The sequence below is a fragment of the Lacerta agilis genome, chromosome Z (genome assembly GCF_009819535.1).
Source record: "Lacerta agilis isolate rLacAgi1 chromosome Z, rLacAgi1.pri, whole genome shotgun sequence".
NCBI lineage: Eukaryota > Metazoa > Chordata > Lepidosauria > Squamata > Lacertidae > Lacerta > Lacerta agilis.
Genome location: NC_046331.1, coordinates 1,306,165 through 1,377,544, shown reverse-complemented (window position 1 = coordinate 1,377,544; position 71,380 = coordinate 1,306,165). Strand labels below are relative to the sequence as shown.

Here is a 71,380-nt window from a genome sequence, read left to right as displayed (position 1 = left end):
AATTATGTCACTCGTAATGAGGCACAGGTGCTAATTCTTCCTAGCATCTAATGAACCTCCTCCAAGTTTGCCTGTGACTCCCTAAAATGTTGGCAAGGGCACTTGGGTTGGGAGAGGAAGTGAGGCCCACGTGGAGTGCTAGGAGACTTCTGTTTTTGCCCCCTCTCAAGGAGGGGTCAGCCCCTCTTGTGCTGGGGTTCCGCTTGCAGGCTTCCCAGGAGAGGCATCTGTGGGAACAGGATGCTGGACCTGATGGGCCCATGGCCTGATCCGACAGGCTCCTCTTACGTCTTCATACTGCTTTGGGGGCTTCTGCCGGGAATCAGTGGTGGCTCTTTGCTCTGGCAGAACAACAAGTCCTGCCTGGAAGTGGAGAGAGGGAGCCAGTGAGAGAGGGTGTGTCTGCTTCCTTGAACCTATGGAGAGGCCCCAAAACATGAGAAACGAAAGGAGCAAAATAGGACTAGCCACAAAATGTTGCTCCAGGGGCATTCTCCTGTTCCAGGTCCAAGGGGTGCTGCTATTCCATTCCCTCTCTCCCACCCTGCACCCCAGGTCCTTATTGATCCTGATTCCTTCTTCTTGTGGGAGGGGCATCATTTTGGCTGAATCAGAATGGCGCTCGGAGAACAAGTTTGCTGTCCATATGTATGGTTCGTGGCACAGCTTGGGAATCTATATCCCTTTACATACTTTTGGACTTAAAGCCAGCACAGGGTATGTTTAGCCTGGAGAAGAGAAGGTTAAGGGGTGATATGGTAGCCATGTTCAAATATATCAAAGGATGTCATCTAGAGGAGGGTGAAAGGTTGTTTTCTGCTGCTCCAGAGAAGCGGACACGGGGCAATGGATTCAAACTACAAGAAAGAAGATTCCACCTAAACACTAGGAAGAACTTCCTGACTGTGAGAGCTGTTGGACAGTGGAATTTGCTGCCAAGGAGTGTGGTGGAGTCTCCTTCTTTGGAGGTCTTTAAGCGGAGGCTCACAGTCTCCAGACAGCACGGCCAATGGTCAAGCGAGATGAGAGTTGTAGTTGAGCAACATAGGGAAGGCTGTAAAGAGCAATGTGGGTCTCAGCAGCCACAAGCAGGTGCTGTGATTCTCCAGCAGCTTGACTTCACCCCTGGGGGCACACTCCTTTGGCTCGAGACAGACAACAGACGTGAGGGTGGGAAAGGCCAAGCTGATGGCAAGTGCATCTCGCTCCAGGAACTGCTGTCTTCAGATGTGGTCCTTTCTTTCAAATCTTCATGAGAGCCAGAAACTGTAAACAGCTCCTCCTCCCACTAGGAACGCTAAATAGACACTGAGAAAGAATTTCAAAACCAGGGGACCTGCTTTATACTAAGCCAGAGGGCTGGTGCATCTAGGCCAGGGCTATTAACTCTTAACGGGCAGAGAAAGTTAATTCCAATCGCCTGCTGGTTTGCACACACATCAGCTGCTTTGCCCCAAAGCAGTGGGCTCAGCTGGGCTCTGGCAAAATCCAGTGGGAAGGAAGTGGAGAGAGAGAAGTGGAAGGGAGTGGAGCTGGTGTACGGCAGAGGATTCACAGGCACTGGAGCCGCTGATGGGAGAATATGTCACGGGTTCTTTTCTGTGATTCCTGCATTGCAAGGGGTTGGACTAGATGAACCTTCGGGGTCCCTCCCAACGCTACAATTCTACAATTCTGACTATGCTATCCTACGTGGGAATCCAAGGCATCTCCTGGGTTTCAGGAGTGCCTTGATTTGAATAAACTCTCTTTGGTGGGGGCTCAGTTACAGCTTCATTAGAACAAAGCCCAGCACAGCACGCCTGAAAATCCAAGTGGCACAAGCACAGCTCTGAGCTTTTGACAGCGCTCTCTGGCAGCTGAGGCCTCCCTGCCTCCTTAGTCTCCAGGCCGGCTGCACGTCACATGGAGAGGAGTTGTCAGCAGGGAAGAATGAGACTCTGAGTTGCAAATCATTTTGACAGATCCAGGCAGGGAGTTGGGGGCAGGGGGGGGGAGGAAGGAAGGGGTATGTTTGGGGAGAAAGGGGTGGCTGGAAGGAGAGAAGCAGGCAGAGTGGCGGGGGGGGGAGAGCCCTCCCGAGCCCCAGATTCATCAACATTCATCATGCTTTGCTAATTTCACTTGCTGAGATGTGCAATCCACTTTGTATGCAGGAGAGTAAGTCTTTGCTGTCTGGGACACAGCGCTGCCACCAGTCTGCCGTTCAAGGATGCGGTAGGAAAGCAAGGCCCCGTGTTGCATAGCGAGGTGCTGGCCCTGCTCTCCAGCTTGGCACAATGTGGGGCTTGTGGGTTGTGTTACCACTACCTGGACCTGGTTATAGCACCACATGCCCAGAGTGTGGCATGTCACCCCATTACACATTATAAAGGATGGGAGGAGCAAGGATATATATTTGGGGGGGGGGGCATTCCAGAAAATGTTTTCAGTAGCAAATGAAAGGGGCCATTCTAAAAACATCCTTGGAAACAAATGGATGAAACGTTCCAGAAAGAAATGTAAGGTGCTATGTATTCAGTCAGTGTTCTCGAAGCTGCCAACATGAGTCTGACCAGACTGCGGGAGGCAGTGGAAGACAGGAGGGCCTGGCGTGCTCTGGTCCATGGGGTCACGAAGAGTCGGACACGAATAAACGACTCAACAACAACAATGTATTCAGTGGTCTGTGTTTGCCTGAGCTTGAGTCTGGACTAAGGACTCTGAGGTGCTGTGTTCTGATTCAATACATGATGTCCAATCACAGAACATTTCAGAATTTGGGTGTCTGCCATTGGCCCTTGAACTCTGAGTCATGATTCGCAGCTTGGAACTTCAGACAGCCAATCACGTTGGGAGTGGGAGTGGCCCAGGCTTTCAGGTATGTATATAAGCAGTTGCTTTGCCCCCGTTTCCTAGTCATATAGTTCAATAAAGGTTCTTGCTGTCATCACTGTGTCTTGCCTCGTGGGAACCAACCTACACTTCAGGCATTAATTATGGTTTTATTTCCAAATAAAAGATTGGATCTTATTAGAACGAACAGATATTTTAGATTTGGAGAGCTACAGTAATAGATACGGGTGGCATGCCACCTTGGATATAACAAGGTTGAAGTCTGCAGAGGGTCTAACAACCACATTCTCAGAAATTTTCTTTATAAAGTATGGACCAAATATCAAACACTGTTAGAACCACAAATTCCATGGTGGCTGTCCCCATTGGGAGCCTTGGCTATCAAAAAACTAAATATGGAGAGGAATTGGGCAACCTATAGGCAATCACTAATGGAAGATCAAGGCCAGTTATAGTTCGAGGAGATAAGGCATAATGTAACTGATTGGCTTCAGTATACAGTATTGGTAAAAAAAAAAAAAGACATTACTATCTAAAATTGATGCTTTTGAATTCTGGTGCTGGAGGAGACTCTTGAGAGTCTCATGGACTGCAAAAAGATCAAACTTATCCATCCTTAAAGAAATCAGCCCTGAGTGCTCACTGGAAGGGCAGATCCTGAAGCTGAGGCTCCAGTACTTTGGCCACCTCATGAGAAGAGAAGACTCCCTGGAAAAGACCCTGATGTTGGGAAAGATGGAGGGCACAAGGAGAAGGGGACGACAGAGGATGAGATGGTTGGACAGTATTCTCGAAGCGACTAGCATGAGTTTGGCCAAACTGCAGGAGGCAGTGGAAGACAGGAGTGCCTGGCATGCTCTGGTCCATGGGGTCATGAAGAGTCGGGAACAACTGAACAAATCTAAAATTTATGACTTACTATTAGAATGGGACCTCAAAGAGGAGGAAGTAAAGGAGGCAATGGGCCCAAGATAGCAGCAATACAATTCAATTTGAACAGTGGGAGAGACTTTTTTTTTTTAATAAAGATTTTATTGTTTTCCATTAAAACAAAGAGAAACATAGCATAAACATAAACACCATAAAAACACAATACATAAACACAGTAAAAACAATAACAATATAAACAAACATAAAGAAAAACATATACTAACCTTAACCAACACTTATCTTTGTAATTTTCTTGTTACAGTCTTCTCTATTCAGGGGACTTCCCCTGTTCCCTCCACTGTCTTCAAAATCGTATATATGTTATAGGTAGCTTTATATCTTATTCCATTAACATTTACCATATTTCTTGATGCACTTAGCTTTACTTAATCAAATATAAATCATAACTTAAACATAAAAATCTTAAAATACTTTTTAACAATTAAATCATTTATACAAAAAATTTCTTCTAAACAGTTTTAACTAACATAACCCTGCTAAAGCCAATCTTCTGCTTAATTCTGCTCAAATATTCAATTTTACAGATTTAACTAAATAGTCTTTAAATTTTTTCCAATCCTGCGACACCTTCTCCTCCCTCTGGTCTCGGATTCTAGCGGTCAGTTCTGCGAGTTCCATATAGTCCATTAACTTCATCTGCCATTCTTCCACTGTTGGAATCTCTTCACCTTTCCAGGTTCTTGCCAATAAAATTCTAGCCGCTGTTGTGGCATACATAAAAAATACTCTGTCCTGACTGGGTATCTCTTCGTTGGTCATGCTCAAGAGAAATGCCTCTGGTTTCTTACCAAAGGTAATTTTCATTACCTTTTTAAGCTCATTATAAATCTTGTCCCAGAAAGCATTTACCCCTGAACACGACCACCACATATGAAAAAAGGTACCTTTCGCAACTTTACATTTCCAACACACATCTGACATTTTAGAATTCATCTTAGCTATCTTAACTGGTGTCAGGTACCATCTGTATACCATTTTCATTATGTTTTCTCTTAAACTGTTACAAGCAGTAAAATTGATACCTTTCTGCCACAATCTCTCCCAGTCATCCATCATGATGTTATGTCCCACATCCTTCGCCCAATCTATCATTGTCGATTTAACTAGTTCATCTTTCGTATGCCACTCTAGCAACAAATTATACATCTTGGAAAGGTTTTTAGATTCGATCAGTTCTGTTTCCAGTTTTGATTTTTCCACTTGAAAACCAATTTTTTTGTCTAATTTAAATGTTTCATGTACCTGGTGATATTGCAGCCAGTCGGGGACTTGACTTTTGACTTGATCATAGCTTTTCAGCTTAAATGAGTCCCCTTCCTGCTGCAATATGTCCATATATCGTAACCAACTTGCAGACATATTCGGTCTCTTATAGGCCTTGGCCTCCACTGGTGAAATCCATCTAGGAGTCTTTCTCTCCAATAAGTCTTTATATCTTATCCAAACCTGATACAAGGATTTTCTAACTATGTGGTTCTTAAAAGTTCGTGGGAGAGACTTTTTAATTCAGACATAAGGTCGTCTGAATTAAACAGGCACCGCCTGTTACACCGTTGAAGAGAATATGTTTAAAATGCTTTATAGGTGGCATCTGGCACCATCTAAACTTGCCAAGATCTATAAGTTAAAAGTCCAATCTATGCTGCAAATGTGAGAAGGTTGAAGGGACAATGTTTCATGTTTGGTGGGGCTGCGATAAAATTTAGAAATTTTGGGGTAGTATTCATGAAGAACTTAGAAAGATGTTTAAAATCTCCATGGGGGGGGGGAACAGAGGCGTATTTATTAGGGATATTAGGGAAAGATATCCCATGGGAAAAGAAAATATTTTTTTTTATATGCCACAGCCTCTGCCAGATTAGTTATTACCAGGATTTGGAAAGGATATATATCTACAAAAGAAGATTGGATATGCAAACTAAATGAATTCATAGAATTTGCAAAGTTAACAACAGCCATAAGACATCAGAAAAATCAAAAACTAAAATCAGAATGGCAATGTTTTGAAGATTATATGAAATAACACGGTTCTAAAGCAAATAGTTACAGGTGGGTAGCCGTGTTGGTCTGCCATAGTCGAAACAAAATAGAAAATTCTTTCCAGTAGCACCTTAGAGACCAACTGTTGGTCTCTAAGGTGCTACTGGAAAGAATTTTCTATTTTGTTTCGACTAAAGCAACTATGTTGACATGCATGGACTAGGTATGTACTGTAAAGTATAAATGAAATTAATAGATAGTAAGGAATATCTATCCATTCTTAAGGAAATAAGACCTGAGTGCTCACTGGTAGGACAGAGCCTGAAGTTGAGACTCCAAGACTTTGGCCACCTCATGAGAAGAGAAGACTCCCTGGAAAAGACCCTGATGTTGGGAAAGATGGAGGGCACAAGGAGAAGGGGACGACAGGGGTGTAGGGAGGCGCCGCGACGTCACGGTGCGCACGCACAGCATCCCAGGAGGACTGTGCATGCGCAGTCCACCAAAGATGGCGGGCGATTAAAGAAGCATACTACCAACATGAGTCTGACCAAACTGTGGGAGGCAGGGGAAGACAGGAGGGCCTGGCATGCTCTGGTCCATGAGAAGAGAAGACTCCCTGGAAAAGACCCTGGTGTTGGGAAAGATGGAGGGCACAAGGAGAAGGGGGCGACAGAGGACGGGATGGTTGGACAGTGTTCTCGAAGTGACTGGCATGAGTTTGGCCAAACTGCGGGAGGCAGTGGAAGACAGGAGGTCCTGGCGTGCTCTGGTCCATGGGGTCACGAAGAGTTGGACACGACTAAACGACTGAACAACAACAACAAAGGAATATATGAGAAGTAATATATAAAAGATGCAATGATAGATGAATTTCTAGGACTTAAGGGTGTTGAGTTGCAGTGGAGGGAAGTCACAGGGGTGTTGTGGGTGGTGGTAGTTAGGGTATGTATGAATTGTGTCTTCTTTCTTTGTCTGTTTTCTGTGTTTGTATGGATATTTTAAATAAAAAAAAATTCTAAAAATAATAACTATGATTTAATATATTAATTTTTATGTTTAGTTATGTTTTTTATGTTTGCTGCAAGCTGCCAAGAGTGGGTGGGGAAACCCAGCCAGCTGGGCAGGATATAAATAATAAAGTTGTTGTTGTTGTTGTTGTTGTTGTTGTTTGCATTCTAGAAACCTCAAAACAAGTGGAAAGTACCCTAGAAAACATCTTTAGAAACAAATGAAAGTAACATGGTAGTAACAAATGAAGTCTCTAGAAACATTCCGAGACACACAGTAAAGGAGATGTCCTACAAGCGAATGAAATTGTAGAAATACTCCCAGGATTTTAAAAAAAAATATGTTAGAAATAAATTAAAGAAGCATACTGCAAAGAAATGAAGAGGACCCCCCAGGGCCTAGAAGCAAACAGATGAAAGGGTTTCCCCCCTCCCCAGCTAAATGGGAGGAGGCAGGAGAGGTGCTGTTTTTGTTGGGTGATGAAGACAAATATCTTAACACTGAATTGCCATACCTGTCTCCCACCACACACACACCTTCCCCACTCAATTGACAGGGCCATTAGTGTAAATTATTAGTCAATTAGAGTAAGGATGTGGACAAACAGAAAGGGGAAAGCTCCAGAGGTCTTTGGAGCTCAGGGGGGGGGGCTTTTAAGATAAAAACACACCACACTTTTTAACACACACACACACACACACACACAGAGAGAGAGAGAGAGAGAGAGAGAGGGAGGGAGATTGTAGTTTGTTAAGGGTGCTGTGAATTACAGCTCTGTCTGTGGCGATGCCTTGCAGCCCCCAGGTTTCTTTAGGGGGAAGGCATGTCATGTATGGTGAGTCAATGTTGGTGCAGAGAGGTCTGGGGCACAATCCTGAGATGAAGATTGTGCAGAGATGGTTTGCACAATGTAGCACTTGAGTTGTTTAGGCAGTGGAGTGGGGGGAGGTGGGTAAACCTGTGGCCCTCCAGCTGTTTGGGGTTACATCCTCCATTATCCCTGACCGTGGCTATGTCAAGTGGGGTTACCACAGCTAGCTCCATGCTCGCCCTCTGAATCGTGGGGCGGCCCTGGGAGTTGGTGCCTATGCCACTGAGTCAGCCCATTTGGGGAAGGGCAGAGCAAGCAGGAAGCCTCAGCTGTAGCCCCCAATAGCACAAGCAGACTCCCACTTGGAACCTGGAGAGCCCCTGCCTGCCAGTGTGGCCAATAGTGAACTAGACAGAGCAGGGGTCTGACTCGGTAGCAAAACAGTTTCCCTATGTCAACATCTCGCCAGGCTGTTCAGTCGCCTGGCAGGTGTTGGGGGGGGGGGGTGTGGAACCAGAATAATTCATCATTGCTCTCAGCATGTAGGATCCTGTCCTGGGGTGACTGGAAATAGGTTGGTTGCTAATATCCAACAGGCAGGCTGCCAGCCCCAGGCCCAAAAGCCAATTGGGAAAAAAGGGCACGAAGTCTAGGGGCTGATCCTGCCTAGCCTCGCTGGGGTCCAGATGCCGCTCTGTTTACTGCCTGCGCCTGACTCCGTTATGATCAAAGCAGTATGTGGTCCAATGCTGCAACTCCCAGGAAAGGTGTCTCTCCTCAAGGTGTCTTTACTCCTGGATTATTGATCTCTGTCCGGAAGGAGGGGGGGAGACACCTGCCAGTGTGTGTGTGTGTGTGTGTGTGTGTGTGTGTGTGTGGTTTTTTCACATTAGGCAGAGAGACCAAAGGTCTGTGGGCTCCCCACCTCCTCTTGAAGACAGACAAAAGCCCCTCTTACCCCGCCACCCTTCACCCCTACATCTCCCAGGTGCTGCTGGAGGTGGGGTGTTAACTGGATGGCCTTGGCCTGCGCCACGCAGGGAAGGAATGAGAAGTGGCGCCGCAACAGCATAGCACTTCACTTTGATTTATCACAGTGACATTTCCCACACCAATCCCGTATCCTCCCCCAAGCGCTATTGTTGCCAGACAGAAGAGACCGTGGAGCAAAAATGAGGGGAGAGGGTTGCAGAAGGCAAGGTGGGGAGTGAGGCCTGTAAGAGGAAAGGAAACACCCACCCTCACCTCACCAGTTGGCAGAATGAGGCCGTTGCCAAAGCGTGCTAATGCCTCCTTCAATTTCTTGAGGTGGCGTCCCGGGGGGAAGAAGTGGCTGTCTTTTCTGGCCTCAACCTAAGAACCAAATCCTGGCCCAACTGTAATGACTGCTAGCCAGTTTCTGGGAACTTCATGGCCAAGTGGCGGGATTCGAACCTGGTCTCCCAGGTCATAGTCCGACACTCTAAACCACCACATCACAGTGGCTCTTAGAAATCAAGTGCCCTCAAGGGGGATATTTTAAAACTCTTCAGTCCATGGAAAGGGTTTTTAACACACCTCTTCTGCTTCACAGTGGATTAAGCCCCAAGCTTCTCTGTGGAATTCTAACCGCCCCCTGGTGAATTTAGAATGGTTTAATAATTGTTTTCAACCTAATTAAAGCTGAGTTAATAAAGCCATGTGTAAAGCAGGCCCCGCTGTGGAGTGTTCATGAGGTGGCAGAGATAGCCAAGTGGCATTGGTGGAGACAGCTACCTCTCAATCCCAGTTGTGTCTTTTAACTATAGGAAACACTGTCACAAAGAATAGTAGAGTTGGAAGTATGTGGGGGGGGGATAGCTACAGATCACCCATTGTTAATAAAAGACTTGGCTGGATCCCTGTATCTAAAGCACACTATTCAGTAAGAGACCCCATTCACAAACGATGCAGAATTTAGGCTGTTGGGCCCCTTTAATATCCACTTACAGCACTTCCTTGTTTTTCTACATATCACAATGAACAGACCACACACACCATTATTAAGTTTAAGTGCTTTACTTACAAACTCCAAAGGCCAGATTCATGTGTTATTCCATGCAGCAGCAAGAACAGAGGTAGAAAATTCTTAGGTTACAAAATACAGAAATATACTTCTGAGCACGTGGTCTGGGCTCGAAGAGAACGAGCCCAGGGGTGTTGCGTGGTCTCCTTCACTGGAGGTGACGGGATGTGACCTAGGAATACAGCTCTGTGGCCTTAACTCCTTTATTCCTTAATGAGCCCTGAGCTTGCCAGTTATATTTGACTGAAATTTCCCACAGGAAAATCTTCCTGATGGGTGGGGTACAAATTATTATTATTATTATTATTATTATTATTATTATTATTATTATTATTATTATGCTTGGTCAATAGGTTAAATGTTAAGGAACCCATTATCAGCAGGCCAGTTTCACAGGAGATGAAGATAATGTTTACATACATACTGAATTGTGCTGTGAAAAGTGTGGGTTTGAACGTTCAAAGTGAAACAGCAAAAGCTGAAAAACTCAAACTTCTGTCTTGAACGTGAAATTTTCACCTCCTAGGCCGAGTGCTTTAGATGTGCCAGCATTCTCTCAATCTGCTTCTGGCATTTGTCAAATGTGACAATGTGTCCAAACTTGTCAAATACTAACTGCCATTGGATGTCTTCTATTAAATGCAGCCCGATATTAATACCATAGTGTGTTGTCTGTCAAATACAGACAGTTATCAACTGTCAAGCCACACTGAATCCTGCATTCGAGTGTCAAAAAACAGATTAGCAAATGTTATAGTGAGCATTTAAGGAAATACATTTTAAGAATATATGAAACAAGATTTTGGGAAGAATAAATGGGTTGGGGGCTCTTAAGAAGCAGCTCTGAGGATTCTCTTATGCTGCAGATGCCGAAAATACTGCAGACAAGAAACCAAACATCCATTCCAGGCAACGTAGTTTCCACAGACTTTCACAGAACTGGGTGTCCTCTGCATTTCAAACATGAAATTAATTTGAACTTCTGGGCCCAGGAAGCGCAGGAAGAGGAAGAGGAAGAGGAAGAGGAAGAAGAAGAGGAGGAGGAGGAGGAGGAGGAGGAGGAGTTTGGATTTGATATCTCACTTTATCACGCCCCTTCAGGAGTCTCAAAGCGGCTCACAATCTCCTTTTCCCTTTCTCCCCCACAACAAAACCTCTGTGAGGCGAGTGGGGCTGAGAGACTTCAGAGAAGTGTGACTAGCCCAAGGTCACCCAGCAGCTGCATGTGGAGGAGCGGAGACGCGAACCCGGTTCACCAGATTACGAGTCTACCCCTCTTAACCACTACACCACACTGGCAATTTGTATACAATTTTTATTTTTTTTTGGCAAAATGAGAAAACAAATTAGGTGAAACAGGTTTTGCTCATAATAAAGGTTAAGTAAAGGGACCCCTGACCATTAGGTCCAGTCATGGACGACTCTGGGGTTGCAGCACTCATCTCGCTTTACTGGCCAAGGGAGCCGGCGTACAGTTTCCGGGTCATGTGGCTGGCATGACAAAGCCGCTTCTGGCGAACCAGAACAGCGCACAGAAACACCGTTTACCTTCCCACCGGAGCAGTACCTATTTATTTGATGTGCTTTCGAACTGCTAAGTGGGCAGGAGCAGGGACTGAGCAATGGGAGTTCACCCCATTGTGGGGATTCGATCCACTGACCTTCTGATTGGCAAGCCCTAGACTCTGTGGTTTAACCCACAGCACCACCCGCATCCCTCCTCATCATAGGTGGGGGCAAAAGCAGAAAATGTCCCACCTCCATCTGCTGAAAAATATTTGCAGCTCTGGCTTCTGCAATTTTAACATGCACTGCTCACCCACATAATAATATTCATAGGGACCTGGGACTATTTTTTTTTCCAAAATGAAAGCCAAAGCCCTCCCTGCCCCCCAAGATACCAGCTTGGGAACCACTGTCCTAGATCAGCCTTCACCAACCTGGTGCCCTCCAAATGTTTTGGATGACAACTCCCATCAGCCCCAGTCAGCCATACAATAAAATGAAAATGATGTACAATAATCCAGCTTTTGCCAAATGCTTAGGAGGTGGTTAACTGCAACCCTAAACCTTGACAACACACAGGATCTGTCTTCAAGTGTCCAGGGCCAAGAGAGCTCTGGGCCTTTAAAAAGCTGGGTGGGAGGCAGAAGGCAAGCAACTGTGCTAGTTCTCCTGCCGCAGCATCAGCATCATGTCATGAGAAGTTGAGTTGGCAGAAATTCTCACCACCATTTCCAAAGGCACCAGAAACGCCTGGATCCCACCCAGGCAAGCAACCCAAGCTTCCTTTCTTGCATTCCACTCCCCTTCCTCTGACATGGCAAAATGGGCCTCCCTCTCCTCTTGCTTAATAGGTACCAATTAGTTACCTGATCTAATTATAGTAATTGCCAATATATATCATATGCTGTACTTTGCACAAATGCCTGCTAATTTCTCGGTATGCTCTACAGCTGCGTTTGCACAATCTCTGCAATATAGAACATGGGACTTCCTCCCAGACAGCAGGTAAGGAGGCTCCTCCCCAACCCCTCTCATAGGCCTGAACCCAACAGGCAAAAATCCAACAGGTACATCTTTTCCTAGCATGGAAAATGGGGGGGGGGGGAGGAATGCATTTGGGGGTTTCCCCCTCCCAAGCTGTAAAACAGACAGGAACAGAGCCCAGGAAGAGAACAAGAGGCACCTGAAGGGCTGTCCTATGGGAGACGGAGCAAGCTTGTTTTCTGCTGCTCTGGAAGGGGGGAGGGGGAGGGAACAGGACACGAACCAATGGATCCAAATGACAAGAAAGGTGATTCCGACTACACCTTAGGAAGACCTACCTGATGGTTGGAGCTGTTCCGGCAGTGGATTTGAGTTCCTCGGAAAGTGTTGGACACTCCTTGGTTGGAGGTTTTTAAACAAAGGCTGGATGGCCACCTGCCAGGGGTTCTCCAGCTACAATTCCTGCATTGCAGGGGGTTGGACTAGATGGCCCTTGGGGGTCCCATCCAACTCTAAAATTCTGGGATTCTATGCCTCTTACTTCTATGCATTACTAGATTTCATCTAGCGCACTCTGCATCTTCATGGAGGTGGAGGTGGCTGGGCAGAGGGAGGTTGCAATGGAACAAATCTGTTTGGGGGTGGGTGGGAGGTCCCCAAATGCATAACAATGGTTTTAAGTCCAATTATGAAAGGATCAGTGCAGTCTTAATCTAGCTGCAAAGGAGCAGAGTCTTCAAATGATTTTAATTAAGAATCTGCTGAAGCAATAAGCCATCCAAAGTGGAGTCTCAGCTGGGGAGGGGGTGAGTGGGCAAGCTGGGTGGCAGTCAATAGCTTTTGGCTAACTAATATTCCCACTTCAACACAAGCATTGGCTATGCTTGTTGGGTCTGATGGGAGTTGTAGCTCAGCAACATCTGGAGGCTACAGGTTTCTACACTTGGCCTGGGCCTTAAAAGAGTCCACATCTGGCTCACAAATAATAGAATTGAAGAGTTGGAAGGGACTGCCAAAGGTCATCTAGTCCAACCCCCTTATGGAAGCATTGGAATACCAAACTTGGTAAGATACTATCAGGCAGCAAAACTCTTTTAAGAGTTCTCAATTGGACTAGTCAGACAGATGAAGCACTACTGAAAGCAGGAGACGAACTTTACAGGATACCCTAGACCGGGTAGCTGGAGGTTGCTTGCTCTTGATGGGGTTATACACCTTCTGAAGGAGCAAGTTGCACAGCAAGCCAGGAAGGGCTGGGCAATGGGCTTTGTGGGGTGATGAATGCTTCCTTCTGTGAGGGAGTCTTCCTGAATCCCCTTAAAAAAGTGAAAACAAAATAAAATAAATAATTCTTTCCAGTAGCACCTTAGAGACCAACTAAGTTTGTTCTTGCTTTGAGCTTTCGTGTGCATGCACACTTCTTCAGATAAGTGTGCATGCACACTTCTTCAGGTATCTTGCTCATACCAAGAACAAACTTAGTTGGTCTCTAAGGTGCTACTGGAAAGAATTATTTATTTTGTTTTGTTTTGACTATGGCAGACCAACACGGCTACCCACCTGTAACTTAAAAAAGTGATTACTAAACCACTTCTTTTTTAAAAAAGCATTCCATTATTGGGCAAAGTGATTGAACAGGTGGTTGCTGACAACTCTTCCAATCAGGATTCAGGTCCCATCACAGGACTGAAACTGCCTTGGTCATGCTGGTTGATGCTAGCTGGCTAGGGACAGAGGTGAAAGCTGTTTCCTAGTTCTGCTGGATCTCTTAGCGGCTTTGGATACTATTGACCATGGTATTGGGGGGTGGGGTTGGGAGCTGGAGGCACTGATGGGTTTCCCCAGGCACTCTGGCCGGCTCCCAACAGAATATTAAAAACACTATAAAACATCAAACATAAAAAACTTCCCTAAACAGGGCTGCCTTCAGATGTCTTCTAAAAGTCAGATAGCTGTTTATTTCCATGACATCTGATGGGAGAGCGTTCCACAGGGCGGTTCCCACTACTGAGAAGGCCCTCTGCCTGGTTCCCTGTAACCTCACTTCTCGCAGTAAGGGAACCACCAGAAGGCCCTCTGAGCTGGACCTCAGTGTCCGGAGTGAATGATGGGGGTTGAGATGCTCCTTCCTCCTGGGCCATGTCCAGAAAGTGGTATTAGGGATGAGTGTTCAGACCCCTGGGCTCTCACTTGTGGGGTACCTCAGGGTTACACCCTCTCCCTCATGTTTTTTGACATCTATATGAAGCTGCTGGGCAAGATCATCAGGGGGTTTGGGCTGGGTGTATGCGGATGATACCCAGCTCTACCTCTCCTTTAAATCAGAGACCAGTGAAGGTGATGAATGTCCTGTGTGAATGTATGGAGGTGGGTGGAAGTTGTTTAACGGATTGAGGTTGAATCCTGACAAGACAGAAGTACTGTTTTGGGGGGACGGGGGAGGGCAGGTATGGGAGACTCCCTGGTCCTGAATGGGTAACTGTGCCCCTGAAGGACCAGGAGCACAGCCTGGGAGTCATTTTGGTCTCACAGCTGTCCATGGAGGTGCAGGTCAGTTCTGTGTCCAGGGCAGCTGTCTACCAGCTCCCTCTGGTCCACAGACTGAGACCCTCCCTGCCCACATACTGTCTCGCCAGAGGGGTGCATGCTCTGGTTATCTCCTGCTTGGACTGCTGTCATGCGCTCTACGTGGGGCTATCTTTGAAGGGGACTCAGAAATGACAACTAATCCAGAATGCGGCAGCTAGACTGGTGACTGAGCAGCCGCTGGGACCATGTAACACTGGTCCTAAAGGATCAACGCTGGCTCCCAGTACATTTCCGAGCACAATTCAAAGTGTTGGTTCTAACCTTTAAAGCCCTAAACGGCCTTGGCCTAGTATACCTGAAGGAGTGTCTCCACTCCCATCGTTCAGCCTGGGCACTGAGATCCAGCACCGAGGGCCTTCTGGCAGTTCCCTCATTGTGAGAAGTGAAGTTACAGGGAACCAAGCAGAAGGCCTTCTTAGCAGTGGGAAATGCCCTCCCATCAGATGTCAAGGAGATAACAAACTACACAACTTTTGGAAGACATCTGAAGGCAGCCCTGTATTCAGAGATTTCTAATGTTTAAGAAGTTTTTGTATATAATGGAAGCTGCCCAGAGTGGCTGGGGCATCCCAGTTAAATGGGATGCGTACAATTCTTCTTCTTTTCTTCTTCTTTTCTTCTAACTCTATCATTCTGTGGTTCTAAGTCTCAGGTTTGTGCAGGTGGCGGGTGGTTGTCCCTCTCACTGAAAACGAGCAGCCAGAGCCCCTGTGTGAGTCCTGGAACCCCTTAGGTGTGCGGTAGAAAAAGGTGAACCTCAATCCTCATCCAAGGAAGCTGAGGAGTCAATTAACTTCCTGCGCTTGGGGTCTGTGAATATCCCACATCCCCTTGAAGGCACCATGCAAATACATGTTGAGTCTGTGTTGAGTGCAGAATGCAGCATTCCAAAAATGAAAGCTTTCATTTAGGGAAAAGTGGCAGCGGAAGTGGAAGTGAGGCCCTATTCACTCCATCTGCCCTTCTTCCATATAAATATTAAGTGTGAAGTCAAAACTTTGAACAGGCAGGCCCCACATCTCCTCCAGTTTACTGTAAACAAAATAGGAGTAAACCAAATAGGTTTTTTGTTTTTTTTTAATTTTAGTGCACTTTCCCAAAGCCCACCCCCACCCCCCCAAACGTGCGAAGTGCAAGGGCAGCCAGTTCTCCTCCCCCATTCCGGGCAAACTGAAGAATTTCCAGCCGGGGGAGGCTAAGACTGGGCTTTCCCTCCTCCAGTTCAGTTCATTCATTGTGCAATCAATCAGTCCGAGGTGCAAGACAGTCCTGTTTATGGCCTGCAGAGAGAGAGAGAGAGAGAGAGAGAGAGAGTCAGAAAGTGACTTAGCAATTCCATCACACAGCACAAAACCTCCAGATAAAAACCTGGCAAACCACCTAGCAGACTTCTACAAAAATAACAAACCCATATCAACACAAGAAATACAAGACAAACTAGGGGACACCCAAATGCCCTGGCTAACACACCAACAATTACAAGCCCTCTTAAACAACCCAGTAGTAAAATCACCAGCAGCTAGGCCCCTTCCAAAACCTCCTCCTAACAACAAAGGGGCACAGCAAAGGGATGGTATCTGCAATATAGAAAATACTACTCCAAAATCCCAGAAACCCCCCCCCCCAGGCGTAATAAAAAAAAACAATGGGAGGATGACATAGGTTATGAGATTAACTCCACCCAATGGACCAGAATGTGGTCTAAACCCACCTTTAAGTCCGTATCAGTCTCTCATCGGCGGGGGCTTCTATAATCGACCAGCATGTCAGTGGCAGGGCGGAGGTGGAGCCTGTTTTGGGGGCATGTCACCAGGGCCATTCGCTGGTCAGAGCTGGCACGTTTCTGGTCCTGGGCAGCCACGTTGCATTCCGCAAAGTCAATGAGTAGCTCCACCTGCTTATGCAGGGGGAGGGACTTGTACCTCTTTTGTGCAAGGAAACAAATCGCCTCCACAAAAGCATGCAGGTCCATCCCTGGAAGGAAAAGGAAAAAAGGAAGCATCAGAAACCTCCCGGGGCTTTCGTTCTGTGCTGCCTTGATCTATATCTCTTATTGATGGTTTTATTGCAGCACCTCAGTCAAGCAGCAGCCACTATGGAGAAATTACCTTAATACTCTAGATCAGGCATGCCCAAGCGTTCGATTGCAGGGCGTTCCTTATTGATGCTCCCCCCCAAAAAAACCTCAACAACTTTGGTCAATACAATGGGTACATCACTGCCAGTTTTTTTATCGTGGGAGCAGATCAAAGTCTCTTGGGAGCTGCACGCCCCTGCCCTAGATTGTAGCCTGTTGCATGTGAGCTTTGCCTGCAATGTAAAATATTCCCCAAAAGTCTGTTTTGATGCCACACGGACGACTGCATGCAGGACTCAACATATGTACATGCATTTGACTTGGAAGGAGATATGTTATGCTTGGGAATTGTTTTAAAATTTTCAATAAAGTTTGAGGCTTCCGGTGCTTCCGCCATGGCGTTTGGCAGGCTTCCCATGGTACCAGACTCCAGTCGTGCATAATTTGGTGGTAATTATCCTTGGCGACCCCCCAGGGCAGGGGAGGGGGACTCTCACCCACGGGTCGTCCATTATCTGCCACTCACAACAATGGAATGCGGGGGGGGGGACGCTGGGTGCTTAACATTGCATGAATTGGAAACTCTCCACTGCCATCGCCATGAGCGGGAGCATTCCTGTTCCTTCGAAAAAATACTTGAATTTGGACTTGGAGACAGGTGTGTTCTGGAAAGGAGGAGACCCAAAAGGACCTGCTAAATAAATCAGTCACTGAGTGCCAAGGTTTTGGTCTGGAAAGGACTTTCGTCATTTTGCTATGGTTTACGTGAGGCGAGTGGCTGTTTTCTTTTCTGTACTTGTTACTTCCTGATTTGGCAAGCCTCACTAAGAAAGTTTTAATTAACTAACAGAATGCAAGAGGAATGGTACAAAAGTTTGAGAATTTTATGCTTTATGGCGCAGTCCCCTGTGCAGGGCTCTAATTAGAACTGGCGAAAACATGGTTAGATATGCTCTCGGCTTGGGACGATAAAATGGCTAAATTCTGGCACGGTAGAGAAAGAAAGGGCCTCGCTAGGGGGGCTGAAGACAACCGATGGATTGGGGAGTATTTCACACAAGAAACTGTTTCTGCTTACATGGACTTTTGTCGTATATGGGTTCATATTAAAGTGAAGGTGAATCTCTGATCCTTGCAAGCGTCCCCTAGGGCCCAGGGGGAGCAAAGCTTGGATTTTAGAGGAACCAAACAATTATTGACTGTGAAATATATCCTATGCTGTTGCCTTGTACGGAAGATCTCTATTCGGACTCAGAAAACACCAGCTCGTTAAAAAGATTTGAAAGAGTGCTATGCTTTAAATTTTATTAAACAAAGGAAAGCTGGAAGACAGCCTAGAGTTTTAGAAGATAAGATCGTGGAATGAAAAGGGGACCTCTGGGGGGGGGGATGCACCCAAAACAAAACAACAACAGGAAGAATAAAATCCCTGTTGCATGCTAACATATACATGGATTTGTTAAATACGATGGAAAGTCCCGTACCAGTGACTGTGCTGGTAAGATAAAGGGTTACGATCGGATGTATGATATTGGGAATGAACAAGAGAGAAAAAGTGCAAACAAGAAATAAAAGATTTTCTCCTGACCAGCCAGAACACGGGAAATCTCTTTAAATTATTTAATTCGGAATGTGTAATTGGCTTTATCATTTGCATTATGATGTGGCGAGATTAGATTGGTTATTAATTGGAATGCTATTAATGAAAAATTAAATTTTTTTTAAAAAAAATCCAATGAAGTTCGTAAAGAAAAGAGAGAAAGAGGAGAAACCCCCAGGGACCCGTGCATCACTATTTGCCCCCCCCCCAGATGGATTCTCCTTTTGCCTGGACCAGACACATTTCTGATTATCCCCTTCCCCAATCAATTGAATTTTCTTGTTGCTGTTGATGGCTCCTGATCCGATTTCATTCTGATGTAAACTCTGACACCTCACCATCTATTTCTTTATTAATAGAAGATGTCATAAACCGCCGAATTTCCAAAAATGAATAAACATGTTTGGATGAAGGAGTGGGTGACCTTGAGAAATAAGAGAGTTTTGGAATTAGAAATCACGATTTAAGGTCTGGATGCCATGGGTATCTGTTATGACACCACATGATAAGCGCACAAGACACTTATAGAATTTTTGCGTGAAAAAGAAAATGAACTTATGATATATGGGGTTTGAGGACCGAATAAAATAATGGTTTATAGAAAGTGGAATTGTTGGGTGTTATGTTGGGAGTGGATGTTTCAAATGTTGGAGTGGATGTTTCAAATAATTTTCTGTAGATGAAGAATGGGAAGTTCTCATTTCCCCCCTCCCTTTATTCTTCTTTCGTTTTGCTTTGTGCTTTTATTTAGATTAACCTATTTATCTTTGATAAAAAGATAATGGCTACTTGATACTAACCTTTGTATTTTCTTTCAAACTTAAAAAAAAAAATCTATGGGGGGGGACAAGAAATAAAGATCGGAGAGCCCAGAGGAAAGTGTGGAAGCAAAACTGGGCGGGATCCAAGATGCAAGTAAAGTTGTAAACCATCAGAGAAAGGGAGCAAGAATGTAGGCAGTGGTTAGATGGAGGTTGGATGGGGGTGGTTGGATGGGGGGGGGACTGTTTTAAAAGGGGCTTACGGTGGGCATCGCCCCCTTGATACTGAGGGATGACTTCCAATCATCGTGGGAAAAGGAGATTATAAATGAAGTGCAGGCTTGCGGATTGTCGCATCTTTACCTGGAATCTATGACATTCAGTCAAGCTAGAGCTGTGATCTCTCAAAGATTGAGGGACATTGCAAGACAAGAGGACACTGCTCTTGTGAAACCTGGGATGTTTTTGGGGGACCAGATATTTCAGATTTCTCCAGCCCCTTATCTGGCGGAAATACACTACATGGAGTACCGTAGGCTTTTCACAGCTGCCAGATTAAATGTGCTGGAATTGGCGGTTTTGTTGGGAAGGTACAGGGGAGTCCCATATGCCCAGAGATTTTGTCCCTGTGCCTTGGGAGTGGTTGAGTCAGATGAACATATTCTTCTGATCTGCCCATTTTATGTAGACCTTAGACAAAAATTTATAGCTCCACTGCTATCCCAACCTAGTCCTGTAGACTGAGAAAAACAGGTTTTGTTTTTGCTGAATAACTTTACTGGACCAACAGCATCCTTGGTGGCCAAATTCTTTTTTTTGGCCCTTAAGCGCTGTAAGGTTAAAATTGACATGGGTCTAAATGTATTATCTGCTTTTATTGCTGGCTTAAGTGTCATGTTCCTTTAGATGCTTAGTCGTTTTAATTTTTGTATGGATAAATCCTTGTTTTCTGACTGACGGTCGAATAAAATTTTGATGATGATAAAAGGGGCTTGCGGTGGGTGGGGCTTGTTTCTGATGGCCACTGATTGAACGCTCAAGCAGGGAGGGGTTGCAGCCTAGGTGGCACTCTCAAGGCGCAGACTGGATGGTGTAGAAGAGGCACGTCCAACAGGTAGATCACTGGACGTCTGTGGTAGATCACGGGTAGATCACTGGCTCCCTCCCCTCAAAGAAGCTCAACATTTTTGCCCTGCACCCCCCAAAAACGAGGCTTTCCTCCTCCATAAAAATAGCTCAACAACTTTGACCTGAACCCCTAGAAAACAGCCCTTCCTCCCTTCCTCTTCCCTAAAGAAGCTCAACAACTTTGACCTGGAAAAAATGGGGTAGATCACTGCCAGTTTTTAACTCTGAGTAGATTACAGTCTCTTGGGAGCTGGCCACCCCTGAGGAAATGTGCCACAGCATTATTTATTATTATTATTATTATTATTATTATTATTATTAGTTTCATCTCTACCCTTTCACCCACCCCAAATTGCTTTGGAAGTGGCTTGTAGCCAGGACAATTCGTGGACCAGATGTATTTTGTGTGGCTCAAGAGGTAAACATTCAGATTTCAGAGGAGGAGGAAGAGGAGGGGTGGGAAGAAAGAGAGGAACTCTTGCTACCTTGAATGCGGAACAAAATAAATATTTTTCTCGTCACCCGTCCCAGTCAGAAAAAGGGGGGGGGGAGAGATACGATGCCAATAAACAGACTGCACACACAAAAATCTGTGCTAGCGACGCTCCACAAACAACAGATTCTGCTTATCCACAGCAAATTTAGGATGGAAAAAGGGGAAAGGAAAATAAAACCTCTCACCAAGCGCTAATGCCGAATTAACAATAGGCCAGATGGCAATGCTTGCTTGAAGCAATAAACGCAGGGGAAAAATAAAGCTCCCTCTTGCTCTAGTTAAAGAAATTCAGAAGTTGGGCATTTCCTCTAAACCAGGGGTAGGCAACCTAAGGCCCAGGGGCCGGATCCGGTCCAATCACCTTCTCAATCTGGCCCACGGACTGTCTGGGAATCAGTGTGTTTTTACATGAGTAGAACGTGTCCTTTTATTTAAAATGCATCTCTGGGTTATTTGTGGGGCACAGGAATTCGTTCGTATTTTTTTTCAAAATATAGTCCTGCCCCCCACATGGTATGAGCGACAGTGGGCACAGTTTTGGCCGCCTCTTGAGACATCATTGCTAAACATGGCACGAGAGTGCCAGAGGCAGGGTTGGCAACCCTCATTGGCATTTGGGTGCTGGTCACCACCTTGAACCAAGATGGTGGACCAAAACATGGGTGACTTCGCCTGATTTTGGGAATGAGTGGTCCAAACTCACATATTTTTTTGGTTTCTACAAATTCCCAGGCAGTGCCAGGCACTCCCTACTATATAATAAATGCCCACCAACTGGCCATAGGAAGTGCCTGGTTTCCTGTGTTCCCTTCAGTTCTGCAAGTGCTGTTCTCCCTTGCTTGCATTCGTTAACCATAAATCTAGCCCTGTAACTTGCAAACCTTTCCAGGTCTGGACTTCAGAGAGCCTCACTGCAGCATTCTTAATAGCCGTTGCGTCTTAAGTATTAATTATTCATCCCTTCCCCCACGAGCAATTGGGGATGCGTGTGCAATCAATTTTCCTCTTCCCTCCCTGGCCCTTTCCCCTCGTATGCTATGCTTATTTTTAGACTGAAAGCCTGCAAGTGGGCAGACGTTGCCTTGTTTTTGATTGCATGCAAACTGTTTTTGGGAAGCTGTTTGGCTGAAGGGGAGCAGGGCACAAATGCTCCACTTAAAATACATATATCCACATGCACTACTACCCTGCCCTACCCCACCCCCAAAAGGTCCGCACCCAGAATGATGCAAAGAGGGCTTACCTGCATCTCGCTGCTCACTTGAGAAGCCATGCCGCTTCCTAGTGATATCAATATATAGGATGTCGGCGGAGGCCATGCTGAAGTCGCTGCTGTTTATATTGCTATTCCTGGTGGCAGGAAAAGAGAACCGTGAGGGGCAGGGCAGACTTCCAATGGTACCATGAACTAAAGCAGCTCTCGAGGCAAAAGCGCTATGGGTTTCGCCTCCTTCGGCAACCTTTTTCCTTTTCTTTCTTTACCTTTATGTTCTTGTCATGGGCGTAGCCACAGGGGGCAGTGCCCCCCCTCCCCAGATCAAGTAAAACAATAGAAATACTTAACTGACCAATCACATCTGTTCTGCACCCCCCCAATCCTCCCCCCTAACAAAAATCCTGAATAATGCCAATTATTCTTGAGAATGTATTTTATTTTAGAAGCTAATTGTGGGAGGTATTGGTTTGTTCTGTTCTTGTTTTTATTGTGTATTTTTTATATTGTATTTGCATGTTGCGAACCACCCTGAGATCTATGAATGATGGATGGTATATGAATTTTAATAAATAATAATAATAATAATAATGATGATGATGATGATGATGCTTTTGGTACTGGTCTCCCTCACCTTTATTTCTTATTTCCCACTTGATTTTTTTTTAAAAAAGACAGAAGCCCCAGGTTCAAATCTCACCTCAGGCCCACCTGAGTCTATGGTATACTGATACTCTCTCTGCCTCAGCCCCACCCACCCTACAGTGGCTGGCATTTGAGGCAGACTGCCCTTGAAAGTGGAGGCTCCGCCTAGTCATCGTGGCTAAAGAGAAAGGTAGTTTTAGCTAAGGGAGATCTGCTCGAGCCAATTCCTGATGTCTCCAACAGGGAAAGATGATATACACGGACAGCAGTACTGGTCCCCAACCCCAGCAATAAAGATCTGATCTGACTTAAATGAACAACTCCTTATTGGTGGTACAGGTTTTCAAATTAGATTCAAAAGCAAGTTGGGGGGGGGCAGCGAGTAGTGTCAATCTGGATAGGGAGATTCAACGCTTTATTGATCTGCGACACACTGGGAAGGGCCTGTGGGATCAAGCCATGGCCCACCTGGTCCAGCGTCCTGTTCTCACAGTGACAAAGCAGGTGCTCATCATGGGAAACCCAGAAGCAGGGGCCGAGAACAAGAGCCCTCTCTCCCCCCCCACCCCCCTGCCCCCTCGCTTTCCAGCAATTGAACTGCATTTCTGCTTCCGACTGTGGAGGCAGAGCAGAACCACTGTGGCTGGTAGCCCTTCATAACATTATCCCCCTCCATTAATACTGGTCATCTCTTTTAAAGTCACCCAAGTCAGCAGCCATTTGCTGCCTCCCACAGGAGCGAGTTCCATGTGCTGCGTAAAGGAGTGCTTTCATTTAACTGACCACAATTTGGTGGGCCCAGTGGGAACAGGGTCCACGTCTTGGTGGCTTGCCAGCCTTTCCCTCTGTTCTTGGTGGACCATGTTATTTATGACGGATTCTAACTGCAAGATTCCAACTAAACATCAGGAAGAACTTCCTGGCAGAAAGAAGAGTTTGGATTTGATATCCCGCTTTTCACTACCCGAAGGAGTCTCAAAGCGGCTCACATTCTCCTTTTCCCTTCCTCCCCCACAACAAACCCTCTGTGAGGTGAGTGGGGCTGAGAGACTTCAGAGAAGTGTGACTAGCCCAAGGTCACCCAGCAGCTGCAGGTGGAGGAGCGGGGATGCGAACCCGGTTCACCAGATTACGAGTCCACCGCCCTTAACCACTACACCACAATGGCTCTCAAAGAGCTGTTTGACTATGGAACGGACTCCCTTGGAATGGGGTGGGCTCCCCTTCGTTGGAGGCTTTTGAACAGAGTTTGGGCAGCCATCTGTCAAGGATTCTTCAGGAGAGATTCCTGCATTGCAGGGGGCTGGACTAAGTTACCCTTGAGGGTACCTTCCAACTCTACAATTATTTCTGATCTTAAGGGGAACCACATCCCGGCGTTTCAAACATCGAGTTACCTTTGGAAAATTATTCTGGAAGATCCCCCTCACCTGACAAACATCCGGAAGCCCGTCGGTCCCAATTTCGTCGTCCCCTTCACGCCCAGGAAACGGATAAACAAAGCTGCAATGCGGTCGACCAGCCGCAGATAGTCAAATTTCTGTGCATGCTTTGGATACAGCTCCCTCAGGCAAATGTTAGGGACTTCTGAGGTCTTGCCGTCATCCAGCTCTTGATTTTCCGCTTCAAGCAACTCATTCTCCCTCTCCCATTCAGCCCCTGAAGCTTCAGTCCTGCAGGCCAAACAGCAACACAAAGTTTGCATCAATGCATCTTCATTGCTTCCTATCTCATGGCCCCACTGCCATGATGCCATCAGAGAAGCGACCCTATCCATCCATTAACACCCATGTTACCATAAAGTACCATTCAGTACCATAAAAACCCACTTTCCAAGGGCTTAGGAGAGAAACTGGGTGCAAACATTTGCTCAGGTTTTAGCAGAAAGCATTTTGTGCAATAGAAAAAAGGCAGTGGCAGGAAACCTTTGGTCCAGCCATTGCTAAGGCCCTTGAAAATAAAAACACACATGTGAGCATCTATCAGGCCTTCCATGCTATCTGTGGCATGTTTGTGGTCAAGATTCCTGCTGTTTGGCTTACGCCAGTGTAGGCCTGCACAAATGCAGGCCCAGCCAATGGAGCACCGGGAAGGTTGTAGCTCAAATGGCAGAGCATCTGCTTTCCATGTTTTTATTTAGCCTTTGGTTTATTAAATTTGTTAGCTGCTTGATACCTAACAATTGATGTTAGGAAAAGATATATATGCACAACTGCCATTATACTTTTGTTGCTGGCATCCGTCTGTCTCGAGCGACAATGGAATGGGCCCCCAGAGGTGATGTCAAATCGCTGCATTCGCAGCACTGGAGTGACCTCTCTGGGGCACAAGCCTGGCCAGTGTTTATAAATATTTTGGTAATGCTTTATGGAAACTAATACAATACTCTCCAGAATTAGCTGCAATACAGTGTCTGCTATGCTTGACCAGTTGGCCACACTGGCTAGGGAGGATGGAAGATAAAGAGTCCAACGAACATCTGGAAGGAACTACAGCTGGGTGCTGCTGCTTTATGGAATGGGCCCCTCCTCACTGAATATGTACAAAAGGGAAGGAAACGTCATGTCAGCAGACTCACCTTGCAGCACCAACCACAAGGCAGATAGGGGTTTTATTTAGCTTTTCCCTAAAATTTATATACCACTGAATTGCAACCCCCCCACCACCACCACCCAAAATAAAACCCTCAAAGCAGTTTACAAAAAATAAGAAAACAATTAAAAACATCAGTAAAAACAGCTATTTAGAATGTGAAATAATTAAAATCAACGATAGCTTAAAAAACACATATTAAAATACACATAAGCACTCTACATGTCTGGTTAGGCTTGCCTAAACAAAAGCACTTTCAGTAGGTTCCAGAAAGAGTACAGTGAAGGCGCCTGCTTGATATCAATAGGCAGGGAGTTCCAAAGGGCGATGGCACCAACATAATGTGGATTTCTTACAAACGCAGGGCGAGTATTCTGTGGCACCTGTAATGGTCTCACGGCCAGTGGCAGCGGTCAAGCGGCTGCCTGTGAGGTAAGGCGATCTCGTAAGTAAACTGGTCCCAAGTTGTTAAGGTCTTTATATACTAATATTTCTGTGCTTTTAAGTTGTTTAAAGTTGTTGCTATTAATTAATTGGTGTCACTCGCCTTGGGTGAAGGCTGGGTAATAAACTGTAGTAGCTGTAATGTTATTAATAATAATGGCAACAGCTTAAACCTGGCCAGGTGGCAAATGGGCAGCCAGGGCAGATCTCTAGGCGCAGGAGCTGCATGCCTGATAAGGCCTCACTCCTGTCAGCAACTGAGCTGCAGCATTCTGCCCCAAATGAAGCCCCCCGGATAAAGTGTGAGGGAAGTCCCGCATAGAGCGCATTGCAGCAGTCCAGCCTTGAAGCGACCAAGATGGTGTGGGACACTCCTATAAGGAGCCACAAGAGGCAATATGACAGAAGTTTATTGGGGGGGGGGGGAATGCATGGCATGGAGAAGGTAGAGAGGGGAAGGATTTCCTCCCTCTCTCACAATGCTAGAACTTGTGGTCATCCAATGAAGTCGAATGTTGGAAGGCACAGGGCAGACAAAAGAAAGTCCTTTTTCATGCAGCATGTGGTTAAAATGTGGGGTTTCACAGCAGTCAGTGATGTCCACCAACTCAGATGGCTTTGAAAGAGGATGAGGCAAATTCATGGGAGGAGGAGAGGGCTACCAAAGGCCACTGGCTACAATCCTTTCTGAATACCAGTTGCTGGAAGCCACAGGAGGAGAGAGGGCTCTTGTGCTCTGCTCCCGCTTGTGGGTTTTCCACTGGTGCACCTGGGGCTGGCCACTGTGGGAATGGGATGCTGGACCTGATGGGCCCATGGCCTGATCCGACAGGCTCCTCTTACGTCCTTGCCATGCTTGGGGTCTTCTGCTGAGAATCAGTGGTGGTTCTTTGCTCTGGCAGAACAACGGAGGGCAAGTCCTCTGGGGCAGAACTGGGGAGAGAGGGTGTGTCTGCTCCATAGAACTAAATGGTCTGACTGGCACAGCAGAGTCAGATTAAGCGAGCAAAAGGTCAGACCACACGGAAGGGCTTGCAGTGACACACAGAATAAAAAGCAGCGCTTCCGTTTACATACTGATGTCTGACCCCAATACATTCATTTCTCTAATTCTGCAGCTTGTGACAGATCTCCCTTCAGAAGAGATCACCAGCAGAGAAAATATTAATGACTTTTAGAGGAAGGAAAAGGAAGGTTGGAGTGGGGAGAGGGAGGAATATCAATTTGAACAAAGCTTATGAAAATCCCAAAGACTGCTTATCTTTTATACATGATTACTAATTTATTAATGTCCCCCCCCACACACACACACACTCCACGTCTGCACAATATCCTCTTCAGTCTCAGTGGCCTTAATCTTTATGCTAATGTACTTCCTCTCCCCCCCCCTTCTTGGTCCCTCAGCTACATTTCCAACTGCTAATTAAAGGCTTTGAGATTTACATGGGGGGGGGGTGTGGATGCCCAAACGGCAACTGTCAAGTTCAAAGCCAAACAGAGGCTCAAGCTGCTGTTGTGAGGCAGGCTCACATATAAGCAGAGCACACTTAGGATATTTCATATCAGAGAAAATGGTTCTTAAACCAGACCATTGTCACTTCCCCTCAGATTAATGGCAACCTAGGTTAGGTGTCTTATAGTCAGATCGTTGCTCCATCTTGCTCAGTACTATCTGCACTGACCAGCAGCTCTCCAGGGTTTCAGACAAGGGACAATTCCCAGTGCTGCCTGGAGATGCCAGCAGCCTGTTCTCAGAGTGGCCAGTCAGGCTCCCCCATGGGAAACTGGCAAGCAGAACCTGAGCACAAGAAGCCAGCTCCACTCATTTGGCTTTGCTGCTGCTGAATGTAGCCATTGATAGCCTTATCCTTCTCCACAAATTTGTCCATTCCTCTTTTAAAGCTATCCAAGCTGGTGGCCATCACTGCCTCCTGCAGGAGGGAGTCCCATAGATTAACTTATGCACTACGTGAAAGCGAGGCTTTTCGCAAAGCATGGTGCTTGCACCTTCGTACATGGGCTCTGTAGGTTGGCTTACCTGCCCACTGTCAGCCTATAGGGCAGGCAGGCTTCTGCCACCTGGTGGCCTCCATTTGTTTTGGAGTAAGGTTCTCACCATCCCCAGGCCAATGGACATGGATAATGGGAGCTGTAGTCCAAAACAGGTGGTTACTTGTCCATCTGGGAAGGCAGCCTATCTGGGAGCAGGAAAACTCTGGCCCTAAACCTCTGCTGTCTTGTGGGTAACCGTCAGGGAAAGAAAAAAGCTAAGGAGTAAACCCTACACAAATCAAGAGTGGAGTCCCAAAGCTCAGTGGCGTACAGAGCGGCAAACGTGGGGGCACCCCCCGGGGGCGGTGTGCCGCTCCGTAGCGCGCATGCGCCATGACGTCATGATGCATGCGCGCTACAGAGCGCAGTCCGTCTGGGCTGCCGGGCACAAGCAGCCGCCATATGGACAGGCTGCGGCAGCCCATCCGAGCAGTGGTTGCTCGCGCCCGGCATCCGGGGATGGACTGCGCAAGTGCACAATGCGCAGTCCATGCGGGATTCCGCACTTGCGCAGTCCGTGTGGTGGCTGTTTGCGCAGCAACTTGTAAGGCTGCAGCCGTCGCATGGAAGTGGTGAGAGGCAGCAGCTTGGGAGTCGCGGTGGGGGTGTGTGCCAAGTGTCACCCCCCCTCCAGGCTGGAACCGGCTGGGACAAGGGGCGTGCCGCTCTCAACGCCCCCACCTTGCTACGCCACTGCCAAAGCTGGTTGGATGGCACCTTGTAGCCTCCTTCTGGAAACTCCCCATCTTATTATTAGTGCATCTGGTACTTCCTGCCTAAGTGCAGAAACTTACATTAGTCCCTGGCTGCTGCTGCACACGTAAAAAGTGGTCTGATTTCTATTTTGATTTCTGGTGACTTTATACCTCGGAGGAAGGTTTCAGGTTTTTTCTTCAATGAGAACTTAATTTTTTTAAAAAAAAAATTCATTATAGATGTTATTCCAAAATTCCTTAATGGCTGTGCATTCCTACCACATGTGCATATATGACATGTGCATATATCTGTATTGCATTTTCATAATATTTTCTCTCAGATTATAGCACACCGTAAATTTAATATCCTTAAAAATGTATTTGTAGCTGGCCTCTTAAAAACAACCCTAACCCCTACCTTTCATGACTTATTGTACACCTTTTTCTGGCTCCCTCACAAGTCCGGTTAAAAAATGAAACTGCCTTTTCTACCAGGAAGCAGAAGTACTCAGGAGTAAAGAGAGTGCCATTTAGCAAGCTATCATGTTTGCATCCTAATGCAACTGCTAACATCAGGAACCAGCTGAAAGGGCAATTTTAATAGACTTTCACAGAACTCCTGGGCTATATAAAATATCATTTAATTAACCCAGACAAATTCATATTTTTTCTTGTATTTGTCCTTCCAGACCTTGGTCTGCTCCCATTCCATGAACACAGCACAGAGCTTCTCTTGCATCAAGAACTGTGTGTGGGCAAGTTACTTCTTCCGCCACCCCTCTTGCCAAGAGAATCAGAGTTGTAGAGTTGGGAAACCCAAACACCATCTAGTCCAACCCCCTGCAATGCAGGAATCACAGCTAAATAAACCCTGTCAGATGGAGTCCCAACTTATGCTTAAAAACCTACAACAAGAATCCACCACCTCTCATGGGAGTCTGTTCCACTGCCTAACAGAAAATTCCTCCTGATGTATAGTCAGAATCTCCTTCATTCTAATTTGCACAATCCTCTTCCCCTTAAAGCCCCCCCCCCCCGTTTTGACTCTCACCCCTTCAGCTAAGACAGCATTTCGCTTCTCTTGCAGAGAAGACAGCACCGAAGGTAAATATTTGTGGCTGACAGCCTCCACCTACAGCACAGGGAATGTTTATGCGCAGGCAGGTCACAGGTGGGCAAGAATGAAGCTCTTTGTGCTATTAGCTATGAGTCTCAAGAAAGTGTTTGGAGGGGCTGGTCTGATCAGGATGAGGGTCTGGGGGAGTTCTAGGAGATGCCCAATGGCGGACCTGGGGAGGGAACCCAGCAAGCGGCATCAGGACCCTGGGGGTCATCGAAGCTTTCAAGGGAGTGTCTGGGGGAGAGGAATTTGACCACTGTGATTGGCAGAACTTGCACCGTTACAGGTGCCACATAACGATTCGAGTTGTTACAAATGTGGAACGGGTGTTAAGTGTGGCAGAGCCTGCACTTTGGAACTCCCTGCCTAGTGACTGCACACTGTATACTTTTTGGTGTACATCAAGCAGTGCATACATTTTACGAAATAAAGTAAATGAGTGGGGGGGCCCTCCCTGCACTTTATTACTCCAGATTCCCACCACTCCAATTCTGCAAAATTAAAAATAAAATGCAGCCATATATAATCTATTATTTGAACGGGTTGCAGGGGAGAAAAGCACAAAGTTGTTTAAAAGACAAACCAAGTTTTTAAAATAAGAACTTTAATTTTGGCGAACGCTTTGGGCGAATGCATGCTTACGCTGCTTTATCTCCCATACCTGGTGATTAAGTTAATTTATACTTAATGGAAGAGGGTCTCACTCTAATCTCCAGGCAGGCTCAACAGCTGCCTCTGATGATGGTATTTCTTGGAGCCTTTAAAGCCGCTTGCAAAGTGGAGGTAATGAAAAACCGGAGAGGTTGCTAAATTCACACCTAAAGGATGCTTGTCACACAGGGGAACAGTGAGTGATGCCACTCAGGCAATGGGAAAGTCACTGTTGTCCTGGATCTCACTCAAGAATGAAGAACTCAAGCTTGGGGGGGGGGGTGATTCTGTTATAAAAGTGTTATGCTGAGATCAGTGTGGTAAGCACAGAAGGGCTCAAAGGCTCAGCAGCTGCCATGCTATGTATTCTGTGTTCTCTTTTTGTATTATGTTGTGAACCAGCCTGTGATCTTCAGGTGAAGGGTGGAATAAAAGGGAAAGGGACCCCTGACCGTTAGGTCCAGTCGCGGACGACTCTGGGGTTGCGGCGCTCATCTCACTTTACTGGCCGAGGAAGCCAGCGTCCAGCTTCCGGGTCACGTGGCCAGCAGGACTAAGCCGCTTCTGGCGAACCAGAGCAGCGCACGGAAATGCCGTTCACCTTCCTGCCAGAGCGGTCCCTATTTATCTACTTGCACTTTGACGTGCTTTCGAACTGCTAGGAGGGCAGGAGCTGGGACCGAGCAACGGGAGCTCACCCCTTCATTGCAGGGATTCAAACCGCCGACCTTCCGATCGGCAAGCCCGAGGCTCTGTGGTTTAACCCACAGCGCCACCTGCGTCCCGAAGGGTGGCATATAAATTTAATTAATCATCACCATCATCACCACCACAATCATAATCCTAATAAACATCTGGTCCAACCCGCTGCAATGTTGGAGTCACAGCTAAAGAATTCCGCCTCAAAGATGCTCATCCAACCTCTGCTTAAAAACCTCCAACCAAGCTCTTTTCCAGGAACTGGCACCTAGAAGCATTGCTGCCTCAAACTGTGAAGGCAGAGCACAGCCACCACGGCTAGTAGCCATTGACAGCCCAATCGCCTTCTGCAGTTTAAGGGTGCCCTGCATGAAGAATGGCTGTCCCTTCTCTGTCCTGAATCTTCCAACATTCAGATTCACCGGATGCTTAAAAGCTCTAGTCTTACGAGAGAAGGAGAAAAGCTGTTCTCCATCTGCAACAGATAAACTGATGGGGGCAAATTCCGAGCGCTTTATCTGAGAATGAAGGGACAAGAACTCTCTGCTGAGAGAGATGCGTGCAATGCTATCCCCAATGACCGTAAGATGCTGCAGCCAACAGAAGCTGTAGCCTGAAACAGCTGGGCTGGCAAAGGCTGGATTAAATCACCCTGCTAGAAAGGTGGGAACCACAGAATTATGGACTTGGAAGGAAGCCCAAGGGTTATCTAGTCCAACCCCCTGTAATGCAGGAAGTGCCAGTATGGTGATCTGGGCTCCTCCGCCAGGCTTTATATTCTGCTGCAGAGCAAACAGCAACACCAGTTTAGGGGAGTGAAGCCAGGCAGAGCTAGCCTGATCACGGCACCGGGAGCCCCGAGGTAATACGGTTCATTAACTGCAAAATGTTGCTGCGTATCCAAGGCTGAGAACTAAGGAATAAATTACGCTTGAAATGTAAGAGGCAGGGACAGAGTTATCGCCTTGACTGTGTAAATGGGGGGGGGGAGCCTCCCCTTAATGCAGAAGAAACATCATTTATTCGTCCTCCTTTGAGTGTTTCTTGCTGTGAAAGAGATGAAGGCAGAATTTGCAGGCGAGGGTGGGATGTGGAGGAGGAGACATGGAGGCGGGGGCTTCTCCCCCTCTACACTTTTCTAATCAAACAGGCTCCAGAGGCAAATGGAACAAGGCTACATTCCCAGCACAAATTCCGACTCCAAGATATTCCTCTGTTGAAGCCAAGGAAGGGCCTTGAAAAAAGGATGCCCATTGCTGCTCTAATCCAGCATCCCATTTCCATCGGCAACGAGCCAGCTACACCAAGCAGGTAAATGCTGGCAAGAGCCACCATCGCTCTTCGTCTCCGAGCAATTGCTACTTAGAGGAAGACTGCATCCGACAATGGAGGTTCTAATTCACAATCATAGCCAGCAGGCACTGATAAACCACAAACAAATTTTTAAAAGCTATCTGAGGCATAGTAGACCAAATATCAGAGTGAACCAGAACCAGGACAGGGCAGTGGGTGAGGGGAGGCTGCAGCTATCAGTGCCTCCTGTGGAAGTGAGTTCCACAGTTAAACTATGCAATGCACAAAGAAGGACTTTCTGTTATCTGCCCTGAATCTTCCAACATTCAGCTTCAGGTCTAGCATTGAGAGAGGAGGAGGAGGAAGAGGAAGAGGAGGAGGAGGAGGAGGAACACTTCCTGCCCAGGGTGAAGCTACAAGGAGATCCAATTTGGCCTGCGCTTCCACAACCTTGATATGTCTCCCCACTGACTCCAAGTTTACTCAAGGAACTTCTAAACGCTCATCGCAAGTCTTGTGGAATAAAAAAAAGGGGGGAGGTGCAACAGTTTTAAGTGACAGAAATGGGTGGCCAAAGAAGCTACTCTTATTATTATTCGTGAAGGAGAAGAAAAAGCCTCTCCCAATTTTTCTCTGGGCTAATTAGCACTAATAAAGCAAGACTCAAATATTTCCTTTAGACGCGACAGGGAAGCAGAATCATTAGTGCTGAAGGGAAAGAGCCTGGGAAGACGGGGAAAGGCACTTCAAAAGCTGTTCGGAGCGTATTCAGGCAAAAGTGATACACACGCAGCTTCCAATTAAACACCTGGCAGGCAGGCAGAATGTCTGGTGGCAAAACAAGGAAGGGAAAGTGCAAAAGCCCCCCCTCCCCTCCCTCATTTAAGTCTCAGAAATCTAACTTGAAGCATCATATTCTCCTCTGTGTACACGCACACCAGACACCTTCCAAATAAACCGCCAGCAATTAAATCCTACTTTTGCAACGTTTTAATTTGGTAGTTTTCTGCGCCTGCAGAGCTGGCAAATCCACCCATCGCTCACCCACCCTGCAGAAGGCAGGGAGTTTGCAGGAGAGTGGGCGTTTTCTCATTCGGAAGGGGAAATCCTGCATCTTTCGTGGGGTGGGGGTGGAGGGCCCTTCCCCACTCCCCCTCAAATTTAAGAGCTCTTCCAGATCAGGACAAAGGTTCGTCTAATCAAGCACCTTGCAGATGCCTCCGAGAAGCCAGCAAGCAGGACATGAACACAACAGCACTCTTCCCAGTAACTGGCACTTAAAAGCCCACCTGTGCCTGCAACAGGGCATCGCACTGGAACCCTGGGCCATCCAGAGGAGTTGCCCACCAAAATTGCATTAGACAGTTGTCCACGTTGGTGACCCATCACTATATCCACAGCTTACATTCCCTACATCTTCCAACATTCAGCTAGTCGGATAACCCAGAGTCCTAATATTATGCGGGGGGGGGGGATTCCTATTCACTTTCTCCACACGAGTTCTTATTCCTACATCCCTTATTGGTGATCCAAAAATAAATCACACTGCAGCTCCTGACAGATCTGGAAGCACTTTCAGAGAGAATTGAGATGCATGGTGCAATTGGGGGACGACGACGACAAGGCAGGGCATTATTAACTCAATGTAAAAGATAAACATCGCTAGGGAACAATACGCAACTTCTATAAAGGGCATCAGAATGTTTCTCTGAGCCATTAATTTCTCATGACTGTGAAAAGCTTTAGGGTGGTATCCTTACTTTCATTCTGATGCTTCATTTGTTTTAATTGAGGAGGCAATTAGTGGCAAATCAAATCTATCAACACACCGATAGCTTCACCTACTGGATAGTGGCACATCAACGGCCTACAATGTCAACACAGGCCACAGGACTTTACTAGATCAAGGAAAACAGAATTTAAAACCCGTATCTATTCCCCAGAAGAGAAAAATCAGTTGTTGGGGGGGGGGGGCCTGGGCGGGAGATTTTGGTCAAAGAAACAGTACAAAGGGATTTTTCCCCCTGGAAGTGTTGAGATGCAACTCATCTCGTCCTGGAGAAGATTGAGAGAGGAACCTCCAAGTTTGCTAGACTGTCCTTTCTGACCTAACCACTACTCACCTTCCTTGCAATGATGGCTTTTATCCCTCTCTCACCACAGTGGAAATCGTGGACCACCAATGAAACAGAGTGCTGGAAGATTCAGCACAGATAAAAGGAAGCCCTAGCTTCTTTCTCGCAGTGCATAATAAATCTGTGGAACTCGCTCCAACATGAGGCAGCGATGGCCACCAACATGGATGGCGGAGCAGACAATTAATTGCATGGAGAAGGCTGTCAATGACCACATTCCATCTTCACAAGTCAGAGGCAGGAAAGCTTCCAGATACCAGCTGCTGGAAGCCACCGGGGTGGAGGGTGGGGGTTCTGGGTAATTCTGTAGCTCGTGCGCTGCCTGCATGCTTCCCAGAAGAGGCATCTGGTTGGCCACTGAGAGAGCAAGGGGCTGGACTAGATGGGACACTGGCCTGATCCAGCAGGCTCTGCGTATGTCCTTAACACCGACAGCAGGGTGAGGGGGGGGGCTCTTGAACTCATGCCCTGCTTGTGGGCTTCCCAAGAGGCATCTGGTTGGGCATGGTGGGATATGAGACTCTAGACAACCACCTGCTTTCATCCAGCAGGGCTCTTCATACGTGTGTTTGATACTGGGGGTGGGGGGGGGGGCCAAGCTGCAAGCTGGGGTGGGCTGAAATATACACAGCAATTGGCCTGCAACCAATTTGTCTTAGCAGGGCACCCAGAGAGAGAGAGAGAGAGAGAGACGCTTCTCTCTCAGCAGCTATTTCTGGAAGGATGACATTTCACTTTGTACGGTCTGTTGAGTTCTACCCAAGACTGTTTTGTGCCTCTGAACGGCAGAGGATTTTATAAGGGCTGCAGAGTTTATTCCCCCCACCCTGCCTCAAGCAAGGGAGTAATGTCTGCATGCAATTTTCACACATTTTAGCCAGGATGAGAGGAGCAATTCCCTGTCATCAGGCCTTCAAAATGAATGGGTATGCAAATGTGCTGCTGCTGCAGAGAATTCAGGAGTCAAAAACATGTAGAACAGAAAGTGCAAATTACTAAAGACTCTTGGTTCTAATATTAGCTGGATGGAGCGAGTATAATGAAAACGTAGCATGGGTGGAAGGAGAGGCAAAGGAGGAGGGGAGCAGGACTGCAAATAAATCTCTACTGCAAAAAACGGATGCTTTAAAAAAAATCTGCTAAAGACCTGCCATTTGCAGCCCTTTAATGTAACTTTTGTTTTCGATTTTCAAGAATTTATAGATACACATCTTACCATCTCCTATTTCCAATACAAATACATTTCAGACTCCCTCCCCCCCCCACACACACTTTTCTGGTTTCTTCTCATATTTAAATTTTTAACCAAGCATTTTCCACTTTAATCCATTTTTGAATTATTCTACAATTAATATTGAGAATACTGCTTGATTTAAGTTGACCTTACCAATGCGCTTAGTTGCATACCATTATTTTTCATATATTCCACAAATATTCTCCTTAATATTTTTTTCCCTCCTCTTGGTTTCTTTGCAAACGTTAATTTTGCCATTTCAGTATAATCTATCAATTTAATCAGGCACTCTTCCTTGGTTGGAGTAGCTTCCTCTTTCTATCTCTGGGCAAATACCATATGGGCTACGGTTGTAGCATTCATAAACAAATTTCTAAGCTTCTTCAGAATTTAAAATGTGGGGTTTTGGGGGGGCGGTAGGGTTGTTTTTATTTTGATTATATATTTTGTGGTTTTATGTTTTGATTTTGTTCTGTGAATCTCCCTAAGACCTCTGGGTATAGGGTGGTATATAAATTCAAATATTAATATTAGTATCAATAATAATACATATTATTAGGGACACCGGTGGCGCTGTGGGTTAAACCACAGAGCCTAGAGTTTGCTGATCAGAAGGTTGGCGGTTCGAATCCCCGCAATGGGGCGAGCTCCCGTAGCTTGGTCCTAGCTCCTGCCCACCTAGCAGTTCAAAAGCATGTCAAAGTGCAAGTAGATAAATAGGTACTGCTCCAGCAGGAAGGTAAACGCCGTTTCTGTGCGCTGCTCTGGTTCGCCAGAAGTGGCTTAGTCATGCTGGCCACATGACCCGGAAAAGCTATCTGCGGACAATCGCTGGCTCCCTTGGCCTATAGAGCGAGATGAGCGCCGCAACCCCAGAGTTGTCCACGACTGGACCTAGCGGTCAGGGGTCCCTTTACCTTTAATGAATATTATTATTATTATTTGTGTACTCGCTATCCTTAAAAGAAAAGTTTCTGGGTTTTTCCTAAAAGTTATTTTAAACACTTTCTTCCATTCATTATAAATCATTTATCAGAAAGCTTTTGTTCTTTTACAGGACCACCACATATGGTAGAAATTACCTCCCTTTCCTTTACATTTCCAACACAAATTTGATTTTGATTTATACATCTTTGCATGTCTGCTAGGAGATAAATACCATCTGTATATCATTTTCAAATTATTTTCTTTCATGCGGATAAAGTTCACTGTTTCGATGTTACTTCTTCAGCAGGCGTATGATAAATTTAAAGCCCATCTAGTGGGATAGAAAGCATGCTAAGGGAGAGTGCTCACAATAATATGTAGGCTCTGCATATGTGGGACAGTGAACTTTATCTGGAAACGCTGTCCGTTGCAAGATCATTCACTAGTTTCTTTGGTCTCGTGTTGCTCTGTTTTTCGATTCTCATTCAAGTTGCAACACAGGGGTTCCCTTTTTGACATACAGCTGATAATGGACATGAAATCAATATACACTTACGGTGTCTTCTTTTTCCTGCGTGGATCCACTAACCGGAGGGTGTCCCGGATTACAGAGGTTTTGATTAACTCATCAACAGGGCTTCGGATGTTCTCAACGACCCCCGGAGAAACCTTGGATTCAAATAGCGTACACTGGTGAATGACAAAATTCTCCCTGTATCAGGTATGGGGAACCTGTGGATTCCCAGATGCTCATGGGCTACAACTCCCTTCATCCTTGACTTAATGGCCATGCAACTGGCTGAGGCTGGTGGGAGCTGGAGTCCAATAGCTTCTGGAGGGCCAGAGTTTCCCCAGCCCTGGTCTACAGGGTTGCTTTGCTCCCAGGCTACAAAAACAAACACACATCAGAGGCACACGCACTGCTCTGTATTGGACATCCTAGGCTACTCCCGTGCTGGGAACAGGCGTGCTTTGTTCATACCCTTTTATGGAGCTTCTGCACAACTGTGAGCAAAAGCTGCTTGTCTTTATTTCTCTTGTTAGAGGTAGGTAGCCGTGTTGGTCTGCCATAGGCAAAACAAAATAAAAAATAAAAAAATTCCTTCCAGTAGCACCTTAGAGACCAACTAAGTTTGTTCTTGGTATGAGCTTTCGTGTGCATGCACGCTTCTTCAGATACACTGAAACGGAAGTCACCAGACCCTTATATATAGTGAGAGGGTGGTGGGTGGTGGGAATGGGTCATTGGCTGATAGGTGAGGTAAACTGTGTTTGTGTGTGGTGTGGCGTTTTGCAGAGCCCAGAAAAACCCAACCGTTTATGGAATAGGTGAATCATTTCCCCGGGTGTAGCGGATCCATTGCACTACATCTATTCAACCACTTTCCTGGCTGGTTATAGCCTGTATAGATTGCACTCTGGCCATTTTCTCCCTTTATCAGGAGCACGGGGGAGGCAGTACAACGTGGTTGCATTTACAGGTAACTTGTGAGAATTCAACCATATGCAGTTGAAGGCTGGATGGATGTGGGGGGTGGCTGAAATTCTGCAAGCAAGGGAGTGAGCTTCAAAGTTACATTTACGCTGGGTTTCCCTGGCACCAAAAGTGATTTTTAAGCTCTCTGCACACGGAGCAGGCCTTGTTTGCATTTAACATGTGGGGTTTCATCCAGCAGACATTGAACCACTTCAAAATGATACAAAGTTAGCAGGAATCCCAACACTTAACAGTAGTAAATCCCCAAAGTTTCTATATTCTGAGCAACATAGCAGCACACTGACATAAAAGGCCGACCGCTGTCCCAATGAGGTTACAATTTATTTTTTTTAAAAAGAATGATGGGGAAGGAAGACAGAAGCAAAAGCCACAGAGGATGGATATTTATTGTTTGAGGAATTTATATTCTCCAGGCTTTTTAAAAGGCTGCTGCCTCCAATGTGCTCCTGCCTCTTCCTGCAAATGGTTTTGAAATTTGCAGAGCTCCTCAGTTCAAATCCTCCCACCCCTGTTCCTAACAGAAATCCAAAAAAGATCAGGTTGCAAATTTCCAGGTCCTTATTCTTTCCTGTTAGGGGAAACCATGCCAGTTGAACCCACCTTCCCGGCCCCATCCCATCTCCTCTCCAACATCACATGACTGCTTTGAAGAGAAGAGGCAGGAAATCCAGCTGCAGATCTGCAACATCTGGTCTGGAGTTCAGCCCTTAGGGTCAAGCCCAAAGCTGCCTGGAAGGAGAGGAGGTGCATTTTTTGACCTTTAAAGCCCTATGTGGCCTAGGACCCTTGTACCTACGGGACAGTCTTTCCTGGTATGCCCCAAGGAGGACCTTAAGGTCCATAAATAACAACACTTTGGAGGTCCTGGGCCTCCAGGTGCTTAGATTGGTCTCAACTAGGGCCAGGGTCTTTTCAGCACTGGCCCCGACTTGCTGGAATGCTCTTGTCACAAGAGACCAGGGCCCTGGGGGATTCGACATCTTTCCGCAGGGCCTGCAAGACGGAGCTGTTCCACCTGGCCTTTGGCTTGGACTCACTCTGACCCCTTATATGGGATTTGGTATATAAATTTTCCCTTGGCTTTTTTTGCTGGCCCATGTAGGACCAGCATGGATAGCTGGCTTGGGTGAATATCTGATGCTTCCTCCCTTCATGGTCTTGATTTATGGGCTACTACTAAAATGAAGCTGTATTTTAAACCGCATTTTAAGCTGTATTTTAATTAACTGTTCCCCTCCCCCTTTTTTTTCTTTTTTCTATTACGTTTTATTTTAATTTATTTTTGGTGTTAGCCGCCCTGAGCCTGGCCCTGGCTGGAGAGAGCGGGGTATAAATAATAATAATAATAATAATAATTATTATTATTATTATTTTGAGGAAGGAAGCAAGGTGGCACCCTGAGGGGAGGCAGGAGCAATTGGAAGTCCCCAGCCAGCTTCTGCCTTTCAGGGGGAAGAAAGAGTCTAGCCTGGCTGAGGCTGACAGAGAAGGATGCTACACAGGGAACAAAGGGGCTTACCTCTTTCTCATATTCAATTTTCATACTCGGATTAGCATTCACTTCCATCAATATGGGCTTCAGATTTTTCATCAGCAGAATGTCGAAGCCTAAAATCTTTAGACAAGAGACAACAGCTTTATATATATATGTATATGTAAAAACATTTCCAAACTCCCCTATGCTTGGACATTAAGCATTTTCAGAATCAGCTCTACAGTTAATCTCCAAATGGAACCACTGCCTCCGCTGGATAAAATGGCTGCATTCACACATGACACGTAATTAATAATGGTTCACCACGAATGGGCAAGTGGTTCCTGCCTCAATCTTCTCTTAGGCAAGAGCAACAAACTATGGTCTGTGGCTTAGCATTAACCCCAAAGTGGAAGATGTTGGGAGTCTAAAAACAACAGATGAGGAAGGCTGGCATAGTGTAAAGAAATACTCCAAGATGGTTAATTATCACATTTGCACCTTTTAAAGGCATCCCTGTTTGGCCTGACTTTTACTGAAACAGAGTGGCGGTAGTCTCACCGTATCTGGATAAACTTCTACTGGGGGAGGGTGGATGAGTTCTTACGAAAAGTTCCCCACCCCAATCCATTGAGACAGGGTGGGCTATAATTGTGGTCTCCATGTTCTTTCTCTCTGGCCCCTTCCAGAAGCTGCCAGAACAACCTAGGAAGATACATAAGAAGGGCCCTGCAGGATCAGGCCAGTGGCCCATCTAGTCCAGAATCCTGTTCTCACAGTGGCCAACCAGATGCCCATTGTGGGAAACCCGCGAGCAGAATTTGAGCACGAGAGCAGCACTCTCCCCTCCTGTGCTTTCCAGAAACTGGCATTCAGAAGCATTTACTGCCTCCGACTGTGGTGGCAACAACACACAGCTGTAACGGCTGGCAGCAACCCACAGGCCTCTCCTAAGGGCACAAGCAGGCTGTTCTGCTGCTATACAGATGGCAGCCACTTTGCACAGGGTTTCCATTCCTGGCCCCCTGCACATGCAGTATCTGCAGAGCTCATGTAAGAGCACCCCACCCGTTCTGCCCCTTACGTGACGTATTAAGTGACATATTTGTGCCCTGGGTCTGGCACTGCGCGTGACTGCACATCTTTCGGACGCACGTTTATCGGTCGTTGCCTATAGTGTCCCACCAAAGATTGCTACCATAGATTGCTAAAAGCAAGGTCTGCTATGGTTACAAGAAGGTGGTTTCCTGGTGGAGGGAGAAGGTATGTGGTTGGGGGGGGGAGGAGAAAGAGAGAGAGAGAAAGAGAGAGATTGCTCCGAGACGGGTTCCACAGTACAGTATTTTGACTGCAGACACTAATTGGCAAATGGTTACTGTGGCAGTTCCTCTTGGCTTTAATGACACAGTCTGCTCACATAATCACAGCTGTCTTCTGGTCAGAATGGCATGAACTGCAATTTTGCAAGGGTCAAGAGGAGATACTGAGATTTCAGCTCTTCCTGACCCTCACTGGCAAAAACAACAAGAAGGAAACAGAAGAGAAAACGAATATATTTTCTGATTTAAGCAAGCTGGGGAGGGGAGGGAGTCAGAAGACTACAGCCTTGTGTCTGGAGGAAGAGTCTCTTGATGACCTTGGTGTGGATTTCCACAATTTGGAAACAAGGAGCCCAGTCCAGAGCCTCCTGGTGGCCTTTACCCACTGCTGTTCCCTTGTGTCTGCAAACTGGAGAAGTACCAGGCTGAGTTCAAAGTATTAGTGCTGACATGCAACTCCCTACATACAGATTACTTGCCTTAGAACTTATACACCCAAGAGATCATTGCAGCCTGCAGTAAAGTCTCTCCTGCAAGTTCCAAAGATCTCAGGAACTCTCCCTGCAGTAACCTGGAGCAGCACTTTTTAGTGTAGCAGCTGCCCCTGTCCTGTGGAATGGCGAGTTCCTGTAGAGATTTCATTTATTCATTCACTCACTCATTTACTCACTCACTTTATCTTGCCCAAGGCAACCCAAAACAACTTACAACCAAACATACGACAGACACGCGCTCCCTGAACTTTCTCAAAAGCAGCGGAAGACATTTTTGTTCCAACAGGCTGTACCAGCTGGATAAATGGTTCTTTGCCACGGATGTCCACCTGTTGGGGTTTCAAATGCATTTGTTGTTCTTGTTCTTTTAACTCTTTTTAATGATCTTATGTGCAGATCACCTTGAGACAGCAGTTTAGAAAGGGATTAACAAATTAAACTGCAACAGGGCGGTTAAAAGAGGTGGGGGCTGCAGCTCAGAAGTGGAGCACATATGGCCGCTCCAAGACCCTCCCCAATAACTTTTCCTGGCCCCAGCTGTTCTCACATGCCTCCCAGCCACGGCACAGGCCATCTGGGCAACCGTGGAGAGGGGTGCAGTTGCCAGCAAGGTCTGTTTAATCCCGTTGTCGCCACCAGATGTGTTCATGCTACAACCAGTCCTCGTCAGCACTGGGCAACTGGAGGGCACCATGCTCAGGGAGGCTGGTCTGAACCATTTAGATCACAGGTAGGCAACACACACAGTCCAGTCCCACCAGAGTCTCATCCTCTTATTTCTCCTGGTGTTTTAAAGTGTGAAAACCAACTGGCCACCTTCTGCCTGCACATGTATGTGTGTGCATGCACAAAAGAGAGAAGGATTCTGGAGTAGATGCCAAACGCCGCCACCCCCACCCCACGGCCCGATACAGCAGACTCATCTTTGGTTCTTATTTCATTAAACGCGTACCCTGGGTAGATCCTGGACAGGGTGTACTGTCAATATAAGACCAACTGATTATGCTCTTATATCTTGTCTGCATAAAAATAACAAGTCTGAAAATGAACGAACAAACCAAGGCAGCATCTGTTGATGAGGAACACGTCAGCAATAACTTCTGATGCCTTAAATGGTTTTCTTGGAACATTTGGGACAGATAAAAGAAAACACACCTTACAGAATTAAACTGTGGAACTCACTTCCACAGGAGGCAGTGATGGCCACCACCCTGGCTGGCTTTAAAAGAAGATCGGACAAATTCATGGAGGGGGAGGCAAGGCCATCAATGCCCACTAGCCATTGATGGCCATGCTCTGCCTCCATGGTTGGAGCAGCAATGCCTCTGCACGCCAGCTGCTGGAAGCTTTCCCAATTGAGGCACATGGCTGGCCACCGTGAGAACAGGATCCTACACTAGGGCCCCTTTGCCCTGATCCAGCAGGGCATTTCTTATGTTCTTACGCACCTTCAAATGCCCTCTTGGCTCACCTGAAAGCAGGAAGGCCCTGGTTTTCCGGCAGGAATCTCCGACTGGTAGTAAACCTTTAAGTTAGGGACCAAAGCAATAACAGTCATGCCGACCAGGGAAATGATGTCATCAATGAGGTCGTCTGTGTTGATGCCGTTGGATGACATCCTGTTCAAGATGCTTGAAAATGACTGTTTGCTACCCGTGTCGGCGCTGTCTGAGTGGACAAAGTTCCCACTCTGGATGTTTAGGGAGTAGTTAGTCAGATGCATAAAGACTTGGTGGAGGTTCTTATGGGTTGGCTCTTGGTAGGGCTCCGTGCAGAACCGGCAGAGCCCGTCTTTGGCAATGTAGACCTCAAGCGGGTCCAGAGACTTCAGCAGGACGTAAAGGCGGATGTCAAACTTAAAACTGTCAATAAGAAATGGCTTCGACATGTACTCCTGGACAACTCCAGGTCGTATAGAGAGGTTCCCCGTCAGCTGGATGTCGCTGGGGTCTTTTATGAGATAGATTCCTTCCCCCTGGCACCCACCGTCTGGCTTCACAATGAAGATGGGTTTCCACCTGGGGTTGGCTTCCTTCATCATGTTGACCTAAAAGGGAAACAAGGCGGCAAATGATCGTCTGTTACATTTCTCCTACCCCTTCTTTGTCCATGATATTTGAGAAAGTGGTGCTAACAGGTTGGAGGGGGGGGGGAGCCTCTTGGGAATCACCCAGAATCATTAGGGTGCAAAGTGGGGCGGCACCAGCAAACGACCAGCAAGGGATAGTTCCCAGGATACCCCAGTTTCATTACACTGTCTCCACATTAGTATAAAAAGAAGGGGGGAGGGGGGAGGAATGTGACGTAAAATGTCATGTTTGGTAACAAAGCAGTGCTTTCCCCTCAAACACAGACGGAGGACCATATGCAAGAGTGTTTTATCAGCCATCTGCTTTTTTTCAGAAAGGCAAATCAAAGCCACTATCTACCAAGGCAGGTGCAAGGGGGGGGGGACACACGATATTGTAGAACAGGGGTCAGCAAATTTTTTCAGCAGGGGGCCGGTCCACTGTCCCTCAGACCTTGTGGGGGGCCGGACTATATTTTGAAGGGGGGAACAACATGAACGAATTCCCATGCCCCACAAATAACCCAGAGATGCATTTTAAATAAAAGCACACATTCTACTCATGTAATAACACGCTGATTCCCGGACCATCTGCGGGCCGGATTGTGAAGGCGATTGGGCCGCATCCTGCCCACGGGCCTTAGGTTGCCTACCCCTGACATGGGCAAAGGGCCAGGAGAAGGTGGTGCCAGAGCCACCCTTTCCAAGCTGTAAGCCCAGGAAAAAAAAGGCTCACAGTCTGTAACTCTATGAGAAACAAACCATGGTTGCCAAAATTGTTTGGGGGAGGGAGAGTCAAAGAACGTACACACTACTTGATCATGAAATAAAATCTCGGGCTGGCTGACAGAGAAGTATAAAACAAGAAAATTATCGATAAAAATAATTAACAACAATAATTTAAAACACTTTAATTAAAATCAGTGAAACTAAAAAAACCCCACAAATATCTAGGCAAGCTGGGGGGGGGGGGAGAATGAAATTTTTGGCAGACGCCGAACAATGAAGTACAACAAAGACACCTGCCTGGTATCAAGAGGTATCAAGTTCCAAACTGGGCAGTGCCATACTAAAATACCAACTTCTTTCAAATCTCAAAGACCTTAGCGAGGATAGCCCACCTCTGCGAGAAAAATATGGAACTCTTCTGGCAGGATCCAGGAGCGTGGATAGAAGTTATATTCGTCAGGGAAGAGTTCCTTCATCATCCGCATGGCACGGCTCAGCGGGATCTTCCTGAGCACTTCGGTCATGCCTGGGGAAGAAGGTCAGCTGTGAGCAGGCAAGTCCAGCACAAGGGGGCTCCTCCAAAAGCGCTCCCTGCAGCCAGCATGGCCAGTGGTTGGGCATGAGGGCCGTCGCGGCGCACAAGCCTCTGGAGGGCCACAGACTTGTTTGTTCTAGTTAGCTTGGCCCCGTTATTTTAGGAAAGTGGTTTTGTTTTGTTTCTTGAGCACTTTGCACCTGCCACCTGCAGCATTTCTGCGCTAGAGGGAAATTTGCCTTGCACCCTCTTTTCACATGTGGGGTTGGACTAGATGACCCTTGGGGCGCTTTGTCCTCTCCTGCTCTCCAGCATCTGGCAATCGGTGGGATAAACGCCTCTGAACAGCCAGGCTCTCAGCAGCCCCCGGCCCCAGAAGTCACGGGACTCACACTCCCATCATCCCCCACGGTTGGCAGCGCTGGCTGGGCATGATGGGACTTGGGAGTCCAACAGTGTCTGGAAGGCACCCCAAGGGTCATCTAGTCCAACCCCCTGCAGTGCAGGAATCACGGCTAAGGAATCCCCTGACAGGGAGCCATCCAACTTCTGCTTACAATGAAGGAGAGCCCTCTACCTTCAACCACCTCTTGCATTACTTATAATAGTAACTTTTAATAATTGTTGATAATGATTATTTGATAATATCAAAAAATACTAAACGGTGATCTCTATTTTATTTTGCAAAGGCTGCAAAGCCCATGCACAGCTACAGTCGAACTTTGGTACCCAAATGCATCCGTTCTGGAAGTCTGTTTGACTCCCAATACAGTTCAGAAACCAAGGTGGGGCTTCCAATTGGCTGAAAGAGCTTCCTGCACCCAAGCGGGAGCCGTGTCGGATGTTTGGCTTCCAAAAAATGTTCGAAAACCGGAAGACTTACTTCCTGCTTTTCGACGTTCAGCAGCCAAAACATACAAGTACCAAGGCCTCTGAGAACCAAGGCACAACTGTACTAAGGCAGCTTTTGCTCACACAGCAGCCTCTGGGTGCTTGGGGGGGGGTTGCAACACTCAGTCTCAGCAAACACATAATCCAGGAAGCCTGCAGAAACTTTGTTGGGAAAAGCTGCACTCGGGAGCACGTTATGCTGAATGCAGCAGAACTTTTCTCTTGGGAAGTGTCTGTTAAGAATGCACACACTTTCCACTGAGCTAAATAGGCCTTACTTCTGAGTAGACATGCACAGCACTGCATGACAAAGGACACCACAATGGAGTAAACTCCACGGGTTTTCCTGCACAATTTCCCAGCTGTCATTCATGCCCTCCAATCTCTGATCATGTTGCTATTCAAAGGTATTGGTCACTTTTTTTTTTGTTAAAAAAACAAAAACAAAACTTGAAGCAACTTACAAAAGAAACAAGCACATACATTGAAACCAGCATAATAATGAAGAATAACTGAAAAGACAGCCCTATTTTTAAAAGGCAGGTTTAAAACATCCCACCCACTGAGGGAGGACACAGATAATTAAAAGCCAATTGGTCTGGAGAAAAATAAATGTTTCTATCTGGCACCTAAATATATGCAGCAATGGCTCCAAGGGAGCCTTCCCTGGGGAGAGCATTCTACAAGAAGGGAACCACCACTGAATGTTGCTGCCCTCCAGGCCTCCCACGGATCAGGTCCATGGAGAACTGCCTCAGAAGATTATTGCAGAGCCTGGGATGGTCATATGGAGAGAGGCAGTCCTTGAGACATAAGGCTTTGTGGGCCAAAACCACCACTTTGACTTGGGCCCGGAAACTAAATGGCAGGCAGTGCGGTCAGGCCAGGAATGGGTGTTCTGTGCTCACAATGTCTTGCCCCGGTGAAAAACCTGGCCACCAAATTCTGCCCCAGCTGCCAACCGTTTTCTAAGGAATCCCCATGTGTAATGAATGCATTGCAGTAATCTAACATGATCATCTACTGGGGAAGGTTTTGCCCAATTGGCACTGCCCAATACTATCCTGTTTTTGTTGCTGCATGCTTGCCCCATGCAAGGAGGAAAGCAGAGACTGAACCCCTTATCCTGCCACAGAGCTTTCTTTCATACGTGAGAAGAGACAGCCAAGTTGGCTGATCGTTGGAGCTAGCAGAGAAACCAAACTTCAGAGTTTCATTAAGTGTGGCATGGGGGGGGGGGGGCTGGAGAGAGAGAGAGAGAGAGAGGAGAGAGAGAGAGAGAGAGAGAGAGAGAGCACTGCCTTCCTGCCTACTCTATTCCAAGGGAGCAAAGCCTGGCAGCTCTTTGCAGAACGCAATAAACGGAAAGAACTGTGAGCTGTGATGAATCAATATCTGGGCGCTTAGCTCTTACTTAGCCGGATTCAGGTAGAGATTAAAGGAGAAGTAAGGGAGCTTTAAGAAGTTTGATAGACCTAATATTAGGAAAAGGTTGACTAAAACTCCTCTCTTCTCTTTAAAAATAATCTATTGGGGGGTGGGAACCTGTCTGAGCTTTCCTTCTGAGACTGGTAGTATCACAGTTCAGTGCAGGGGAAGTCATTGTTTTGTTCTGTTCTGTTCTTGCTTTTACTGCATGCAGGGGTGTAGCAAGAGGGGCGGGGGGGCTGCCCCGGGTAACGCCCTGGGAGGGTTACACTCGGGGTGGGACCCTGCCCCCCGCCCCCCGCGATCGGCACCTCCAGCCAGTAAGCCCTTTCAGCGGCTTTTTTCACCACTGCTTGGGCTCCCTGAGCGGAGCCGGGACATGGAGAGGGGCGGGCCAGCGAGGAGGGCTGACACAAGCATGAAGCCCCTCCTCACTGGCCTGGGTGGAGGCGTCGCTCCGTGCACATGCGTCATGCGCATGGAGTGATGCCCCGCTTCCCAGGGGTGCCGCTTGGGTTGCCATCCCCGGCAGCCAAGCGGCTCGCTGCGCCCCTGACTGCATGTTTTGAGTTTCTGTCTTGTTGTTTGTTTGTTTTCTTGAGAACTGCCCTGAGATCTACAGGTGAAAGGCAGCGTAACTAACTAACTAACTAACTAGCAAGTCCCCAGGCTCAGTCCCCAGCATCTCCAGGTATTTGCCTGCTGCACTAATACCCCGCCTTCCCCTCCCCAGGGAGCTCAAGGTGGTGTACATGGTTCCCCCCCCCTTCCTCATTTAATTAATCCTCACAACAACCTTGTGACATAAGTTAGGCTGAGAGAGGCAGTGACTGGCCCCTCCATAGCCACACCTGGTGAGCTTTACAGCCAAGTGGGGATTTGAACCCTGGTCTGACCCAGGTCCGTCTCTGGCACTTTAACCACTACACCAAAACTGGCTAGGAAATCACCCCCACCCACCCCCAATGTCTGACACCTTGAGGGGCAGCAGCAGCTAAGGTAGACCAGTGTGGGCCACCCCCAGCCTACCACAGCATTTTGGGCGAGTGGAATTATTATCCATGCTCTCCTCCCTATGCTCCATCTATCCCAGCAGCAAGAGACATCGCTCAGGGACACACTTAAGAAAGGTGCAAATCAGGGTCTGTGACAGGTGGGCAGCCAGGGGGGAAAGGGGGTACAGCCTGGTGAGGAATCCCAGGTCTGAGGTTCTGCACCCCTGGACAAGAGGGGATAAATGCTACCCATGTGTCAGGAGCTAAATCCTGCATGAAAAGGATGGCAGGCTGGTATTCACTGTTGGTTTTATACATGGCCAGGAATCTGGCAGAACAGTTCCAATTACACATAAAATGGTCTGGTCTTTCTAAGGGAGAAGAGGATCAACTGAAGAGGCGGTAGGTGAATGGAGGAAAACGAAGTGCGGATCTAATTGATGGGAGTTGGTTTGGGTCCTAGCCCCTGGAGCAGGAGAAAAGAAGCTTGCTCCACCTCCCATGAGAGAACCCTGAATAGAACTTGTCTGTCTGTGAAGACAGAAAACACCGCAAAGGGCTCCCCCTCCTTCCCTTGTGCAACTGCTTCTTTTAAATGAGCGACGCAAATAAATCTACTACCTGGGAATTTGTTGACCTGGCCAGAGCAGATGGCATTTTCGTGAAACGAGACGCCGTGCCAGTAGATGTCACAGGGCATGCGGCGGCCAAATGGGAACTGGAACAAAGCAGAGGGGCGAAATATAAGGTACATAAAACTTTGAAGCGGACGCTATGCATAAAACAAGAAATGATTTGGATATGCAATTCTACTGCATACGTTTACATGGGAAGAAGCCCCATTGGACACAGAAGGATTTACTTCTGAGCAGACAGTTAACAGGACTGGTGGGCACATCAGCCCTTCTCTGTGATCCGGGAGATGCTTTCATCCTCCGACTCCTGAGCCTGTTTCCTCAAAAGGAAACAGCACTGTGCTCAGTTCTCATGTAAGAAATAGAAGGGTGCAGGGTGGAAGATATGCACATTTGCCCGAATTGCAGGATTTCAGAATCCAGCTTTTCTCATTGCAGGGTTGAAATTTGGTGCAGGGCTGTCATGTTTATTTTAAAATCATGGGCTGGAGGAAACCTGCAGTAACTGTGTTGACTAGCACATGGAAAGCCAACATGTTCACTGGACCACACACACAGCTCCCATCCTCCCTGACAGGTGGCCGTGCTGGCTTCGGGTGGTGGTGGCTAGGGCCAGAATCAAACAACACATCGGGCAGATTTTGCCAACCTGGTGCCATCTGAAACACCTGGAAGGCACCCATTTGGAGAAGGCTGCACTAGGTAGGCCCACATTCAACCCCCCCCTGCCGCCGCCACCCCAGCCATAAGCTCATCAAGTGATGTTGGGCCAACCCCACAGGGCTGTTGTGAGGACACAGCACATAAGAAGAGCCCTGCTGGATGAGGCCAATGGCCCATCTAGTCCAGCATTCCTGTTCGCAAAGTGGCCAACCACAGCTTCACTGGGTGCCCCTTGAATTCCGGTATTTTGGATATCCAATGAAGCTAAGCGCTTGAAGATGGAATAGACCAAAATAAATTATCGCAGAAAAAACATGCACAGAAACATACAATTTAAGGAACAAAAGTTAACCGCTCACCATCAGAGCAAGGGCATTTCAGCTTCTCTGCTCTATTACAGAAACACCCCAGAACCCAACCAGGTTGCCCCAGTTCGCTGGCTTGGCAACTAAAACTTCCCTCACTGGTGCAGCTACTTAATCCTGGGTGACCGTTAAGCTGATGCAAGCTTGCTGCCCTCCAGTCCACCCTCCCCCCACCTGCTTCAAATCATGCATCCACCCCTGGGGCAAACAAGCCTGTGCCCCCAAGACCGACTGGAACACTCAGAGGTGTATTGCAACAGATGCCAGACTCGTGATGCAACCCTGGTTTCCCCAGGGTGAATGCAGAGGCCGTTTCCAGGCCTCCTCTGAGGAGGCAGCAGCACAGAGCACCTTCATTTCAACTGCCACCCCTTTTTGCAGAGAAGCATGTTCACCACTGGAGCAACAACATTTAAAAGACGTTTGCATGGGGGGGGAACACCCCCTGGCTGTTTACAGTTATCCCCCCTACTATGGAAGTTTTGTGGGCAAAGATGGAAGGTTGGGGGAGGGGAGGAGCCTTTCTGCAAACATGTCTCCAGATTATTTCCAAGAATGCCTTTTTTAAAAGCCTTAGTTTTGAAGGCAACTTGCTTTGGGAAAGGAGGGGGGGTGCCTGAAATTAATTAGCATGCTAATTGGGGAAAGTCTTTCTTCCTCTGCTGCTTAATGGAGCAAGTATGACACCCACAACAGTCCAACAAGAGAGGAAGGAGGGCCTGTGGTTCATTTCGTTTTAATGTATTTTAATATTTTAATGTATTTTTAATCTTTGTTGGAAGCCGCCCAGAGTGGCTGGGGAGGGGGCCAGCCAGATGGGTGGGGTACAAATAATAAATTATTATTATTATTATTAATCATTATTTATTTACTCAGGAAGGCGAAAGGTTGGGGAGAGTGAGGCAAAAAATGTGTAATTCTCAGGAAAACAACCAAGGGGTGGAATCCGACCCTTTCCACGCCCTCTTCAAATGCACGAGGAAGCTCTCCCACACCCCTGCAATCTTCATTTTTAAAGTAACTAATATTTAAATCAATGCCAATTTCAAAATACCAATAAAGAAAATTATGTTGGCGGGACAACTCTCATTCACAGCATTTGTCAAAGAATTTCACACCGACAGTTTGGTAAGGATTTAAGAGCGGGGGGGGGGGCGTTTCAAGTCTTTTTAGGTGAGCAGGGGGCGGGAAATGTTATTCCAGACTGGGAGAGGTGAGGGAGGCAATGCGATGCACACATGATAGATAAGCCAGAAGCCCAGAGGCAGGATATGGGCCCAACAGGATATCTCCTACAAAGCAGCTGGTACTCAAAAGGTAGACTGCCTCTGAACAGGAGGTTTCATCGAACCCTACTCTCCTTTTCTAACGAATTGTCTCTTGTACTTCCAAAGTCCCCTAAGAGCCAAACTTCTACACAGATGAGCTTACAAAAAAAAAAAAAAAGATTTGAAAGAAGGACTATTTTCCACCTGTGGTGACACTGCCCACAGGTATTCAGATTTTGGACAACAGTTTGTCAAGAAGTGGCCAAAATACGCAAAACAAACTATTTAAACTTCACCACAGCTTTGATTACTAAATCTATGGGCCAATCGACTGAAGGTTTTCAGCACGCGGGAGGGAACTCTCGACAGGGATGCTAGCAGCTGCCAGAATCTCAGTTGTGCCCAAATGGAAAACTCTGCAGGACTTGTGACTTTTGCTTTGATACAAAAACCAAAACCTCACAAATTGTGTGTTGCCAAAGGCTTTGTGGGTCCTTGAAAAATTCTGTGCTCTTTGGTGGGATTTTATCTCACATACACAAACAAATACAGGCAACAACACAGGGACTTCCCCTTTCCCCAGAATGGCATGAGATTCACCTTTCCTAATCATAAAATTGTAGAGTTGGGAGGGGCCCACATCATGATCTACTCCAACCCCTTGTACTCTCTCTTCCAACCAAACATTAAGTCTCCCCCAGATATATAGTGCACTGTTGTTGTTTTGTAGTTCCGTTATTTTTATTGCCTCAGTTGAATTTATGCCAATAAAATCTTTTTTTATTTTTTTAAAAGCCTTGATTAAGACCAGCAATTCAGCTTCCTTGAGGAAAAAACTGTTTGAGCTGAAAATGTGATTCAGATCAAGATGACAGTGCCAGAATTGGGGCAGAAAGGGCAGGAGAGTTAGACCTCCAACACTGTCGCCCCAATCCAGATCCCTCCCTTGAAACAGGATCATTAAGCCTGTGGTGTGACTGCTTTTGGAAGCAGCCTTGCGTAATCTCAAAAGTGATATTTGTAGAGCTGGAAAGAGGGTCAAGAAAGATCAGACCAAACGATGAAGGGGATGGAGACGGCTCCTCTAGAAGGAAAGGGTGCTGAGAGCTACAGTTTCCGAAAGTTCTCTGTGAAGAGGGATGGATTGTTTAAACCACGCTGGGAACTGAAGCTCTGAGAGTGGTTAGGTGGGGAGGAGCGAGAGTTCACTCCTTATTTTTATTTGTCTGTTACACACCTTCTTTGCCCTCAGGTCCCACCATTAAAACATGGGGCAAAGAGTTGCGTCTTCAGCATCCTCCGGAGGCCGCACAATGAAGCAGCCAAGCGCAACTCTGTGCCATGACTTAGGGGCCACCACAGAGTAGGAAATACCAAGAGGGCACCCTCTGCCGATCTCAGCACTTGAGAGGGTTTGTAGGGGAGGAGGCTGTGCACAACTCTCCATGCCCTTAAACTACAGCTCCCATGATTATTTGTGTTGAATCTGGCATCACAGCACTCAAAGTGTGTGGAGGTCACGTGGCCTTGGCCTGCCCCCCATGGGAAAGTCCTTAAGAGGCTTAGAATGGAGGGAGAGCTTGCATCTTATATACCATACAACCCCATGGAAAGATGGAAGCTGGAGGCGGTTCTGAGCACCAGGAAACAAGAGCAGAAAGCCGGTTGATTCTAACATCCACCCTCACACTACAGCATAGCAAATCAGATTGTCCCAGCTACAAGTTGTTTAATTCTGAAACAAGCACAAGGAATGCATCCGCCGGCTCTTCCAGAGACAGAGCACCACAAAGCAGACACAAGCAGCATTGGGGGAAGAAAGGTGAGGGCAGAAATCCAGACCCTTCATTTCTTTGCTGCTTTTCATAAACTTGTTACAATAATTCTAAGGTCTTATATATACTGTATATAAATGTTCATAAATGTATCAAGCAAGCATATACATAAATGTATAGACCACATGTCTGAGACCCACAGAAAAAGTCCTGAAACCATTAGTCTTTTCCAAATTGACCTCAATATTTCTCTGCAAGGTCGAAGGAAATGTGGAGCCCCCCCATTGTCTCTTTGCTTGCTCACAAATCCTGTTTCAAGGGTACATATAAGATATGAACAATAGGGTGAGCCTGTGACCTGGATACTGGCTCCAAGACTTTGGCCACCTCATGGGAAGAGAAGACTCCCTGGAAAAGACCCTGATGCTGGGAAAGATGGAGGGCGCAGGAGAAGGGGACGACAGAGGATGAGATGATTGGACAGTGTTCTCGAAGCTACCAACATAAGTCTGACCAAACTGCGGGAGGCAGCGGAAGACAGGAGGGCCTGGCATGCTCTGGCCCATGGGTCACCAAGAGTCGGACACGACTGAACAACAACAAGGAAAGAAGGCGGGGGGGGGGGTGGAGCAGCCACACATCAGGAAATCAGGAAAGTATGGGACCTGACTGTTTGCACAGCTGCTGCAGCTGTGTTGGTGAAACAATGCCGCTGTAACCATGGCAACAGCAAACCCAGAAAGGAAGCCCAGCCATCAGCTGTTCCGCCTGCCTTCCAAGACCACCACCCCTGAGCTCTTCGAAATGCCCCCAACAGGGCCCACCCACTTGCCTGTCTACCTACCCACACACCCCCAGAATAAAATGTATTTACTTATTACAGTTATATGCCACCTTTTTCTCCAAGGGAGCTCTAGGTGGTCTATTGTTGATGGATCTGGACCAAACAATCTGCTACCCAAAGCATGATGGTGTAGTGGTGTAGTCCAGGACAACGACTCAGGAAAAGAACTTGCTGAGCAGTAACTTGTTTTGTAGAAAAGGTAAAGGGACCCCTGACCGTTAGGTCCAGTCGCGGACGACTCTGGGGTTGCGGCGCTGGTCTCGCGTTACTGGCCGAGGGAGCCAGCGTCCAGCTTCCGGGTCATGTGGCCGGCAGGACTAAGCCGCTTCTGGCAGATCAGAGCAGCGCCATGGAAACGCCGTGTTTTGTAGTAGCTTTTTTATATACAGCAAAGTAACGCACAGCTTTGTACAAAACAAAACAAAAAAATGAAAATAAAAAAATTCCTTCCAGTAGCACCTTAGAGACCAACTAAGTTTGTTCTTGGTATGAGCTTTCGTGTGCATGCACACTTCTTCAGATACACATGAAAGCTCATACCAAGAACAAACTTAGTTGGTCTCTAAGGTCCTACTGGAAGGATTTTTTTTTTTTGATTTTTTTTTTACTATGGCAGACCAACACGGCTACCGACCTGTAACTGGAGCTTTGTACAAGATACTATACACACAAACTCCAACTGCCTCCAACTCTCTCACACTAACTCCAACACTGAACTCCAACTCCAACACTGAACTTGCTGTGTCATGCCGCTTATAAGGGAAACTTTTAACCAATCACAGCCTGTTGCTAGGCTTTCCCTGTCTCAGGCAGACTTTCACATATACCTTTGTTTAACTTGGCTTCTTGCCAACACACTAATTGTCCACTTCAAAGCTGTGGTTTCTCACAGACATCAACCTCTATATGGCCCTCCCTGCTCCTCATTTTATCCTCACAGCAACCCTGGCAGGTTGGTTAGGCTGAGAGAGGCAAGGTCACACCCCATAAGCTTCGTGCTGAGTACAGATTTGAACCCTGGTCCCTACCACATCCTCTGTCACTTCCACCTTGTCCCTCGCTGCCATCTTACAACCAGAGTGCAATTCACAGAACCCACCTCCATCTCCTCTTCACCTCCCCTCCCCCAAACCCACCTTTCCCCTTAAAAGGTGAAACTCAGGCCAGGCACAATGGGCCCACAAGCAGCCATGCTCAGCCACTGTGGCCTTGGCGAAACAAAGCCCAGACAGGTCCCTGCCCCAAGGAGCCTTCAGTTACCATCGCCAATGTCACCGCCACCACTGTGGTATATTGCAACTGGTATGCAGCTTTTCAAAACCAAAGAGACAACTTTGCAGATACATGGAAGAGTCACTTCTTAAGAGCACAAGGACAGCCCCTGGCCCGTCTAGTCCAGCACCCTGTTCTCACAGGGGCCAACGGGGCCCAAGCACAAGAGCACCCACCCCTCCTGTGGAGGCAGAGCGGAGCCATCGCCCGACTCCTAGGAGCTGCAGCCAGAATGGTCAGTGGTCAAGGCTATATGGAACTCTTGTCCAAAGCATATGGAGAGCACCCAGTTGGGGGAAATGGATGCAAAAGGAACAAACATGCACATCCCTAACCAACCTAAAAATGGTGTCCAGGCCCAAGTGGGATGTTGCAAAATTGCAAATTTTTTGTATTTTTGGCTCCAGAACAAGACAGAGTCTGCCTTGCATCTCATAAGAAAGGCAAGGGCTCCTCCTTCAGGCCAAAAAAAAAGCCACCAGCACAACATCCTCACGCTCCCTGCTCCAGATACAACAGAACAGGACCTAATGGGCACAGCATTTCTGCTTTCTGGGCTAATTATGCTAATTCCTTGATATTATGCAAATAACATGGCAGATGAAGGTGTCATCTTGTTCCAAAAGGGATTTGTTCAGCAGACTTTCCAGAAGTGTTATCCGTTCTGATTAACACCGGCATACATAATTCCCGGTGAGACTTCCGTTTCCACCTCTGCAAATGACTCCAGCAAGTCAGTATGCAAACACACCAGTCTCGTTAGCACAAAATCCAATTTTAACTGACCTTGTTCTTACTGCTATGTCTCCCCACGACACTCACTGTAAAGTTGCAAGAATGGCTTCAGGCCATTTTTTTTTAAAGGAAGCATGTAAAAAAGAATCTAGCTGGCCAAATATTAATCTCAGAAATTGAAGGGAAATGTTTGGTGAAAAAAGCATCCCGAAACTTGATCCCACCCCTACCCCACAAATTCCACAGCAGTACGTGAATAATACTACTAGCAGAGCATCCATTTACAACACGTCCGAGCTGAGCTGAGGATCAGGGCCACTTCAAGCTGTCAGAACAGGATTTGTGTGGAATGGAATACATGGCTTTTCTATAAAAGTAGGGCAGGGAGCTTTCCTTAAAGAAATAGATAGATAGATAGAGAGAGAGAGGAGAGAGACAGACAGACAGACAGACAGACAGCTGCCCCAAAGGAGGTGAAAGTATTCTGTCTGCAATTTTGTTTTTGTTTCTTTAAAAAACCACAAATTTGAGTCCGTTCAGCTTAAAGCCTGTACCTGCTCCAAGGAATTCAGCGTTAGGCACCAGAATTCTTTTAACCCCCAAGCAGCAATGGCACTCCACTAGAGGTACCTTAAAACTATCACAAAGACTTTGTCCATGCAACAATAGTGGATGGCCACAGGTCATCTAGTCTAGCCCCCCTGCAATGCAATAATTTTCTAGGGGCTCTTATGATTTTGTTTAAAAAAAAATAACTGGCTTTTCAATGCACAAACAACCCAATTAAGATCTGCAAAATTTGTAATATGGTGTGGAGTATGCATTAGGAGGGATACAGGTGGCGCTGTGGTCTAAACCACAGAGAGTAGGGCTTGCCGATCGGAAGGTCGGCGGTTCGAATCCCCACGACGGGGTGAGCTCCCGTTGTTCGGTCCCAGCTCCTGCCCACCTAGCAGTTTGAAAGCACCCCAAAAAAGTGCAAGTAGATATAGGTACCACTCCGGCGGGAAGGCCAACGGCATTTCTGTGCGCTACTCTGGTTCGCCAGAAGCGGCTTAGTCATGCTGGCCACATGACCCGGAAGCTGGACGCCGGCTCCCCTGGCCAGTAAAGCGAGATGAGCGCCGCAACCCCTGAGTCGTCCGCAAGTGGACCTAATGGTCAGGGGTCCCTTTACCTTTATGCATTAGACATTGTTTTGGATCAGGGGCGTCGCAAGGGGGGTGGGGGGCGGACCGCCCCTAGTTCCAGGGGAGGGGGGTGACACTTTGGCCGGCCCCTCCCACGCCGCCCCGCTGGGCGGGCCCCGAATGGGGGCTTGTCGCGTTTTCCCCCTTCCAGCGGCTATTTTTCAGTGGGGGTGGGCCAGCAAGAAGGGGGGGTCAAACTGGCATGACACCCCCTCTTCGCTGGCCCACCCCCCGCCGAAAAAAAACCGCTGGGAGGGGGAAAGGAAGCAGAGCAGGCGCATCCAAGCACCTGCTCTGGTTCTCTTTTTTCCCTTTCCGCCGCTTTTTTCGGCGGGGGGGGGCACGGGCCAGTGAGGGGGGGTGTCACGCTTGTCACCCCCTCCTCGCTGGCCACCACCCCCTGCCAAAAGAAAGCCGGGGAAATGGGGAAATTCCCCCTTCTGCATCCACGTGCATCATGCCCCTCCCCCAGGGGGGTGCCTCTGCGCTGCCGCCACCCCCAGCAGCACAGAGTCTTGCTACGCCACTGTTTTGGATCTGCCCTGAATGAAGAATGGATGAATTCAGTTACCCAGAAGAGTTACTGGCACTGACGGGGGGATTCAACAGATGAAGGATAAGGCTACCTGCAGCTACTACTCATCAATCCTGTCTGGATTGCCGTAAGTGGGGTGGGGGTGCTGCTGCTGCTGTGCCCATGCCCTGTTTGTGGACTTCCCAGTGGGGCACCTGGTTGGCCTCTCCAAGAACAGAATGCTGGAGGGCCAAATAGGTCACTGGCCTCATCCAGCAGCATTTGTCATACATTTTTATATTCTGAAGAGGGTAGGAGATTATAGCCTTGGACAAAAAGATGCTTTTACCAGGGTTCTCACCCAATCAATGAAATTTTAGTAGGTGAAGTTAAATTAATCTTCATAAACAGTAATTCTGAAGAAAAAGGTATACTTCATTTTTAGATGGTGCATGATTTTACAAAAGGTGTTGCCTCCTGTGTGTGTGAATGCGTGAAAGAGAAAAAGAGAGAGAGAGAGGTCCTGTTGCTCCTAATAGAACTTTCATGGCAACTGGTAGCTACTGCTCGAAAGATCATAGAATTGTAGAGTTGGAAGGGACCCAAGGGTCATCTATTCCAACCCCCTTCAATCACAGATAAAAATCCCTGGCAGATGGCCATCCAAACTCATGATGTGTTCCATCAGATATTTTGGCACCTGTGTGCCCCCTACACACCCACCCATGCAACCCCACTAGGGCATATCATATTGAATTTCTACAGCACTGAGCATGTGGCAACAATTATAAAAAAGAAAAAGGGGTATTTCCACATTTGTAGAACACCAAGCACTCAACAAGCCCCCAGCCAGCACGGCCAATGGTCAGGGATGACATGAACCTGAAGAATCATGTGGTGTAGTGGTTAGAGTAATGGAGTAGAGCAGGGGTGGCCAACTCCCAAGACTGTGATCTACTCACAGAGTAGTGTGATCTGGCAATGATCTACCCCCTTTTTGGGGGTTCAGGTAAAAGTTGTTGAGTTTTTTCAGGGAAGAGGTTAAATGTTGATTTTTTTTTAGGGGAGCCACAGTTGTTCAGCTTCTTTGGGGGGAGCCATTGATCTACCAGTGATCTACCGTAGACGTCCAGTGATCTACCGGTAGATCACAATCTACCTGTTGGACATGCCTGGACTAGAGCATGGGAGACCAGAGTTCAAGTCCGCGCTCAGCCATGAACCAGCTGGGTGACCTTGGGCCAACATCCTTTCCCCCCCCTCTCTCTCCTACTAAACCTACCTCACAGGATTGTTGTGGAAATAAAATGGTGAGGGGGAGAACCCATGCACACTACCACGACCTCCTGGGAGGAAAAGGTAAATGCAACAACTAAATTGTAGTCCAGCAGAAGTTGGATGGCTCCCTGTCAGGAGATTCCTTAGCCGTGATTCCTGCACTGCAGGGGGTTGGACTAGATGACCCTTGGGGTGCCTTCCAACTCTGCTCTTTCCTTCTGCCTCCCTATAAAGCAGAGACAGGGAACAAGGTGCCTTCCAGTCCCATCATGCCCAGCCAGCGCTGCCAACCATGGGGATGATGGGAGTGTGAGTCCCGTGACTTCTGGGGCCGGGGGCTGCTGAGAGCCTGGCTGTTCAGAGGCGTTTATCCCACCGATTGCCAGATGCTGGAGAGCAGGAGAGGGCAAAGCGCCCCAAGGGTCATCTAGTCCAACCCCACATGTGAAAAGAGGGTGCAAGGCAAATTTCCCTCTAGCGCAGAAATGCTGCAGGTGGCAGGTGCAAAGTCCTCAAGAAACAAAACAAAACCACTTTCCTAAAATAACGGGGCCAAGCTAACTAGAACAAACAAGTCTGTGGCCCTCCAGAGGCTTGTGCGCCGCGACGGCCCTCATGCCCGACCACTGGCCATGCTGGCTGCAGGGAGCTGGAACCAAATACCACTTGGAGAGCTACAGATTCCCCACCCCTGAAATAAATAAGTCAATTTTGCTTGTGAACTTGTATACGTTATCATGCAATCATGGGTAAACAAGGGTTCCACCAGCGAATTGTGCGTTGCCAAAGACATGAGCTGGAATTACAAAGCTGAAAGGGACTCCCAGGGGCCATCCAGTCCATCTTCCTACAATGCAGGGATCACATCTGCCGGTGATGCAACATCCACTAAGCACAGCAAAGACAGCCAGGCTTCTGAGGCCCAGTGAGACTGGGGAGGTCCAGCCACAAGACAGCTAGAGTGAGAACCATATTTAAAACACAAGTACAGTGGTTTGAGCCCTGTTCGCAACCTGAAGTGCCGTGTCTGCGCATGTGCGCCACACAATTCGTTGCTTCTGCACATGTGCGAACCCCCAAACCCAGAAGTAACCTGTTCCAGTACTTCCGGGTTCAGCGCGTTCGTATCCTGTGATGAACACAACCTGCAGTGATCGTATCTAGAGGTATGACTGTACAGATAAAAGGAGGAAGGCCGGGACACAGAGGAAGACCAATCCAGGCAGGGGGTCTGGAATGAGGCAGAGAGCCATATGGACCAGGGTCTGCCTGACAGAAACACCCACGGCCAGAGCAGTGGTGACAAATACCCCTTTGCTGTACACTTCTACAGAAAGGAGACCCTCCCTACAACATGTTGCCTGCATGGCCCAGGGGACAGAACCCTGGAGTGCAATCAAAGTCTCCACTCAGCCATGACGCTCAGTGTGTGGCCTGGGGTCTCCTCACCCAATGTTAAAAGGGAGGGTGATAACCTTTCGTGCCCCCATGAGTTCTATGGAGCATAGGCTACTTCAAATTCACAGCGGGGGGGGGCACTGTGGGGCCAAGATTAATTTAGTCTCTGCCCTCTTAAATTGTGGGGTGGGGGTACTGCTATTATGGTAGGTGTTTTCATGTTTTTATACTGCAAACCACCTTGTGGTCCTTGGATGAAGGGCAATATAGAAATTTAATTAATAAACTAAGAACAGCCCAGCTTCAGGATCAGCCCCATGCAGCCCAGCCACTGACAGAGGAATGAGAGGGGTTACATCGCTGCCCCGGCCCCTGCGTTGGCTAGGCCCCCGCCCACTGGCATGGCTAGGCCCCTGGGATGGCTAGGCCCCCGCCCACTGGCATGGCTAGGCCCCTGGGATGGCTAGGCCCCCGCCCCCTGGCATGGCTAGGCCCCTGGGATGGCTAGGCCCCCGCCCACTGGCATGGCTAGGCCCCTGGGATGGCTAGGCCCCCGCCCCCTGGCATGGCTAGGCCCCTGGGATGGCTAGGCCCCAGCCCCCTGGTTGGCTAGGCCCCCCCCCTGGCATGGCTAGGCCCCTGGGATGGCTAGGCCCCCGCCCCCTGGGTTGGCTAGGCCCCTGGGATGGCTAGGCCCCCGCCCCCTGGCATGGCTAGGCCCCCGCCACTGGCATGGCTAGGCCCCTGGGATGGCTAGGCCCACTCCCCCTGGGATGGATAGGCCCCCGGGATGGCTAGGCCCCCGCCCACTGGCATGGCTAGGACCCTGGGATGGCTAGGCCCCCGCCCACTGGCATGGCTAGGCCCCCGCCCACTGGCATGGCTAGGCCCCTGGGATGGCTAGGCCCACTCCCCCTGGGATGGCTAGGCCCCCGCCCCCCTGGCATGGCTAGGCCCCTGCCCCCTGGCATGGCTAGGCCCACTCCCCCTGGCCTGGCTAGCCCCCCCTCCTGGCATGGCTAGCCCCCCGCCCCCTGCGTTGGCTAGGCCCCGCCCCCTGGCATGACCAGGCCCCTGGGATGGCTAGGCCCCCGCCCCCTGGAATGGCTAGGTCCACTCCCCCAGGCATGGCTAGGCCCCTGGGATGGCTAGGCCCCCGCCCCCTGGGATGGCTAGGCCCACTCCCCCTGGGATGGCTAGGCCCCCGCCCTCTGGCATGGCTAGCCCCCGCCCCTGGCATGGCTAGGCCCACTCCCCCTGGCATGGCTAGGCCCCCGCCCCCTGGCATGGCTAGGCCCCCGCCCCCTGGCATGGCTAAGCCCCCCCCCCTGGCATGGCTAAGCCCCCGTCCCTGGCATGGCTAGGCCCACTCCCCCTGGCATAGCTAGGCCCCCGCCCCCCTGGCATGCTAGGCCCCGCCCCCCTGGCATGGATAGGCCTCCTGGGATGGCTAGGCCCCCGCCCCCTGGCATGGCTAGGCCCACTCCCCCTGGCATGGCTAGCCCCCCGCCTCCTGGCATGGCTAGCCCCCCGCCCCCTGGGTTGGCTAGGCCCCCGCCCCCTGGCATGACCAGGCCCCTGGGATGGCTAGGCCCCCGCCCCCTGGCATGGCTAGGCCCACTCCCCAGGCATGGCTAGGCCCCTGGGATGGCTAGGCCCCCGCCCCCTGGGATGGCTAGGCCCCCGCCCCTGGGATGGCTAGGCCCCCGCCCCCTGGCATGGCTAGGCCCACTCCCCCTGGCATGGCTAGCCCCCCGCCCCCAGGCATGGCTAGCCCCCCGCCCCCTGGCATGGCTAGGCCCCCGCCCCCTGGCATGGCTAAGCCCCCGCCCCCCGGCATGGCTAGGCCCACTCCCCCCGGCATGGCTAGGCCCCCGCCCCCCTGGCATGGCTAGGCCCCCGCCCCCCTGGCATGGCTAGGCCCCGCCCCCCTGGCATGGCTAGGCCCACTCCCCCGGGCATGGCTAGGCCCACTCCCCCGGGCATGGCTAAGCCACCGCCCCCGGGCATGGCTAAGCCACCGCCCCCTGGCATGGCTAAGCCACCGCCCCTGGCATGGCTAAGCCCACTCCCCCTGGCATGGCTAAGCCCCCACCCCCCTGGCATGGCTAGGCCCCCACCCCCCTGGCATGGCTAGGCCCCCACCCCCCTGGCATGGCTAGGCCCCCGCCCCCCTGGCATGGCTAGGCCCCCGCCCCCCTGGCATGGCTAGGCCCCCGCCCCCTGGCATGGCTAGGCCCCCGCCCCCCTGGCATGGCTAGGCCCCGCCCCCCTGGCATGGCTAGGCCCCCCCCCCTGGCATGGCTAGGCCCCCGCCCCCCTGGCATGGCTAGGCCCCCGCCCCCCTGGCATGGCTAGGCCCCCGCCCCCCTGGCATGGCTAGGCCCCCGCCCCCCTGGCATGGCTAGGCCCCCGCCCCCCTGGCATGGCTAGGCCCACTCCCCCTGGCATGGCTAGGCCCACTCCCCCTGGCATGGCTAGGCCCACTCCCCTGGCATGGCTAGGCCCCTGGGATGGCTAAGCCCCCGCCCCCGGCATGGCTAGGCCCCCGCCCCCCGGCATGGCTAGGCCCCCGCCCCCCGGCATGGCTAGGCCCCCGCCCCCCTGGCATGGCTAGGCCCCCGCCCCCCTGGCATGGCTAGGCCCCCGCCCCCCTGGCATGGCTAGGCCCCCGCCCCCCTGGCATGGCTAGGCCCCCGCCCCCCTGGCATGGCTAGGCCCCGCCCCCCTGGCATGGCTAGGCCCACTCCCCCTGGCATGGCTAGGCCCACTCCCCCTGGCATGGCTAGGCCCACTCCCCCTGGCATGGCTAGGCCCCTGGGATGGCTAGGCCCCCGCCCCCTGGCATGGCTAGGCCCACTCCCCCTGGCATGGCTAGCCCCCCGCCTCCTGGCATGGCTAGCCCCCCGCCCCCTGGGTTGGCTAGGCCACCGCCCCCTGGGTTGGCTAGGCCACCGCCCCCTGGGTTGGCTAGGCCACCGCCCCCTGGGTTGGCTAGGCCACCGCCCCCTGGGTTGGCTAGGCCCCCGCCCCCTGGCATGTCCAGGCCCCTGGGATGGCTAGGCCCCCGCCCCCTGGCATGGCTAGGCCCACTCCCCCAGGCATGGCTAGGCCCCTGGGATGGCTAGCCCCCCGCCTCCTGGCATGGCTAGGCCCCCGCCCCCCTGGCATGGCTAGGCCCCCGCCCCCCCTGGCATGGCTAGGCCCACTCCCCCCCTGGCATGGCTAGGCCCACTCCCCCCCTGGCATGGCTAGGCCCACTCCCCCCCTGGCATGGCTAGGCCCACTCCCCCCCTGGCATGGCTAGGCCCACTCCCCCCCTGGCATGGCTAGGCCCACTCCCCCCCTGGCATGGCTAGGCCCACTCCCCCCCTGGCATGGCTAGGCCCACTCCCCCCCTGGCATGGCTAGGCCCACTCCCCCCTGGCATGGCTAGGCCCACTCCCCCCCTGGCATGGCTAGGCCCACTCCCCCCTGGCATGGCTAGGCCCACTCCCCCCCTGGCATGGCTAGGCCCACTCCCCCCCTGGCATGGCTAGGCCCACCCCCCCTGGCATGGCTAGGCCCACTCCCCCCCTGGCATGGCTAGGCCCACCCCCCCCTGGCATGGCTAGGCCCACTCCCCCCCTGGCATGGCTAGGCCCACTCCCCCCCTGGCATGGCTAGGCCCACTCCCCCCCTGGCATGGCTAGGCCCACTCCCCCCTGGCATGGCTAGGCCCACTCCCCCCCTGGCATGGCTAGGCCCACTCCCCCCCTGGCATGGCTAGGCCCACTCCCCCCCTGGCATGGCTAGGCCCACTCCCCCCCTGGCATGGCTAGGCCCACTCCCCCCCTGGCATGGCTAGGCCCACTCCCCCCCTGGCATGGCTAAGCCCACTCCCCCCCTGGCATGGCTAAGCCCACTCCCCCCCTGGCATGGCTAAGCCCACTCCCCCCCTGGCATGGCTAAGCCCACTCCCCCCTGGCATGGCTAAGCCCACTCCCCCCTGGCATGGCTAAGCCCACTCCCCCCCTGGCATGGCTAAGCCCACTCCCCCCCTGGCATGGCTAAGCCCACTCCCCCCCTGGCATGGCTAAGCCCATCCCCCCTGGCATGGCTAAGCCCACTCCCCCCCTGGCATGGCTAAGCCCACTCCCCCCCTGGCATGGCTAAGCCCACTCCCCCCCTGGCATGGCTAAGCCCACTCCCCCCCTGGCATGGCTAGGCCCACCCCCCTGGCATGGCTAGGCCCACTCCCCCCCTGGCATGGCTAGGCCCACTCCCCCCCTGGCATGGCTAGGCCCACTCCCCCCCTGGCATGGCTAGGCCCACTCCCCCCCTGGCATGGCTAGGCCCACTCCCCCCCTGGCATGGCTAGGCCCCCGCCCCCTGGCATGGCTAGGCCCCGCCCCCCTGGCATGGCTAGGCCCCCGCCCCCTGGCATGGCTAGGCCCCCGCCCCCTGGCATGGCTAAGCCCACTCCCCCCTGGCATGGCTAAGCCCACTCCCCCCTGGCATGGCTAAGCCCACTCCCCCCTGGCATGGCTAAGCCCACTCCCCCTGGCATGGCTAGGCCCCCGCCCCCTGGCATGGCTAGGCCCACTCCCCCCCTGGCATGGCTAGGCCCCCGCCCCCTGGCATGGCTAGGCCCCCGCCCCCCTGGCATGGCTAGGCCCCCGTCCCCCTGGCATGGCTAGGCCCCCGTCCCCCTGGCATGGCTAGGCCCCCGTCCCCCTGGCATGGCTAGGCCCCCGCCCCCCTGGCATGGCTAGGCCCCCGCCCCCCTGGCATGGCTAGGCCCCCGCCCCTGGCATGGCTAGGCCCCCGCCCCCCTGGCATGGCTAGGCCCCCGCCCCCCTGGCATGGCTAGGCCCCCGCCCCCCTGGCATGGCTAAGCCCACTCCCCCTGGCATGGCTAGGCCCCCGCCCCCTGGCATGGCTAGGCCCCCGCCCCCTGGCATGGCTAGGCCCACTCCCCCTGGCATGGCTAGGCCCCGCCCCTGGCATGGCTAGGCCCCCGCCCCCTGGCATGGCTAAGCCCCCGCCCCCTGGCATGGCTAGGCCCACTCCCCCTGGCATGGCTAGGCCCACTCCCCCTGGCATGGCTAGGCCCACTCCCCCTGGCATGGCTAAGCCCCGCCCCCTGGCATGGCTAGGCCCCCGCCCCCTGGCATGGCTAGGCCCCCGCCCCCTGGCATGGCTAGGCCCACTCCCCTGGCATGGCTAGGCCCACTCCCCTGGCATGGCTAAGCCCCCGCCCCCTGGTATGGCTAAGCCCCCGCCCCCTGGCATGGCTAAGCCCCCGCCCCTGGCATGGCTAAGCCCCCGCCCCCTGGGTTGACTAAGCCCCCGCCCCCTGGGTTGACTAAGCCCCCGCCCCCCTGGGTTGACTAGGCCCCCGCCCCCCTGGGTTGACTAGGCCCCGCCCCCCTGGGTTGACTAGGCCCCCGCCCCCCTGGGTTGACTAGGCCCCCGCCCCCTGGGTTGACTAGGCCCCCGCCCCCTGGGTTGGCTAGGCCCCCGCCCCTGGGTTGGCTAGGCCCCCGCCCCCCTGGCATGGCTAGGCCCCCGCCCCCTGGCATGGCTAAGCCCCCGCCCCCCTGGGTTGACTAAGCCCCCGCCCCCCTGGGTTGACTAAGCCCCCGCCCCCCTGGGTTGACTAGGCCCCCGCCCCCTGGGTTGACTAGGCCCCCGCCCCCCTGGGTTGACTAGGCCCCCGCCCCTGGGTTGACTAGGCCCCCGCCCCCCTGGCATGGCTAGGCCCCCGCCCCCCTGGCATGGCTAGGCCCCCGCCCCCCTGGCATGGCTAGGCCCCCGCCCCCGTGCACAGCTTGTGCGTTGCTCCGGGTGCCGGAACAGGCAGCTCGGCGTCCGAGCCCAGCATCCTGTTCTCACGTTCTTAGCCCCTTGGCTGCCGGGGGCGGGGCATCGCGGGGCGTGTGTGCGTCATGACGTCATAACGCACGCCCCGCCCCGCCCCCCCCTCTGGCCCGCCCCTCGCCTCCACGCCGAGCTCCGCCGCTGGAAGGGGGGCTATTTTCGGCGATGCTGGTGCGGAGCCGCAGCTGCAGTGCCGAAAATAGCCTAAAAAGAATTTTTTAAAAAATTAAAACAAGTGATAAAAAAGCCCAGTGGCCGCCCCCCGAAGGCCCCCCGCCCCCCGAAGGTCGCGGCTCCCCTGACCTGAGGGTCCCACTCCAGACCCCCATACCGTGCAGCCTGCCCCGCCGCCGAATTGGGGCGGGGGCTTCCACTAGGTGTGGCGGCTCAGGGACGGGCCAACCTGCGTCCCTCCACCTGCCGCCGGGACTCCAACTCCCACAAGCCCCGGCAGCCCGGCCAACGGCGGGGTGTGATGGGAGTTGGAGTCCAGTCCTACCGGCGGTCTGCTCCAGCTGCGAAGCTGCTCTTGGGATGGGGAAGGCGGCTTACAGCCAGGCCGAGGCATGGGGGGGGGGTGGCGGGGGGGGTCCCCTCTCCCGGCGGCAAGGCGCCTCCCCTCCCTTCCCCGCTTACCTCTTTCCAGCGCAGGAGCTTCAGGCTTTGCTTGAGCGGCAGGAGGGAGGTGCGCGCCTTGGAGCTGTCCACCGTTACGGGTCGCGGGTTCCGGCGCACGTGCGGACGAGGCCCTGGAGCCGCGGGACCCTTCTTCTTCTTCGGCGTCCGCCTCGGCGTCTCCTTGGCCGCTCCGCCCCGGCTCCCGGCAGAGCCCAGCCGCGGCACAGCACCTGTCCGAGGAGAGGGCGCAATGCCCGCGGCTCTTCTTGGAAACGCCGCCGCCGCCGCCGCCGCCGCCGCTCCCTCCACGCCCACCGGCTGAGCGTGTAGCCGGGGCCGCACCACCTTCTGCACCGCCGCCGCCTTCTGCTCCTGCTCCTGCTTCTCCCGCCTTCTTTTCTTCGCGGGCGCGGGCGGCGTCTCCATCTCCCACCAGCATCTCCATCCTCAGGCTGTCGGCGTCCGTCTTCTGCTCCGGCTGCTTCGCTCCTCCTCCGTTGCCGGCACTGGGGAAACTGAGCGTGGTCCCCGTGGGAGCCTTCTTTATATATTGTAGCTTTGTTGCGGCGACGTGCGCGCCTCCCCGCCCTGAAGCGCGGCCTCCACCTTTCCCTTAAAGCGCCTGCCTGTATTATTGTAATCAGTAATCAGCTCACTTCTCCCATGCCTCTTCTTCCATTTGTGTCTGGCCTCAGTTTTACCTCAACGGGCTTTTCAACTTTTTTCTTTCTGCCTCAGTTTCCCCATGTGTTTTTTTCTGTCTCAGCTTTCCTAATAATGCCTTTACCCCTCTTTGCTTTAAAGTCCCTCTTAAGTTTGCTTCCACTTCTGTTTCATTCGTAATTCTTCCCCCCCCTCAGTTTCCCTCAAGTTTTTTCTTCCCTCTTTCTCGTTTCTCTGCCTCAGTTTCCCTCATGGGGCTTTTTTCCTTTCTCCATTCTTCCTCGTTTTCCCTCAAACACCTGCTTTCTTCTTCATTTCTGCCTCAGTTTCCATCAAGATTCCTTCCTCCCCATTTTCTTTTCTTTCTTTTTTTGAAGTTTCCCAAACTGTAGGCTTCTTGTCACAATTTAAAATAATTTCATTTAAGAATTAAAAATAATAATAATGTGGATGTGGGTTACTCCTCACATGCAAACAGATGTGTCCCAAATATCCAGTGTTGGCAAAATCTTAAAATTCAGCCGCTGGGTCTGTCCAGTGCACATCTGTTCCTCTTTTTACTCAGGAGCAGCCCTACTGAGTTCAGTTGGGACAATGGAAATGTGAAAAATAATTCTATTCCTTCACACTGTGAAAAGTATACAGAAAAACCAGACTATTGTTAAGTACCCCAAATAAAACAATTAAATAACTTTAAAAAATCATTAAAATTTATGGCTCATGACGCAAATACCTTTTCTGACAACCAAATCCAGTTAACAAATAGTGCGTTGATATTGTTGATCTATCTTCCCACCATGCCTGATCAATATTCAGTATATGCTTAGCCAGGGGAGGGAAGAGAAGAGAAATAAAACAAATTTCCAGGGGATTAGGTATGTTAGGCTTTTCAGCAAAAGAAACCAAGTCACAACTCCTTAAAAACTTGCAAATTTATTATGGTGTAAGTTTTCGTCGATAACAGTCCATCAGAATAACCAAATAATTTTTATTGGACAAAATCAGTATTTCTGGTGCATCTTTAAGTATGTTCTTAGAGGGCTGGTGCTAGGAACTCTCTTTTCTAAGATGCCCAGGCAAACCTGGAAATAATTCCTTTGTCTGAATCCTGGTGAGCCATTGCTGCCAGCCAGTGTAGCCAGTACTGAGCTAGATTGGGCTGGGCAGGCGCGGGTGGTGCTGTGGGTTAAACCACAGAGCCTAGGGCTTGCCGGTCACTCCTGCCAACCTAGCAGTTTGAAAGCACGTCAAAGTGCAAGTAGATAAATAGGTACCGCTCTGGCAGGAAGGTAAACGGCGTTTCCGTGCGCTGCTCTGGTTCGCCAGAACCGGCTTAGTCACGCTGGCCACATGACCCGGAAGCTGGACGCGGCTACCTCGGCCAGTAAAGCGAGATGAGCGCCGCAACCCCAGAGTCGTCTGCGACTGGACCTAATGGTCAGGGGTCCCTTCACTGGGCTGGGCTGAGAAACAGACTTTTCCTTCCTCTTTAGATTGGTCTCCTTCTCTCCTCCTATTTGGCCCTCCAACTCCCATTCACCACCCTTTCCTGAGTGAGGGCACCTTAAGTTCCTTGCGCTGCTGGCTCTGTGTGGCCTTCTGATTGGGTGGGCTTTGCATGGGCAGACCTTGACCACCAATGACCGTGAGCAGAGCTGTGTCTGTGTCACAATCCCAGGGGAGGTCAACAAATGTTATGTCACAAGGAAATGTCCCAAGTCTGGATTGAAAAGCCATTGTGTCTGCTATTCGGACCTGAGCTGTCCTTGACACATAAAATCAATAAGAACCAAAAACAGGGGAGATCGATAAACTCTTCTTCTTCTTTAATTCAGCTGAGCAAGAGAGAGGGCAAACGCCCTTCCAAACAGAGGAATGGAAATGCCGCACCAATGAAAAATTTCTACTTTCTTTTTAAGCCTTTTCACTCCCCACCCCACCCCCCCCGCCCTTCTCCCTCTCCTTTCCTCCCTTAAGAGGTTCCTTGCACTGATTGATCTTCAGATTGTGTATCTGAAGAAGTGTGGCATGCACACGAAAGCTCATACCAAGAACAACTTAGTTGGTCTCTAAGGTGCTAATCTGGATGGATTATTATTATTTTTTTGCCTGTGATTGAAACAGGACACCCTGCCTTGAACGGAGGAGTGTCCAGACATAGGGAGGTTTTCCTGAAAATTGCCTAGCAACATTATCTGGTCTTCACGTGTTTTACGGCACAGCCTCCTAAATCTAAAGCAGGCAGTGGTTCGTTTTGTTTTTTACAGAAGCAAAATGGCATCAGTTAGGCTAACCAAAAAGCGGACAAGAACAGACCTATGTGGCTTTTCCTGAGGACCCCACAATACTCTGCAGCAAATGCAGACACCACCATCGTAAGCAGGGAGAGGGCTGTAGCACTTGCTCCAATGCAGAAGGCCCTGGGTTCAAGACCCCCTTACTACCTCTTATCTCTACAGCTGAGAGAGAAAAAAAAATCCATCTCAGACCCCATAGAGTCAGCGTGAACCTGGGACCCCCCAAAGTACAGCACCCTCAAGTACTTCTGTCCCAGTTTGTATTTTTTAAAAGATGTATTCATCTTTTGGAGAGTATTTCAGGGGGGGGGTTGGATGATTTGCAGAGGTTGCAAGTTTTGGGGGAGCATTTCCTGCATTTTTCGCCTTGTGTTTTATTTAGGGAGGTGTTGTCTGTTTGCAGGCGGTGGTTCTGTTATGGAAATTACAGGAGGGGTCACCTAAGCAAAGTCTCCTCCTGAGTAAACTCATTGGGGTATGGAGTGATGCCCTTAAGGGAACCCATCTCTGCCATGATCCAGTAGGCGAGAGGACCACGTACACAGGGAAATGCCTCAGCAGGTAATCTCTGGGTGCTTGAGGAAGCCACTGGGCTAATATCCCTGAACTGGAATCCCATTATTCTCTCCCAGATAAGTGCTCAAGGTATCCTTGCCAATACATGACAACCATTCACATTTGCTCAGGGCTATCTCCCTGATATGCTCATTTCCCCCATATGTTAAATCTTGTTTTTCCTATATGTTAATCATGTATAACCCTCCCCTTTCGTGATGTAGTGATGATGTTTTAGTGATGTAGTAATGATGTTTCCAAACTGTATTCTGGATATGGTAGGAGTTTTTAAAAGTTCTTGTAACGTTGCTCTGGGGGGCAGTTTTGACTGTAACCTATTGCGCAATAAACCCTGTCTTGTCCTTGCTCCAGTGGCTGGACTTCTTTTATTAACTCCGCAGAAACAGTGGGCTTATCCCCAAGGGCAGGTGCTCCGGGCAGTTTCCACACCTGGGAATTTTTCCGTTACATTCTGAGCACTGCTAATTATTACCTGTGAGCTGGGCATTTTAAGTGCAGCAGTTTCTTAAGGGTTTCACATTGGGTGAGCCAATACTGGGCAAGCGGACTAATAGTTCGTCTTGTGTAAGGCAACAGATAGTCTGCAAGGAATTAAAAACTCCCTGAGTCCAGATCAGGCCAAATGGGCCCATCTAGTCCGGCACCTTGTTCTTGCCACAGTGGCCAACCAGGTGCCCTAACAGGAAACCCTCAAGCGGGCCCATGCACAACCACACTTTCCTCTCCTGCAGCTTCCAGCACCTGGAAGCATTGCTGCCTTGACCATGGAGTTTGTGGTGATGGATCTACTTGGACAATGGAGTTTGTGTTGATGGATCTGGACCAAACAATCTGCTACCTGAAGCGTGATGGTGTAGTGGTGCAGTCCAGGATGAGGACTCAGGAACAGAACTTGCTGAGCAGTAACTTGTTTTGTAGTCAAACACAAAATAAAAATAAAAATAAATTCATTCCAGTAGCACCTTAGAGACCAACTCAGTTGTTCTTGGTATGAGCTTTCGTGTCATGGGCGTACGCAGAGGGGGCAGGGGGCAGATGCCCCCCCCCCGCCTAGAAGCAGCCTTGAGTCCCTGGCAGGGGAAAAGGTGGAGTAGTATATTACTGCCTCAGCAGCTGCGGCCGTCTGCAGCCTCCCACCCGTCCCAGGTGCCATCAAAAGGGCTGGCGGAGGGGAAAGAGCTAAGAGCGTGCGTGGGAGGGAAGAGAAGCAGCTTCTGCCCTGGACGGCGACGTCCCTTGATCGCCCTCCCCCGCGGCAGGATCCCCCCCTCGGGTGGACATGGAAACGCAAACAGGCTTCATGTTGCCTTTCTCCCCCGCCGCTAGCCCTTACAACTCCTGCCTCCTCGGCAGCGCGCACACGTTCTTTGCTCCTTAGGTTGTCCCTCCTGCAGCTAGTTTCTATCATTTTAAGCGGAGGCTTGGTTCCCCCCGCCCCCCCCCCGCACTGTTTTCTCCCCTTGGTGCTGTTCCTCCCACTGCAATTTTCCTCTCCTCGTTAGTGCTGTTCTGGGAATATTAAC

The 71,380-nt window shown here is 49.7% G+C and overlaps 1 protein-coding gene across 1 annotated transcript; it reads right to left on the bottom strand.

Moving 5' to 3' along the window:
* Positions 1-16,428: 16,428 nt before the first annotated feature.
* Positions 16,429-48,877, bottom strand: TTLL11 (tubulin tyrosine ligase like 11). Its single transcript, XM_033138205.1, has 8 exons — positions 48,526-48,877; positions 44,448-44,581; positions 42,730-43,305; positions 39,491-39,586; positions 37,030-37,142; positions 24,062-24,304; positions 22,017-22,123; positions 16,429-16,685 (listed from the first exon to the last, which is right to left on the bottom strand). The coding sequence occupies exons 1-8, from the start codon at positions 48,656-48,658 to the stop codon at positions 16,444-16,446; spliced, it is 1,644 nt and encodes a 547-aa protein (XP_032994096.1). The 5' UTR covers positions 48,659-48,877; the 3' UTR covers positions 16,429-16,443.
* Positions 48,878-71,380: the final 22,503 nt, after the last annotated feature.

Coding starts and splice junctions, on each gene's coding strand:
- TTLL11 (XM_033138205.1), bottom strand. CDS start 48,658: ATGTACCTTATATTTCGCCCCTCTGCTTTGTTCCAGTTCCCATTTGGC. Junction 43,306..44,447: donor TCCATATTTTTCTCGCAGAG/GTGGGCTATCCT, acceptor TTTCCCTTTTAG/GTCAACATGATGAAGGAAGC. Junction 39,587..42,729: donor CAGGGCCTTCCTGCTTTCAG/GTGAGCCAAGAG, acceptor TCTTGTCTAAAG/ATTTTAGGCTTCGACATTCT.